We start from the raw sequence: 72,089 nt of genomic DNA, 5'->3' as shown, positions 1-72,089 counted from the left end.
AAAGTTGTGTGTTTGTGTGGAGTTTTGCCCTGGAATTGTGTTTAAATAGTCTGTTGTTTGCAGTATAGTTTGTGTGTCTGTGTGTGTGTGTGTGTGTGTGTGTGTGTGTGTGTGTGTGTGTGTTTTGGGGCCACTTTGAATAAAAATTTTTGGAAGGTGACCATCAACGGCCGTTGTATAAAATGTTTGACCATCAGCTGCTTTTATTTTAAACCCATATATCTCGACTGGTTTCAGTCATCGACCATATTCATGTATAAGAGTTAAAATGGTTTAAGCCACAACCTACATTTGTCACTGCTTAAATAATGCTTAGAACGCGTCAGAAATACCAAAATACGACACGGGGCTTTCAGGAACATACATACTAATACCAAGTGAATACAGAGCAGTACTGTACTATGATTGGTAAGAAAGTTTTTATAATTTTTTCGTTTAGTGTGAGATCGTAGGTTGTTTATGGAAGGGATATTACTTTGAATTGAGGTTCTTAGACTTGTGTTTGGTTAGTTTTATTAGAGGGGAGTGGGGTGGGGGTGGGGAGGGGAGTTATGGAACCGATGTCTTCTTCATTGGCGTTGAATAGATATGGTGAATTTGGTGGGGGATTGTCTACATCACTGTCTTCATTTCAGTTCTGTACGTCAGGTGAAATTTCCAATACTGATCATAAAGGATTTCCTTCTTTGGCGTGGGGCGGGGAAGGGGAGTAGGATGGTATCATTCTCTTAGTTTGAGCTACATAGGTCTAGAAATACATTCCATTCCAGTTGTGTGTTTCTGATACTTTTTGGTTGGGATTATTCTGGAGGAATTGGTGAGAGTTATTTTTCGATTGTGTGACTCTCTTGGAGTGATGTTAGTCTTATTGTAGCATTTTTAGTCTGCCCCGCCCAGAACTCCCAAATTCCCATGGTTTTCCCATTACATTCATTTCATTAAGTGACTAAAATATCTCGCATCTTATGTTCGTTTCCGACCATAATGGTCTATCTTGTGGTAGTAATCTTGAAGTATGCCAGAGGCCTACTATTAAATCTGTGTTTGTCATAGTAAATAGAGTACGCTTTATATCCCCGATGTAACGTCATAGGTCAAAGTAGACGAGTGGAATACCAAATGTTGTTCTCGTTACCGAGTTCCGTCAATTTCAGCGACTTTTGGCCGTTTGTATTGGCATACATTTTTGGCTTTCTGTATTGGTATCACTTTCTGCTCTTTGTACTGGTGACTCGTTTTTCAGATGAGTTATATACGTTGACTGATGTTTCAGGAAAAATGTAGAATAGGGCCAGTGCCGTACTTACGTGTTTCATGGAGGTATGTTGCCAGTGCTTGACTTGATGTACTGTGGGAGCAAAAGACGGCGTGTCAGCTGTTCATGTTACACAGCCAATGGGAGACCAGTAGGCAGACAACGTGTTTCGAAGTAATACTTTGGAAGAAAGCGTGAAACATTGCCGTAAAAGTGGATTACAGATTTATTTGCTCCTTGTTTGAGTCATAGCTATTTAAACTGTGTTAGTATATCCAAACCAAGGACACCGTCACAACTCGTGATATACAAGAAAATGTAGTGAAAGATTTCTGCGCTTCCTATTTCTACACAACCGATCTGTATGACCACACTCAGTAAGTGGATCAGTGTTTTTTTAATTAAGTCATGTGGATCAATGTTTTTGTTTTTCTTTTGGATCATGGAATGAAGTATTTTGATCAATGTTTTTAATTAGAATATGGGAAAAGGTACGTGCGTCAATCTTAATATATCGAACGTGCAGGTCCCTTGTGATTAACATTGATCCAATTATTCACTGAGCTTGCGCAGATCGATTGCATATTCATTTCCCCACCTCATTTGATATTGTCAATTTTCCGTGAGACGTGCACCAACTCATTACTTTCGGGGAAATGGAAAGGAAAAATTAAAATGAGTCTCCTGCTACAGACGTTTCTTCTCTGACACTACTACAGTGCTCAAACTGAAAGGTAAGGTATTAGAAATCAAAGGGGAAAGGGAACGTAATAAGAAGAGACGTCCGCTCTGTAAGCGGTAATCGTCACCCGTTCTCTGTGAACTGTGTATAGGTCTTACGGCTGAGCCATGCGTTCGTAGCACAAATGCTTCTTTTACTTGTTTGTAGTTGCATCACTACGCTAACCAATTATTGTTCACACAATGGAGTACAATGAAATGTAGCATCAGTTAGTTTATACTAAGAGTACTTTAACTTTGTTTCCTAGTTGTAAATTGTTGTGTACATAGTTCCGCGTAGTCAGCGCGTACACAACTTTCCCACTAGAGCGCGGCCCGCTAAGCACAACAGCACAGGCGCAGCGCTCGTCCGGCTCCGCACTATGAGATGCCTTAGAGACGAACCAAATTCTGCTTCCGCCGATCCGCGGATTAATATGTAACGCAGCCAATGAGATTGCTGCGAACGTAGAACCTTTTCTCCTCGCGGATCACACTCGCGCAGTGATACCTGAATGCGCGAGGTATTATAACGAGTGTACAGACCTCCGATTTGTCAGTCTGCATTAGTCTGTACCAGTCTGCATTTGTCTGTACCAGTCTATAGTCAAGTTTCAGTCTGCGCCTAATAAGATTACCATATTCCTGTACATAGCCATGAAGATAAACGAATAGACACTTTGTCCAGTATCAGAGATATGTGAGAATAAGATTAACGTACCAAGACCAAAGGAACTTCAGATTGTCAATTGTAAACAACATCCAGAATCAAGTTACGTAATGTCTATGCTTTCTATTATTTTAATAAATGTGTGTGAAAATTAATCAAGTTCTGCTTATACAATCGCACCAAAAAGTATTGGCACAGTTACATTTTAGTGGTTGTAGGTTAAACGAAACATATATTTCAGAACAGAACCCATACATGTGACACCTTACATTACATAGTTTACAAATATGTCAAAATCACCTGTCCTTAAAGTAACATACAGTGTCATGAAAAAAAACATCGCTCTTCTGCACCCAAAAAAGTATTGGCACACGCATATGAATCGGACAGTGTGTTCGTTTTCTTCATTGATGTTCACCATCTAATAGCTAGTGTGCATCCCTTTAGCATCTATAACAGCACGTAAACGCCTAGGAATGCTTTGTATTAAATTCCGGGTGATATCAGGGGTAATTTTCGACCATTCCTCCAGGAGCACTTTCTCCAAGTCGTTTTTACCGGACGGACGCCTTTTTCTGACTTGTGTGTCAAGATGAGCCCACAGGTTCTCAATGGGGTTCAAATCAGGGCTCTGAGGTGGTGTTAGAACCCTTCTGGGGGCATTGTACAGTAACCACTCCCGGGTTTTCATGGCGGTATGTTTTGGGTCGTTGTCTTGCTGGAACTGAAACACCCCAGTAAGGCCCAATTTCTGTGCACTAGCGTGTAAATTACCTCGCAACACGTCAATGTATCTCATATGATCCATTGTGCCGTGAATTACAGCTAGATTTCCAACGCCGGAAGCCGCCATACAGCCCCAGACCATGATACCGCCCCCACCGTGTTTGACTGTGGGATGCATGTGTTTGATGTCGAGGTGCGTATTCGGCTTGCGCCAAATTTTCTTTCTTGCATCAAATCCGAACACATTGAACTTCGATTCGTCGCTAAATATCACAGTGTTCCAAAACTCCATCGGCTTGCTGATGTAGTCCTTGGCAAACTGCAGGCGTTTCTGCCGGTTAATTTCCGAAATGTATGGCTTCTTCCTGGGAGAACGTCCATGCATGTCAGCCTCATTCAACACATTTCGTATAGTCTGAACACTAACCGTCTTGTCGGACGTTGTCTGAACAATCTCAGCAATAGTTGCTGCACTTGTAGCAGGTTCCTTCCGAGCAAGTGCGATGATATGGCGACGCTCTCGGGTTGTAAGCACTTTTGGACGTCCAGGACGACACTTATTCACTGTTGTTCCAGTCTCTTTATATTTCTGAATGATGGCTCTTACCGTGGTGTAGCTCACAGACACCTCTGCTCCGATTTGTCGATAGCTTCTCCCTTGTGAATGGAGCAATACCACTCTCTCACGCAACGCCACTGAATGTTCCTTCTTCTTCGGCCCCATGCTGACCACTATCGCGCACTACAGCAACATACTGGCGACCGGGCCGTCAACAACACGCAGTGTCTAATGTGTCAGCAGATGGCGTTCCGGTACCTGAAAACCCAGCAATATACCGAGATGCCATGCTCTGTGCCAATACTTTTTGTGTGCAGAGGAGATACGTGTTTGCCCATAACACTGCATTTCTTTGTTAATGGTAGGCACTATGGGCAGAATTGTAATGTCTGGTATGTGAGGTAGCACGTACATGTACTGTGTACCGGAAAGTGCGGCGTTTGTAACCAGCAACGATAAATACGCACGTGTGCCAATACTTTTTGGTGCGATTGTAGTTGGTCACTGTAAATCTGCTACTCTAAGCGTGCAAGTGGCATTTCTATCGTCTGACCTAACGGCAGAAGATAAACACACCACGATAAGACCACGAGAAATATTGCTGACACTCGCCTACTTCGTTAGAGCGACAAGTCAAATAACCTGATGGTGTGTATACCGAAGGTCTTACAGTACGCACACCATACAAATACTACTTTTATGACAAGTTGCTTTATGTGTCAACGTACCTTCTATTTCGCACCCATCTAGTTTTTCAGGAACCAGTATGGGGTCATTAATGAAAACAAACTAACCGAGAGCCGATAACAATGTATACTGACGATGTCAAATGTTGATTATGGTGTAGTTTCTGCATAGTTCAGGGTTATATTACATCTGGTGCACTGAGTTAATAAGTAACCGTCGGGATAACAGGCACTAACTTGTTATCCTTAGATGCAGAGATATTTTAGTTCTATTACTCTTTTAAGTGATTAGTTTGAATGAATTTGCTGATAAAGTTACTTAGCAAATTTTGAAAGGCAAGTTCTGTGGTGTCTAAATGCTTGTATTGGTGCACCATTAATACAATAGTTTTTTAAAAAATTATTGCTTAAATGAATAAATAATGAAAAGATGTAGGAATTATTCTGACCTAACGTCCATCAAAGAAGAGAAAACAACAAACGGAGCTCGTATTGTGGAGAAAATCATACGAGCCGATTTACGAGGGAGTCATCCTTGCGGCTTCCTTAATCTACCATTGAAACTATAGATGTTGATGGACGAATTATTGACTTGTACCACTGTCAGTCCAAATGCGAAGCCCATGTGTTACCGTAATGTAACGTCTCTAGAACTAAAATAACGAGACTATATTAACCCATTAAGACGAAGTTTTATTGAATCGGCAACTTTGGTTTCAGGTGGTATTGGCCACGGTATCGTGGTTGAATAATTTAGCAGCCAGACGTCCTTCCCCACGCGCCGAGTTGACGACGGTGCCCCCAGCAGGCAGCATAGGATTTGGTGGCTATGAAGAGCGGCATGGTGTGGAGTGTTGAGCCTGCTTGGGTTGGCGGGGAGTCCTCTGGAGTGACTCTTCTCCAGGCGCCGAGTTGACGGCGGTGCCCCCAACAGGCAGCATAAGTTTTGGTGACTATGAAGAGCTGCGTGGTGTGAAGTGTTCAGCCTCCGTGGTTGGTGGAAAGGCCACTGGAGTGACCTGCAGACAAATTTAAATTTCAGAATTAAAAACGTGATCACATTATGGTGGGTTGATTCCTCTGAAGAAAACTGCAAAGTTATTGTAGGACCTGTGGCTAATATAGGGCCGATTTCTGTATCGATGTTATTAAGAGTGCACAGTAGACACAAAATGGAGTTACTAGTTTACAACTATTGGCACAAGTATAGTAAAAGAGTGCAATGACAATATATTTTATAAATTGTTTTCCGTCGCCTATACGGGTATAGTGAAGGGCTGTCTCTGTCTCCCCTACTCATCAACTCAAGTTTGCTAAGTATTATAAATAAGAACTTAAATGTGAGAACTACCAGCAATGACTGTTTGCCTCTATCCTGTTCCCTGAGTACAGTTCCCTCTGATCTTTGTATGATGATGGCGGGTGGCTATCACAAGTATGAGAATGTTTGTACCTTTATACTGACCATTAGACTGAACTACGTTCTGCGCATAAAGCAACCAAGGCAACTGAGACTGTTGTTATATGCACTTATGCCAGAAACGTAGAGTTTCTTAAAACTAATTCCCGAAATGTTGAATTGCAATTCCGAGGGTGTCATGGATAACTATATGACAGAAAAGTAAACCTTGATGCAGTATAATAGAACAGAACCAAAAGACGATGATCAACGTGAAACTATACTGAGCACTTGATAACTCATTCAAGGATGGGAGTAGATGAGAATGCTTTCTGAGACTCCCTCCAAACTGTGAAAGGGTAGGCAAGCATATTGTACCGTTCATTCTTAAGATTACGTAGAACCTATCAATAGTAGGGCAAAATAATACACTGTCGAAAAAGACTGCGTATCCGCTCACAACTCAAAACTGTTATAGAAGAACAGTATTGCAAGCATCGTGATAACCACCCACAGCTCAGCACAACAGAATTTACGGTTCGACCATAGAATTTTTAGGGCGGTCTCTGTACCTAAGCTGACAGCATTTCAGTGATATTAAAAACGTACAATTGTAGAGTCGGAAAAATAACGCAAACGAAGGTATCCGTTCTGAAGGGAGTTACGATGTGGCCATGAAACCAGAAATACACTTAGAATCTAAAATCTGCAGATCCAAGTTTCACTCACCGTAGCAGTGTGGCTTTCGTCTTCTCACTGCAGACGTCTCTGCAGTAGCTCCTCAAAAAACGCGTCAAACCTAAACTGACGCTCCTGTTGGTAAAGAACACATTAGTTTTATCATAAAGAACACTTTTATAATTCAGATATTGCGATACTTCTTAATACGTACAGGTGTTACCAAGTGTAACACTTATTAAGAATGTATGGGCGTTTAGATAGCGATAGTGAGTATACATTGTTTGGCTGTGTTAGCTACCATTATGCGATGGGCGAACTGTTAAACTGTAGAGCTACAGAAGAATTATTAGAATTATTCGAGGTACAGTGTAGCTATGACGTTTTTCTTCCTTGCTCTGGTGTGCTCTTTCTCTGGAAAGGAATGTAGGTGGGCCTGTGACAATTTTTACTGACAGTTCCAGTTTGTCTATTCTCGGACTCCTCTCAACACAACATCAGGCTTCGAAGTCTGAAATTCAGAAATACATATCCTCTGGTCATCAGGTGTCAATCACAGTTTGCAGGTAACTCGTAGAGCAACCAGATGGTTTGCAAATGTTGTTTTCAGCCAGTCACTTTTCTTTTACGCATATTATGTTAAGCTCTGTTCTTACAAGACATTTCAGCATATTTCTCTACAGTTTATTAGGGTCTTTTTCCATTCTCAAGCACCTCCGTATCAGCATCATAGTCCATGCATTCTTATCTTGTGCCAGACACAATTTCCCGGTTGATCAGTGTTAATTTTAATGGCCATCAGTAGAGTTGTTGCAACCATTTGATCGGCTTTCGCCTAGACTATCAACTTCGTCTTATGTACTGCCAGAATATAATATACTAGTAACATGTAGGAGACAAGCAGGAGCCTGTGGGCTGTGGGGAAAAGAGCAAACGTATCATGCAGCCAAGGAGGCCTGTGAGCAACCAATTCATCGAGACAACGTGCCATTATCCTGCAGGTGAGAAAGACATAAGACTGTTGGAACAGGTGTGACTGGCCAATCATCAGACCACGTACGACCTTATGTATATCACTTTCACACACTGAAATTACCCTGAATCCTATCCGAATAGGCTACATTTCTAAGTAATATCTTTATAGTCTGGTGAGAAGACCGTTAAATCTGTAATGGCTGTGGAGTAAATGTTCTTATACACCATATTTTCTGTGCACGTTATCTTTTGATCAGAAGGCAGAAGTGAATTTAAGAGGAGACCAGCCATTTATTTTACTTGAAGTCGAGATATGGTAAATTTTAAAAATTTTATGTATCTCTGGAGAAGACGTTGAAGGCTTTGGTGTGTTGCTGAGTGACCAGCAAAATCCATTTCCCTCCAGTGATGAAGAAATCCATCCATTCGCCAGTGACGTTCATCTGTGGCTGTATTTTAGATACGGTCACGAAAACTGACAATGATCCCTCCATATCTGCAGCAAGTGAAGCCTGTCTGTTGAGTGTGACGTGGCGGTCGGTCAGTACCGTTGGGCCTTCAGAGGCCCGTTCTGACGTAATAAATTTCTTAGTTGCTACTTTAGATCATTTTACTAAACTAATAAAACGCAATCACTTTTATTACTAGGTATCGAAATGGTGTTATATATAATTTTTAATTATGTGTGTGTGTGTGTCTGTGTAGTCGCGCGTGCTATCGTGTGTAAGTAAGGTTTTTAGGCATTTTTTACATTTTAATTTTTTGTTGAATTTTTACTGTTTTAGCACATTGAACTTCACTCTTCCCATACATGTTCTGCTTCCTTGTGTAACGTCTATTAGCAAAAGACATATTATGTAGTAAAGAGAAAACATTGTGTATTATGTTTTGTTATTGTACGGAATTATATACTTTTTTATTATTTATTTTAGATAATATCTGTGTCGGCGAGTACTGAAACCGCCACAGACGATAAATATCAAACAAAGATGAGAAAGTGTGACTAGTATAAATAATACAGCACGAAGATTAATTTCTCTGTCTTCTTCTTGGAGTTACGACAGTAGGATAGCCTGTGACGTTGTATTGTACGCTAGCGTAGCATTCTTTTGTCGAGACTGAGAGATGTACGCCATTACGTACTCATTTTAAAGGTGTGTAATAATTAACATATTTAAATGTCTTGAATAGAGTTATTTAATGAAACCTTGCATTATTATTTGTAATAGCTTGCTAGGCATATTATCCCATTCCTTTAAGACATTTTCAGTTCTTTAAATATTATCCGTGGCGCAGAGCTGCGTTACGAACGAACGAGCCGCTGCCGCGGCGCATTCAAACTGCATTAAGCGAAATATATCATACCGCAAGGAAGCGGGAAGGTAATAGTGAAATAAAATTATTTCGTTCAGCTTCCGGACTTGCAGAGCAGAGCAGCAGATTTTATGATGTGTTTTGCAGGTTGATGCGGGCTGCTGAGGATATATTACTAACAGTACAAAAAAGATAATTTACCTACGTAACATAATAGGAATCTTGCTGTGCTTAGTTCTGGTCTGGCAAACCTTATAGTAAAAACGTAATTTTTCTCCGATAATAGTCTCATGTTCTTGTGCTAGTCGTGGTAATTATTGATGTTTTACTCTTAACAAAAATCCACTGCAAAATTATGACGTTTAACAATCATTGCGAATTGTAAGATCAGTATTCATAACAAAGTAATTTTCATTTTCTATGACTATAAGTAGGGAAGATATATTGGATTTTCTCGTGAGTTACAGTAAACGAAAAATGTTCCTTTAATAGAAAGCCTGATACAGAACAATAACAATACGATACATTCTGTTTTGTTGAAAATTAATGATTATAAAGTAATTCACGGCACAGCATTAATAAAAGGTATTTCGCGGCTCTTTTCGTATATGCGTTGTTACGCGAGTAATAATAATAATAATAACAAAACAAAATAATAGAAAAGGGAGACAAGAAGTGAAACTGTCGCCCAAAAACGCGGGGCCCGAATTTGCAGTGGCCACGAAAATAATTGTTTTATGTATTTTCTTTCAGTGTCTATTGTTATATATATGTATGTATTTAGTGATAAATGTATGTATGTGTATAATGATTTATGCCATGTATTAATGAATGTACAAACATTCTTTCATGAAAAAACGCACTACTGCAAGCGAGTCAGAGGAAACGATCCTGATAGTACTGAGAAACTGTAACGACTACATAATCCGGGGGCAGCCGAACCCCGAAATCAGATAAATTAAAGGTAAGACTACAGTGTAGTTGTCCTGTTTGTAGAGGCTTAACTCCAGTGAAGTGATCTTATATCGCTAGTGGTGTGCGTAGGTTGATGTTAGTATTTATGACAGGGCAAAGTTGATTGTAGATAGTAATTTTTAGTGTGCAGTGTATTGTAGATAAATTAACATATTTTGTGTGCAAGTGAAAAAACTGTCAGATCTTGTGTTCGAGTAGGTAATTTATGAATATGGTTAAATTGCGTAGTCAATGCCCGAGCAATATGGATACTGAGGAACAGCCATTAGTTAGTGCAGGAAATGTAGAAACGGGTGCATTAAGCAGTACAAGTACTCTCTTTGAGGATATACCATGCGAAAATGTGGGGGCAGGGGCACAGGAAGTGATGCCACCGCCCACCAGTGCACAAGGAGAGGTAGATAAAGAAATTGCACCACCTCCAGAAAAGCAGGAACCAGAGAGTGGTAATCTGCCTGGTGGGTATTCACTTCTGGCGATATTAGAGCGCGTGTTGGATTACCAGGCAAAATTTGCGCAACAACAAGCTGAAAAGGACGAAAAAACTGAGATCTTTCTCGCACAGCAAGCTGAGCGAGATCGTCAGCAAGCTGAGCGAGATCGCCAGCAAGCTCAGCGAGATCGCCAGTTAGCAGAAAATTTCCTTGCCCAGCAAGCTGAGCGGGATCGCCAGCAAGCTGAGCGGGATCGCCAGCAAACTGAGCGGGACCAGCAACTTGTGCAATCGTTAGAAAATATGAAAAAAGAGATTGCCTGTATGAAACAGAATTATGAGTCGATACCTAAGGCCGTGCAGGAGTTGACGGTACAGGTCAACAACCTGCAAGTAGCAAACACTAACAGGGTAGACGAGATAGGTGTCTTAGCCAACCGATTAGAAAAGCTAGAAATAGATTCCACACAGCTTGTAGAGCAGAAGTGGAACGAACAAGCGACTAAAATTGATACCGAATTCAACTCATGGCTAGAAGTGAAGGAGAGTGAGATCGACAAATATATTAATTCTAAGGTACAAGCAGCCATGGCAGATAGAGATCCCGAATCGTTCCGTACCGCAGTAAATAGTCAGGTACAGAACGACGTGCAAACCATCAAACAAATACTCAGTGAGGATATTCCGCAGTGGCAAGTGAATATTAACAAACGGATATCCGACTTGGAAAAGGGTTTAGCACAGAGTAACAAACATCTTGAACATGAAACTATGTCGCCAACAGCCAATGTTTTTGGCAACGCACAAACTTATACGCGACGCAACAATGGTGAATCTTTAGGCGATAATGCGAAGAGCTGTAGCTTCGGTTCGGAGCACACAGCCTATGTCCCAGGAGCAAACCAGTATAGTCCAAAAATATTAGTTGAAGAAAGTTTGATAAAAAATAGGCAGTTTCAAACGTTTACTACTGAACGGAAGTCAGTACACCCAGTAGTATTCATAAAAAGCTTTAAAAATATCTTGCCTAGTGTGTGGAACGAAGCACAGAAAATTCAATACGTAATGTCATACATTCAGGGTGATGCAGAGTTGTGGGCTACGGAAGTAGCAGACAGCTGCATGACGTATGAACAGTTTGAAAGAGTGTTTTTGCCGAAATACTGGTTGCCTTGTATACAAGAGCGGCTAAGAAAAGAAGTATACAATCCCGAACCGTACTCACCCCGTCTTGGGAATCTGAGACGGTATTTCGAGAAATATATAAACAAAACGCGCTACTGGAACGAGCCTATCTCACAAAGAGACATAATAAGACTCCTAAAATCGCATTTACCCATTCATATCAAAGAAAAATTAATACACGTACCAGAGAGCGACATGGAACATTTCCTGTCTGTTCTAGATTCAATAGACTTAATCCAGGAAGATGCAAAGGCAGCGTGTGATCACTCGCGGAATAATGGATCAGGGTGTAAACATGATAGAAATAATAGTGCACAAAACCACAATCATGGAAATGGTGGGGGTGGTAACAAGAGGCAAGAGCATTCGCAATATGGTAATAATGGGAGAAGTCAGAACGGGTATAGTCAACCGTCCCATAATAAAAAGCGTCGATTTGACGACCGGTACGATTCCGGACTGCCAGGAACCAACCGCTGGAAAAATGCGCGAGGTCAGTGGCATAGCAATTACAGCGACAGTATTCGCAATTGGAATCAGAATCAGCGACCAAGCCCAGAGCGGCAGGGTAATGACCGGTACGATAACAACAGACCACCACTGCAAAACGCGCCTATTGCGCAGTCGTGGCGGCCTACAAATCAAAACGTACACATAGTAGAGGTCGCGGACAATAGCCGTCCAAGTACCTCGCAAGCAAGCCATCCAACAAACTAGAATCGGCCTCGATATGCTCTCCATCGCTGGCCGAGGGGTGGAGTGAGAGCAACACGAATGACAATAATATGCCTGGAATCCATATGCTGCGATACAACGACGGTATCAGTATGGATAAAGATCTACTGACTGAACCGCATGAATGTAAGAAAGATAGCAAGGAAAATGTGCAAGCCATAATAGAAGCGAAAATCAATGATGTTGCAGTGAATATAATTATCGACACAGGTGCCTCAGTGAGTGTAATGAGTACAGAGTTGTTTAAAGCGCTGGGGAAGGGACGTAGCATGCATACTTTCCCAGTTAATAATTGCAAGGTGTCTGGAGCTATAAGTGCACAGAGCCAATTAGTTAAGTACCAGGTGCAGGTGGAGATTTATAAGGAGGGCGAAGCCATAGTGAGCTCGTTCCTCATTGTTAAAGGGTTAAACGTGGCCTGCATTCTGGGAGTCGATTTTCTCCGTGAGAGGGACGCAGTGATCGACCTCTCCTCGGGAAAACTAAGCATAGTTAATAAAGGTAGGAGGATTGAGTTGTCTATGATGAAATCGAAGGAGGTGCTTGTGCCATGTTGCAATCGAATTAACATCAAATGTAGGAACCCCTGGGTACTACACCTTAATGATTATTCACCTGTGACGGATCTCTATTATCCGAGTACAGAAGATCGAAATTTAGAAACAAATGTTGATGAATTTCAAACCAAAGTACAGGAATCTGAAGGTTTAAGCAACATACAAAAGCAACAGTTGACGCAGCTGCTATCGGAATATATCATGGTATTTACCGACTGACCAGGAATAGTCAAGGGGTATCACTATCACATAGAGGTGATGCCCCACAAAACATACTGTCGCGCATCTTACTCCATCCCTTAGTCGAGGAGGGAAGTAGTGGCTAAAGAGATTCGGAAGATGTTAGAGTGGGATATCATTGAGCCCTCTCTCTCCCCTTACAGTAGTCCTCTTGTAGCAGTGGCGAAAGCCAACGGAAAAATCCGGCTAGTGTTAGATGCACGGGACATTAACAAAATTATTATACCTGTCAGAACTCGTCCAGAAAATTTAGATGAGCAGATACAAAAATTCCACGGAGTGCAGTACTTGACCTCGGTCGATCTTAAAAGTTCGTACTGGCAAATCCCACTTACACCAGAATCAAGGAAGTACGCAGCCTCCATATTCGGAGGGCGAAGTTACCAATTCAAGGTACTTCCCTTCGGATTGAATGTAAGTGCTGGAGTATTTATTACTGCTCTAGACACGGTACTGGGTCCAGACTTGTTAGAAAAAATCACAGTATATGTTGATGACCTTGTAATCGCTACTGCTACTTGGGACGAACATATGGCATTGCTGCATAGAGTATTAGAGAAATTTAAGCAAGCAGGTGTGACAGCAAATTTAGAAAAGTCAAAATTCGGACGCAATAAAATTAAATTTCTAGGCCACCTTATCACGCCGCTTGGTATCAGCCCAGATAACAAAAAACTAGAGGCGATCCGAGAATTTCCGAGCCCCCGAACTAAGAGAGAATTGAAAGCGTTCATTGGACTTACGTCTTTTTTCAGAAGGTTCGTACCTAATCAGTTGTTAAATGACGCGTCATTGTTAAATCTACTGCGAAAAAATGTGCAGTGGGTTTGGACTGACAAATGTCAGCAAACTTTCGAAGCAATTAAAACCGCCCTGCTGAATGCAAATATTTTGCAGCACCCGGACCTATCAAAAAATTTTGGTCTTGCGACGGACTCGTGTTCCTATGGCTTGGGAGCGTGCCTGTTCCAGTGGGAGGAAGGCAACGACCCGGCAACAATAAAGATTATCGGCTTTGCCAGTAGGACTCTAACTAGCTGCGAGAGAGCCCACTCGGCAACCGAACTGGAAGCGCTCGCCGTAGTCTGGGCTGTAAAAAAGTTTAATTACTATCTATATGGGAAGGAGATTAAAGTGTATAGTGACCACCAGGCGTTAAGTTATTTGATCTCATGCAAGCTATTCCATACCCGACTAAGGAGGTGGATGCTTACCTTACAAGAATACCGAATAAAGATTATGTACATAAAAGGCCAAGATAACATAGTAGCGGATGCTTTGTCGCGACTGCCGGTAGGATTACCGGAGTTAGCAGAAATGCTAGAACAATCCGCCGAGTATAAAGTGCTTTTAGTACGAGACAATGCTTACAAGAAGGATTTTCTATATATATGTAAAAATATGTCTGAACTACAGAGATCAGATCCGATGTGGGCAAAAATCATTAGCAATATTGAAAATGACGCCAACAATAGAGATGAGCAAGGTTTTAAAATTGTGGACAATATTTTCTATCATAAACTTAGCACGAAAGAAGACTGCTGGGCAGTATGCATACCTAACCAGTCCGTCAGAATCATAATATGGCACACGCACTTGGCATGGGGCCATGCAGGGATCGGGAAGTGCGCAGAAATCATGGCGAGATACTGCTACTTTCCCCGCATGAAACACCAAATTCAGGTAACAGTTAGGACTTGCGCTATATGCCAGAAAGCAAAACACTATAATAGGTCCACAAAATCTGAACTTCATCCCGTAGTTCCACTCCGGCCGCTTCAATTAGTATCTGTGGATGTAACAGGTCCCTATCCCATGGCCAGAGGAGGTATGAAATATATACTGGCCATGTACGATATTTTTTCCAAATACTTGGCAATTTATTGCATAAAATCAGCTACTGTCAAAACCATAGTCAGACGGATCAATCAAGAATACTTGCCTCAAGTGGGGCAACCTGAAGCCATAACGACTGACAATGCCACTTATTTCACGGGTCGCACTTGGAAAAATTACCTACTGGAACACGGTATACAGCATATTCTGGTATCCCGGTTCCATCCAGAAGCAAGTTTAGTCGAAAGAACATTCAGAGAATTAAATAAGTTCCTTAGAATTTACATAGGGAACCGACACACAAAATGGCCTGAGTTGGTACCTAAATTTGAAGAAATACACAATTTAACACCCCACTCAAATACAGGATACCCACCGGTAGAGATATTGAAAGGGGTTAATGAGACACAGAATGAATGGCTCACGCCTTTACCGAGACCACCAGCCAGGACAGAAACAAGAGAGGAAAAGATAAAAAAGATATGGGACAACCTAACCAACTGTGCCGCAAAGAGAAAAAAGAAGTACGACCGAGGTGTAACTAACAAACAGATATACAATGTAGGGGACATGGTGCTTATTCGTAACCACCCCAAATCCTCAGCCACCCTAAAGCAAAATAGTAAGTGGCAATTGGTATATTCAGGGCCATTTGATGTAATAAAAGTGCCGCACGAATGCAGCTATTTGTTAGCACATCCCCAGACGGGGAAAATAAAAGGACTGTATCCACGTAAAGATGTAAAATTATTTATTCAGTGACGTGTCACATGTAAATAGTAGTAGTTATGAAAAGATTTCAACTGTGTTTTAGAGTATAAGTATGTTAGTTTTAAGAAAGAATTTGTGTATAATTAAAATTTTGAAGAAGTAAAACATAAATAAGTAAGCATAGCATGTAAATAGAATCAGTAAACTGAGCAATAACAGGCAAATGGAAGACTTTGTTTACAGACAATTAGTGTCATTAAAATACTATATGCTCATCAAGCAAGGAATAATCTTTTTGTTGATAAAATGATGATTAATTTCTTGAATCATTTTTCATTTGTAGTAAGTAAGTACAATTAATGATGAAATCTCATATAGTAATGTAACAGATGTAATTGCGTTAGAATTAAGGAACCCTGAGAGAGAGTCTCTACTAGCCAAAAATTGACTTTGTAGTACGAAATAATTATGTGATGTAACGTTTACTGCCAGTAGTGATCTGAGAACAACGCTGGAGCAGAATGTAATCAAAAACAAACCCGTTCCGTGTAACCTACGCTTTGTATGTATCGATGCTTCAATTGAAGCCGGTGTACTTGGTACACGCCCTTGAATATTAATTACGCGGTACGCGAATCAAGTCACGCGGAAACTACACTGTAGTCCTGTAGGACAGATTATTAAAAATAATACTAGTACTAAATGAAGTATTTATTGAGCAATATGCCCAAGTCAAGCTGTCACGCACATGGTAAAATCTGTTTGCTAGATGGGTGATAACCTGGCAAGCTACACTGAAAAAGGAAAAGAAAGCTATGTACCAAAAATCACACACCTTCAAATAATTACAAAAAAGCCATATATGCCTAGTAATAGTATTAAAAGTGTGTAATGACAAGGTAAAAACAATGGACTCAATGTAGATGAGAGTGATTATGCTAAGAACAGTTGATATGCATTAAAAATAAACTGTGTGCATAAACAATCTAGAAAAGGGCGGAATATTGTGTGTAGTAGGGACAGAAAATGACTGTTGTATCTGCACCAATATATACGTCGGTATAAGTTAAGTGTTGAGTGACTAACTGTCATAGTGCAGTGCTCAACGAACAATATACTGTGTGGAAAAACGGTAGTTGGTGATCCGTTCTGAGTTGATTCAAACAAACATCGCTCGACGGAACCATTTAGTGTGTGTGAACCGAAACATTTTCGCGTGTTGAGAGACGCTCTGGCAGCGTATCGACCGTGAGAATAAGTGAAAGTGTGTAGTACAACGTGTGTGTGACGAACCCTGAATACTAGTGTCACAAGAAACCTGTTATCACGCCAAAACATCCTGTGCATACCAGCGAAGCGACGGCTTACTGAACAATAAACGCTTTTAACCAAGTTGCATTTTCTCCCACAGCTAATAATCTGTATCCTTAAAGACAGTACACCGTTGTGGAATATTTGTTTCATGCGTTACGACGGGGAGCCATGCGGAGAAGCAGAGACGGGTGCCGTGCCGCCAGCCAGCCGGTCGCGGGAAACCACTGCCACACGCCGACATTGGTGAATGGTTTGGCGCGGTTTGCGACTGCTCGGGCGGCACCTCAGCACGCCATTGCTGTTACTGCGAGCAGGTCGTCGACCCCAGCGGTCGTTGGCACGCCGCGTTCCAGACGACGCTACGCAACAATTGCTTCGCGCCGCCCGCTTCGTACATTGTTGACATTCAACCGAACATTACCAACTACGTTGTTAATGTACTAACATGAAAATGATTTATTGGGCACGAAATTACGTGACAAACATTTTTTTTCCTTTAGTTACTGTGTATAGACTCAAAATATTCATTGGTTCAGTGATATATGTTATATGTTTTCGTCACATTAGTGAAGCAAACTGACACGAATGCCATACCATGGTAGAACATTTGTCGTTAGTAAGTGTAGAGACAATGCATTACACTACTGTGAAACTGTTTAATGATTGACTTTTAGTGTGACACAGAACACAAATGTGAAAGAGTGTAGAAGGTTCATTTTTAACAAGGAGACTACAAGTTTAACATTTTGTCATAAATAACCTTTGTTATCTGTGAACATTGGATAAAGTCCAACCTTTTTCGATGAACAACCAAACTGTGTTTTAAGACAAACCAGGCGAGATGACCATGGCTCCGGCGCAGTTTTTCCGGGTTTTCTGACCGCACGTAGCCCGAATGGGGGAGCCAGGAAACTTTAATGACCCTGGGACTAGGTTTACGGTCACCTCGCAAAGTGTGAGAAAACCATAAAGAGTGCAATTAAAACTATAGTGCAAAAGAGCAAGGAAGTGAACAGTGAATATTCCAAATAAGGTGATAGACAATGACGAAACGGACGTTAGTGACAGCATATTGCCGAACATTCTTAACGTTAGTCAATTGCTGCCAGGGAGCATTGTAACGTTTATTAGCAAAAGACATGTTATGTAGTAAAGAGAAAACATTGTGTATCATGTTTTGTTATTGAATGGAATTATGTACTTTTTTTATTATTTATTTTAGATAATATCTGTGTCGGCGAGTACTGAAACCGCCACAGACGATAAATATCAAACAAAGATGAGAATGTGTGACTAGTATAAATAATACAGCACGAACATTAATTTCTCTGTCTTCTTCTTGGAGTTACGAGAGTAGGATAGCCTGTGACGTTGTATTGTACGCTAGCGTAGCATTCTTTTGTCGAGACTGAGAGATGTACGCCATTACGTACTCATTTTAAAGGTGTGTAATAATTAACATATTTAAATGTTTTGAATAGAGTTATTTAATGAAACCTTGCATTATTATTTGTAATAGCTTGCTAGGCATATTATCCCATCCCTTTAAGACATTTTCAGTTCTTTAAATATTATCCGTGGTGCAGAGCTGCGCTACGAACGAACGAGCCGCTGCCGCGGCGCATTCAAACTGCATTATGTGAAATATATCATACCGCAAGGAAGCGGGAAGGTAATAGTGAAATAAAATTATTTCTTTCAGCTTCCGGACTTGCAGAGCAGAGCAGCAGATTTTATGATGCGTTTTGCAGGTTGACGCGGGCTACTGAGGATATATTACTAACAGTACAAAAAAGATAATTTACCTACGTAACATAATAGGAATCTTGCTGTGCTTAGTTCTGGTCTGGCAAACCTTATAGTAAAAACGTAATTTTTCTCCGATAATAGTCTCATGTTCTTGTGCTAGGCGTGGTAATTATTGGTGTTTTACTCTTAACAAAAATCCACTGCAAAATTATGATGTTGAACAATCATTGCGAACTGTAACATCTGTGTTCGTACCAAAGTAATTTTCATTTTCAATAACTATAAGTAGGGAAGATATGTTGAATTTTATCGTGAGTTACAGTAAACGATAAATGTTCCTTTAATAGAAAGCCAGATACAGAACAATAACAATACGATACATTCTGTTTTGTTGATAATTAATGATTATAAAGAAATTTACGGCATAGCATTAATAAAAGGTATTCCGCGGCTCTTTTCGTATATGCATTGTTACGCAAATAATAATAATAATAATAAAACAAAGCAAATTACTAGGTATCGAAATGGTGTTATATATAATTTTTTAATTATGTGTGTGTGTGTGTGTGTGTGTGTGTGTCTGTGTAGTCGCGCGTGCTTGCGTGTGTAAGTAAGGTTTTTAGACATTTTTTACATTTTTATTTTTTGTTGAATTTTTACTGTTTGAGCACATTGAATCTCACTCTTCCCATACATGTTCTGCTTCCTTGCACGGAAACCAACACACAATCGTCATAGTCAATAGTCTAATAGAGGTTCCTGTCTCAGATGAATTATAAATATGAATTGTCACATGGGATGTTTATAGCGAACCGCAGATTCATTTACAGTAAATAGTGACAGTCTGTAATACCTGTTGACCACCCTATCGACAATGAAGTTGCTCTAAAATTCTAGTGCTTTGCTTATAATGATATCAGTTCAAATGGTTCAAATGGCTCTGAGCATTATGGGACTTAACATCTAAGGTCATCAGTCCCCTAGAACTTAGTATTACTTAAAACTAACCAACCTAAGGATATCACACACATCCATGCCCGAAGCAGGATTCGAACCTGCGACCGTAGCAGTCACGCGGTTCCGGACTGAAGCGCCTAGAACCGCACGGCCACCGCGGACGGCCCATGATATCAGTAATGCATCGTGACGTGGCTCACCTCAAAGCTACCTCGAGCAGCGACCAAGATCTTGTCCAGTCGCAGTTCTTCGTCTTTCTCCCCTCCCACACACCGGGGGAAAAACGCCTTGATGCTTCGGAACATTGCTGCAATGAGAACGGGCAGCGCGTTAGATACGACCATACCATGTCCACGGGAAAATCTTATTGTGATGTCTCACAAGTGTATCGCAAGGAAAAACTAGAAACGTGATGTCATGTCTTTAAATTTAACTTCTGTAAAAATAAGAGCTGCCAGTGTTACAAAAGATCTACAACATCCAGATCGATTAAATATCGTTGATTTCAAAAAATGTTCTAATGTGTGTGAAATCTTATGACACTTAACTCCTAAGGTCATCAGTCCCTAAGCTTCGCACTACTTGTTGTTGTTGTGCTCTTCAGTCCTGAGACTGGTTTGATGCAGCTCTCCATGCTAATCTATCCTGTGCAAGCTCCTTCATCTCTCAGTACCTACTGCAACCTACATCCTTCTGAATCTGCTTAGTGTATTCATCTCTTGGTCTCGCTCTACGATTTTTAACCTCCACGCTGCCCTCCAATGCTAAATTTGTGATCCCTTGATGCCTCAGGACATGTCCTACCAACCGATCCCTTCTTCTAGTCAAGTTGTGCCACAAACTTCTCTTTTCCCCAATTCTGTTCAATACGTCCTCATACGTTACGTGATCTACCCATCTAATCTTCAGCATTCTTCTGTAGCACCACATTTCGAAAGCTTCTATTCTCTTCTTGTCCAAACTAGTTATCGTCCATCACTTCCATACATGGCTACGCTCCATACAAATACTTTCAGAAACGACTTCCTGACACTTAAATCTATACTCGATGTTAACAAATTTCTCTTCTTCAGAAACGCTTTCCTTGCCATTACCAGTCTACATTTTATAGCCTCTCTACTTCGACCATCATCAGTTACTTTTCTCCCCTAATAACAAAACTCCTTTACTGCTTTAAGTGTCTCATATCCTAATCTAATTCCCTCAGAATCACCCGACTTAATTTGACTACATTCCATTATCCATGTTTTGCTTTTGTTGATGTTCATCTTATATCCTGCTTTCAAGACACTGTCCATTCCGTTCAACTGCTCTTCCAAGTTCTCTGCTGTGTCTGACAGAATTACAATGTCATCGGCGAACCTCAAAGTTTTTATTTCTTCTCCCTGGATTTTAATACCTACTCCAAATTTTTCTTTTGATTCCTTTACTGCTTGCTCAATATACAGATTGAATAACATCGGGGAGAGGCTACAACCCTGTCTCACTCCCTTCCCAACCACTGCTTCCCTTTCATGCCCGTCGACTCTTATAACTGCCATCTGGTTTCTGTACAAATTGTAAATAGCCTTTCGCTCCCTGTATTTTACCCCTGCCACCTTTAGAATTTGAAAGAGAGTATTCCAGTCAACATTGTCAAAAGCTTTCTCTAAGTCTACAAATGCTAGAAATCTTTCTTCTAACATACGTCGTAATGTCAGTATTGCCTCACGTGTTCCAACATTTCTACGGAATCCAAACTGACCTTCCACGAGGTCGGCTTGTACCTGTTTTTCCATTCGTCTGTAAATAATTCGCGTTAGTATTTTGCAGCTGTGACTTATTAAACTGATAGTTCGGTAATTTTCACATGTCAACACCTGCTTTCTTTGGGACTGGAATTATTATATCCTTCTTGAAGTCTGAGGGTATTTCGCCTGTCTCGTACATCTCGCTCACCAGATGGTAGAGTTTTGTCAGGACTGGCTCTCCCAAGGCCGTCAGCAGTTCTAATGGAATGTTGACTACTCCCGGGGCCTTGTTTCGACTCATATCTTTCAGTGCTCTGTCAAACTCTTCACGCAGTATCGTATCTCCCATTTCATCATCTACATCCTCTTCCATTTCCATAATATTGTCCTCAAGTACATCGCCATTCTATAGACCCTCTATATACTCCTTCCACCTTTATGCTTTCGCCTCTTTGCTTAGAACTGGGTTTCCATCAGAGCTCTTTATATTCATACAAGTGGCTCTCTTTTCTCCAGAGGTCTCTTTAATTTTCCTGTTGGCTGTATCTATCTTACCCCTAGTGAGATAAGCCTCTACATCCTTACATTTGTCCTCTAGCCATGCCTGCTTAGCCATTTTGCACTTCCTGTCGATCTCATTTTTGAGACGTTTGTATTCCTTTTTACCTGCTTCATTTACTGCGTTTTTGTATTTTCTCCTTTCGTCAATTAAATTCAATATTTCTTCTGTTTCCCAGTGATTTCTACTAGCCCTCGTGTTTTTACCTACTTGATCCTCTGCTGCCTTCACTACTTCATCCCTCAGAGCTACCCTTTCTTCTTCTACTGTATTTCTTTCCCCCATTCCTGTCAATTGTTCCCTTATGCTCTCCCTGAAACTCTGTACAACCTCTGGTTTAGTCAGTTTATCCAGGTCCCATCTCCTTAAAATTCCCACCTTTTTGCAATTTCTTCAGTTTTAATGTACAGTTCATAACCAATAGTTTGTGGTCAGAGTACACATCTGCCCCTGGAAATATCCTACAATTTAAAACCTGGTTCCTAAATCTCTGTCTTACCATTATATAATCTATCTGATACCTTTTAGTATCTCCAGGATTCTTCCATGTATACAACCTTTTTTATGATTCTTGAACCAAGTGTTAGCTATGATTAAGTTATGCTCTGTGCAAAATTCTGCCAGTCGGCTTCCTCTTTCATTTCTTAGCTCCAATCCATATTCACCTACTATGTTTCCTTCTCTCCCTTTTCCTACTGTCGAATTCCAGTCACCAATGACTATTAAATTTTCGTCTCTCTTCACTACCTGAATAATTTCTTTTATCTCATCATACATTTCTTCAATTTCTTCGTCATCAGCAGAGCTAGTTGGCATATAAACTTGTACTACTGTAGTAGACATGGGCTTCGTGTCTATCTTGGCCACTATAATACGTTCACTATGCTGTTTGTAGTAGCTTACCCGCACTCCAATTTTTTTATTTATTATCAAACCTAGTCCTGCATTACCCCTATTTGATTCTGTATTTATAACCCTGCAATCACCTGACCAAAAGGCTTGTTCCTCCTGCCACCGAACTTCACTAACTCCCACTATATCTAACTTCAACCTATCCATTTCCCTTTTTAAATTTTCTAACCTATCTGCCCGATTAAGGGGTCTGACATTCCACGCTCCGATCCATAGAACGCCAGTTTTCTTTCTCCTGATAACGACATCCTCTTGAGTAGTCCCCGCCCGGAGATCCGAATGGGGGACTGTTTTACCTCCGGAATATTTTACCCAAGAGGACGCCATCATCATTTAACCATACAGTTAAGCTGCATACGGCCGTTCGCAGTACCACAACAGCAAGGCCGTTTGGGTTAGTGTTACAAGGCCAGATCAGTCAATCATCCAGACTGTTGCCGCTGCAACTACTGAAAAGGCTGCTGCCCCTCTTCAGGAACCACACGTTTGTCTGGCCTCTCAACAGATACCCCTCCGTTGTGGTTGCACCTACGGTACGGCTATCTGTATCGTGGAGGCACGCAAGCCTCCCCACCAACGGCAAGGTCCATGGTTCATGGGGGGAGGGTCACACTACTTAACCTTAATTATCCTAAGGACAAACACACACACCCATGCCCGAGGGAAGACTCGAATCTCTACCGGGACCAGCCGCACATTCCGTGTCCGCGGCGCCACAGACCGCTCGGCTAATCCCGCGCGGCTATCATTGATTTACTTGAAAAATATTACTCAGTTATGACTGGTGAGGAATTCATTATTTAAATTCCCTTTTACTAATTCCTAATAGATGAATTAAAATAACACTAGATCTTCGATGACAGCCAAAGGTGTGTTCATTACGAGGTACATTTATTCTGCAATGAATAATTTTGTTTCGATAGCAGTTATTTAAAGCTATCACTATTAGACCGACAGACAGTACTATTAGCAAGACTGTGCATCGCTACACTAGTTTCAGGTATACACCAAGTATAGTTACTTAAACATCGCATTTGGTCAGACATTACGCTGCGATTTGTTTACTACCATCCGTTCGTTCAATATGGCACCGTGAGGTAGGGTCGGTAATTTAATTAGTGTGTACTTAGGAGAAAATCTTGTTGGTGATATGAAGTTACTGGTAAATAATCTGTGCAACAGTGTGCTGGTTTAAATCCCAAATCTCTCCGCAGTGGCTGAGGAGATTACGATTTTTACAAATACCCGTTGTCTGAGTCAGTGTTTTCTCACCGGGCTGCGCCTTTCTTTCTTTTTGGCAGAGCCATCAACAACCTAAGTTCAACACTAAACCTAGAATCACTCCTCAGCACCATGTGCACTATTCAAAAGCATGTACGACGTAACAACCATATTTACGATGGAAATTTAGCCAGCGACATTCGAATGAAGGATACGCTAGCACAGCTTATAAACTCCCAACGGAATTAACATTTAACAACGCCTAAAGGTATTAATTTAATTTTTTTGAGTAACAGAAAGAGAGAATACTTTTGATATGGCGCGATGTCAGCTCATTAAGGACCTTGTTTACCTGTTGCCTTCTTCTTCACAGGAGGTGGAATATAACAGATTTGGTGACAGAGATAGGTGACGTCACTCTCGTTGTGAAACTAAATAGTAATTAAAGAATAGACGATTCCAGCAACTAAATTTGTGAAAACCTCAGTAAAGAGATCTGTCCCTATAAGTCACGCTCTCTCGTAACCTTTGTAGCTGCATGACGTATTGAAACAATGTACTTGAATGTGAATGGAACTGTTTTTTTTTCCATTTTACATACTGCGAAATCACATCACACAACGTCGTAACGTTTCAGTGTTTCAGTACTTCGCCGCTACACATCCAGTCATTTATAAGCTTATACGATATTGAAACTGCATCTTATTCTATATGGTACGTAAACAGAAGACACTTAAGTCAGTACTTCATACCTCTCCCGGATACATTGCACCTCGCTTCTGAAGCTGGGCGTTCACTTCGTTCAAAGCTTCTAGAAGTCATCAAGAACTTTAAAATGTTTCGTTATTTGAACTCGAAACACAAAGTGTAACAGTACAATATATGAATCAAAACTGGAGCCTCTTTAATTCAATAACTCACACGACGGATTCGTATCGTTATTTCAAGTGCTCGTGTGAATACGGAAGTAATTGCTAGGCAACGGTCCTCGACGGTATAGGTGACATAGCATTGTTGTTAGCATACCATGTGATCAACATTAAATAGCAATCCCAGCAAATACAGAGCACATTATTTTAGAGGAACGTTGATATCAATAGGTAAACAAGCACTGCAGCAAAGTTTTTAGTAATTTAAATATATCTCAGACAAAATAATCATGCCTTGCTATTAAAGACTTACAGCAGAGTCTAAAGGATGAAAACGCCAGAATAACTAATAAATTCACAAAGAATTTAACAATTAAAAATACTCCGAGCTCTTAATTCAATTTCTTTAACCAATAACAGAGTTATACTCAATTGTTACGGTGGAAGGTCAACTCATTATCACACAAAACAGTTGGCATTAGTTTCCAAAATGTGTTCGTTTTCACAGACGGAAGAAAAATCCAGTATCATGACCCTGTTATGACTAAAGACACTATGTATGTGTAATCAAGAAGCGAGAAAGATCGCTAACATCGTTGTCGTTTTGTCGTTGTGAATTTCAGCAACTAAAACGAATAGAGCATGCTACAATTCTATCCGTCTGCTGGGACCCACGGCGTCATATCTGGAGTAAAGCGGATCGTTTACACGAGATACTACGGCAACCACAGATAACATTTAATATGAGCCCCATGACATTCTTCAAAATGGCAACAGCAATATAGACCATTACAATCAAAAACAAACACAAGAACTGCTATATGCAGCACACAGCTGTAACGACACATTTCATTACAGACAATCGATTTCGGTCTAGAAACAGAAAACCATCGGGTCCAGAAACCATCTCTCCTATGTGTTTGCTTAATTGGAACAGCAAATAGCAGGTGTACAAAGCTCCATCATTGATATTATATATATATATATATATATATATATATATATATATATATATATATATGTCGAATATTGGGAAAAAACGTTGTCGAGGTTAAATGGGCGTAATGTTGTGAATGTACAGCTAGTATCAATGATGGATCAATGTACATCTGATAACTGAGATTACAATTACACAGACGGATAGCTGAGACGGTTTTTGGACACGATGATGGTCTAGTCCTAGACCGAAATCGATCGTTTCTGTTAAAATACACCGTTGTGTATTGTATAACGCACTTCTTAACCAACATAAAACCATGGGACCTATTTGAATCACCATATTAAATGAAATTATCGGGACAGTTGCAGGAATGGGAGAGTTGTGGCTGGGGACATACTGAAAAGTTTACTAAACCTAAGAACATTTAAGAACTTCTCTAGAATAAACTGGACGAAAATACATATCAGAAACAAAATTTGATTCGAATAATTGGCTTCACCAATATAGATGAAATGAAGACAGTGGTACTAGACACCTCCACAAAAGAACATAACTGGAAAATAGCACATACACACATTCTTTTGAAGTGATTCAAACGAAAACATAAAAAAAGAAACAAGCCTAATCGCAGCGTACGCTGTACCTATATAGCTTTAACAGACAGAGATAACAGATCCCCTACAAATGTTTCTAACATAAACAGAAAAAACTGCAAAAATGTCAGAACTGGAATCGAATTCTTCGCTTGACCTGTAGCTCAAAGGAAGACAGCGATATCACACACAGCTCCACAAAACGACATAATCGGAAAATATCACATAGGAACTTTTCTGTGATAAACCTAAAAGTATAAAAAAATAACACACAAATGGTATCACAGTATATATAAGACCACCCCCCCCCCCAAAAAAAAGAAAAACAAGAAACACTCACACATTTACGAATCTCATTATGCAAGGATGACGCACATGAATTTCTCCAGAATAAAGCGAACAAAAAGACATACACATGGACAGTTGGTATCATATTTCGTGTGAACTCTATTCCTAAACCGAGGACAGAGATACAAAGCAACACACACAGAACATCAACTTAATCAAAAAATTATATAAACAAATTCCTCTAGAATAAACCGAAAGAAAAGAAGTACAAAAAACTGGAATCATACCACATAGCTCAAAAACAGAAAAAAAATTATTCACCAATAAATATAAAACCTCGATAAAATTCAGATAAACAAATACTACGAACCACAAAAGTAAAAAAGAAAAAAAAACACTTATGCAACGCGAGAGTCAGCGACCGGTAAAAAGAAATAGAGCCTCTTAGGAATAGTGGATTTCATTAGCGCAGCGTCTCAGGGGAGCAGATTCGAAAAACGGCCAAATAGTAGTAAATTAAAAACCTATGAATAACATTACCACCAGCAATGCAATTTCGTTAGGGCTGACCTCACTCTCGACGAACTTCCCACATTAAAAAGACAGCTACATAAGTTTAAGAATCAAATGATAATCATAATCACTAATCGTTTCACTCACAAAACTTTATCTTATGCAATGAAGGTCCTGCCTATCCTTACCCTGGGAAATCGCGCGATATGCAGAAAGAAACAGACAAATATTTATCAGAAAAGAGAACAATAATATAATCGTTACTGGTTTCTCCACGGCAGTTTAATCTGTGGTCTCAAGTTCCACCCAGACCAAACCCTCGTATGTCACGACGTATTTGGAATAACAGCATAGTTTACAGACATCACAGATTACACTGGTAAGTAACACATCCACAGGCTAACTTTTAATAACAGTCCGCTAACATCCAATTCAATATGCAGTCATGACGTCACGTAGGATGTCATGAGTCAAAGCAAACGGGTCGAAAAAGACAATACGCTTGACACGTTTTCCATTGAGGAACTAAGAAATTAGTTTGAGAATACAAAATGAAAGTTTATGAACTACGCCAAATAGAAAGTATAGAAATCGGTCTGAAAAAGCAAGCACTTAATATTTGTATCTCCATGGAAAATTGAAACAAAATGGTGTTTCATGTTGTTTACTGTTAATAACATCGGGTTTTGTAATCACATCATACTCTACCACATGCTTCAACCTGCTAGTATTTCTCCGCTACTTACACAGACAATTAAAAGCTTCTTCGATGTTCTAACTACAGATAATTCAGAAAGGTGGATAAATAAGTGACACATTCGGGAATAGCTCAGGGTCTAGTTTAGCAGCGGATACAACCCGTCGGCTTTGACCAATGACGTCAGAATTCGCCAAACAGCATGTATTACAAAGATGAAAGAGATGAGAAGAATGTTCAGAAACAAAGGAATGCAAGAGAGAAAAACTGTACTTCACGTATATAAGGGCCAGTAGTATTTTCACGTTAACTATATTGCGTGTTTGTATCTTAGTATATCTCCGCAAAATACAATGGAAAGCAATGAATGAAATATATTACTAGCAAAGAATACATCACGTTACATGCATGTCAGTTGCATCTCGAAACTCTTTCGAACTGTATCGCTCAAGTGCAGTACGGGATACAAGTTCAGCGTACGTCGATTTCTCAGTTTCAACTAGCATTGCTGTCCTGTTGTTCACTTGAACTATGTACCCCCTGCTTCACTAAGCCATAAATGAAACAACCTGATATAAATACAAAGCTCATTCGAAGTGTGTTGCTTAAGTACAGTACGGAATACGAGTTTGTCGTAAGTCGATTTCTTCGTTTTCACTAGCATTACTGTCCTGTTCTTCACTTGAACGATGTATCCTCCGCGTCAGTAAACCCTAAGTGGAACACGGGATACAAATTGTAGATGTGTTGTTTATTTCGTCTCCGCTATTAGTAACAGTCTTTTCTTACGTACATATCAGTACTACTGATGACAGAAGGACCTACGTATGTAATATATGTATACCAGACTTCCGTTGACCTCGATATATGTACGCTGGTAACGAAAAGGTGGAAATAGACGTACGTTACATTTGCAACCCGTACCTCAATTGAACTACACGGAGACAAGAAGACGACACATGTACAATTTGCATCCCGTACTTCACTATGGGGTACAGTTTTCTTGTTGTCTTGGACGCTAATAGTATCCCATTCTTTACCTGAGCTATATAGCTATACGCAACTTTTGTATCTTGCTCGCCAATTGACATACATAATGTCAGTGTAAAGGCGAAGTGAAGGACGGGATACAAATTTTAGTTGTACCGTCAGTGTAAAGGCGAAGTGAAGGACGGGATAGAAATTTTAGTTGTGTCGGGGGTTTCGCCTGTAATATAGCAAGTACACATTCGAAAATGTTGTGCTGATACTAGTGCTGGGAAACGAAAAAAGATCGGCAGCTGAGAAATTTCTACTATGCTCTTCACAACACGAAAATACACATATTGGTGGAATAAAACAGTGAAATATGTCAAAATTGTGAAATACTGTGCAAGAAGCAAATGGAAAAGTGAGCTTACCACACGGAAATATCGAGGAATAACCGAAGCTCGCCTAGACAGACAGTAAGGAAAATTACGTATCCACAAACAGACAAATACATTTCTATAAACGAAAATAAGACACTAAAAATTTTTGTACAACAACAAACTAATACTCCAAATTACCTCGATATAATTACGAATAATTATTTTAATGTACAATGATAGCGCTTATCCGGAACAGACACTACTATCTATGACTAATGTATGATGTCATTGATCAAAGCCGACGGGTTGTATCCCCTGCTTCACTAGACCCTAGCTCATACCTCTTGCAGGTATAATGCTCCTCGGTTCTGAAGCTGGGTGTTCCCTTCGTTCAAAGCTTCTAAAGCTCTCCAAGAACTTTAAAATGTTTCGATAGTTGTTCTCGAAACACAAAATTCACTCTACAACCCTAGAATCAAAGCTGAAGCTTATTTCACTCAATAACTCACACAGCGAATTCGGATAGGCACTTCTAGTACTCGAGAGAATGCGGAAGTAATTGCGAGGCAACGGTCCTCAACGGTTTAGGTGACATAGCATTGTTGGATTGGATTGGATTGGATTGGATTGTTTGGGGGAGGAGACCAGACAGCGAGGTCATCGGTCTCATCGGATTAGGGAAGGACGGGGAAGGAAGCCAGCCGTGCTCTTTCAAAGGAACCATCCCGGCATTTGCCTTGGCGATTTAGGGAAATCACGTAGCATTGTTGTTAGCTTACCCTATGACCAACATAGAGACAACAGAGCACCAAATTGTATAGGGGCGACGACAGAAAAGGTTAAAAGATCACTGAAATAAAATATTTAATAAGTTAAATATATGTTGCATCTTTTCAGATTATAGCATCGCTTCGAAGCGACGTCGCACGCTCCTGTCATCGAGTCGCTTTCAAGTCCTATGTTTAGATGTTTTCTCAAGCTCAAAACTTAATTCTCTAAGCGCAGCAAACATTCACCATCTTTCTATGTCCGTTTGTGTAATACCACAAACACAGTTTCTGGTATATTAACTTCCTATACCTATCGCTGAATCTCTCCGTCATGAAAATGGAGGATTTGTCACTTAGACGGATCACATGAGCGATAGGTACTTTTATTCCACATACACTGACGGAAAAAGGCTGAAACAACTCAGCAGCTCGACTATGAGAATGCAAATCATGTTTGTTTTAAATACACACTGAAAATTTCGTGAGCGGTAGTTATCTTTGAGACTGAACGAAGTGAGTTGATGTTAGTGAAGAGAGAGTATCAGCTCCACAACCAGTAGGATTGAGACATTGTAGTAGGGGTACGAAAAGCTGGATGTTCCTTCTGCGATATTGCGGTCTGGGGTGCGATTTCGTATGACAGCACGAACACTCTTGTAGTCATCCCACGAATCTTGAGTGCAACACTGTACGCCAGTCATGAACAGCATTCCGCCCTGTGTTATCCAACACTATAACGCTCTGCCACACACCGCTGCTGTAGCCCAAAGTGCTCTACAAAATGTCGGCATGTTGCTTTAGCCTGCTGGATCACCATATCTATCTCCAGTCGGGCAACATGGGACATCATCGAGCGACAATTCCAGTCTCATTCCAGAACCAGGATTAACCGTCTGTGTATTGGTCGACCAATAGCAACGAATACCAATAGCAATAGCAACCGCCAGGAACTGAGAGATGTAACAAATATACACTCCTGGAAATGGAAAAAAGAACACATTGACACCGGTGTGTCAGACCCACCATACTTGCTCCGGACACTGCGAGAGGGCTGTACAAGCAATGATCACACGCACGGCACAGCGGACACACCAGGAACCGCGGTGTTGGCCGTGCCACCCAACGTGCTCTAGAAGGTGTAAGTCAACTACCCTGGCCAGCAAGATCTCCGGATCTGTCCCCCATTGAGCATGTTTGGGACTGGATGAAGCGTCGTCCCACGCGGTCTGCGCGTCCAGCACGAACGCTGGTCCAACTGTGGCGCCAGGTGGAAATGGCATGGCAAGCCGTTCCACAGGACTACATCCAGCATCTCTACGATCGTCTCCATGGGAGAATAGCAGCCTGCATTGCTGCGAAAGGTGGATATACACTGTACTAGTGCCGACATTGTGCATGCTCTGTTGCCTGTGTCTATGTGCCTGTGGTTCTGTCAGTGTGATCATGTGATGTATCTGACCCCAGGAATGTGTCAATAAAGTTTCCCCTTCCTGGGACAATGAATTCACGGTGTTCTTATTTCAATTTCCAGGAGTGTACTTTTAGGAAAGATTAGTCACTTTAAATGATGGGTCGTGTTGTGACAGTTTTCCGCCCTTTGTAGTAACTCATTTGGCCAACTACTACGAGCAAGGGGAACCAACTGCCAGTACGACCTTCTGTCGGCTCCTGGCAAGGGGAGAAGAATAACTTGAGAGAGGTGTCGACACTCAGTTAAGATAATTTTGCCATCTCTTCCAGCTTATGTAACGCAGCACCACCGCCGCAGCAGTCCTAAACGCTTAACAGGGATATGTGAAATAGTGAGGGCATCACGCAAATATCTACGTCGACTGCGGCAGCAAATGCTATGCAACTGCTAAATGTAGTCAATACGTACATAGATGTGTTGAGCTTTCCAACTGCAATGAGACGCCAGGCAAATACAACGAAGTAATCCTGAAATTCCAACGAAATAAAAAAGGAATGTGTTTTCATCTGAAACACTCTGTGCAGAGATATAAGAACAGAAAAGCCTACGTGTCTACCACAGTGGTATATAGCAAAATGTTACGGCTTGTCAAGCCCAAATTCTCCTGCTCCCTCACCATGGCGACCCTAAGCTTATCGTCCTATCTCCAGCTTATCCTTTCAAAGCAGACGTTTTACTATCAATTGCCTGCAGTTAACTGCTTCAGTCTCATCATAAAATACCTTCACTATTTCATTTTGAAAAATTCACAAGAGTTTTTAACTTTATTAATGTGCGACGGTCTGTTTCAATAACTAATAAACGTTCAAATATAATGATTTGCCATTTGCTTGGCTGTACAGTGGGTAAGTGGTAGATTACAAATCACGACGATCCAAGTACCAATCCGGGATCGGTCCAAAGACTTCTTTTAGACGTAACTGTTCTTTCCCGTTCGACAATGATTTGTTAGTGTTAGTAATGCGAGGTCGAATTATGACTCGTATTCCCTGTTAAACTGCAGGGCCGCTTACAACAGACTGGGTAAATGAGTTGAGAAGTCGCCGAAAGCAACGGGACCATGGCTGGAAAATTACTGTTGAGCTCGAAACACTTTTCAGGTTGATGACAGCTTTATCGTTGTATGTGTACATGACATAGATTTCCTTTGTAGCCTTGGGTAACATTATTAAATACTTTGAGTGATAAACGAAATACATACTCCCACCAACCAAGCAAATGAATAAAATTACACTAAATAAATATCCTTATTTTCTGAAAATACGGATAAAATAATATAACTGGGTGGTGCATTATATAATACCCTTGACATATATGAGAACTTAACTGCGTGTCCTGAGGTTTATACAACATTCACCCACATTTCCACTTGCTAAATTGTTAATAATATAATAGTTAACAAATAATAAAAGTAAACTCATTACTGGTGAAAAATGGACAACTATCTGCACCAATACATTTACAATGAGGAGGAAGGATGAAGAGGAAAGTGACAAGTGAAGGATCTCAGTAAAACCACGAATATTAATTTGACGAGGATGGTCGTTCTTCACTCTGTTCCGCTACGTTTTAACTGATATCATTTTTATGCTTTTACATTTTAAGGCCAGATATATTCCATATCATATCTTTTCCAAATAGAAATAAATTTCATTTAATCAAGAAAGTAAATAAAGAATACTGCTGTGCTTCTATAGGTACCACACTACACATGCATATATTACTGGGGGGGGGGGGGGGGGGGTGTTTATCAGTAAAGGACAAAGCAATCACTGTAAGACTCAAAGTTTATTATCATGACGAATCAACACATATGTTTCACTGAGTTAAGCAAGTGCACATTTAATGAAAGAACGCAGGATTGTATTCATGAAATCTAACTTTGTGTCAGTTGAGTGAGCACAGTAAATGTATAATCACGAGAATAAGCAGTGGATAGTGCAAGAATTGGATGTGGTTAAAAGCAAGAAACCGTAAAAATAAGAACGAACACCAGCAGAATCATTAAAGTGCGTGACACAAGCAACTGTATGGCTGAAAATGTTAAAATTGTGGAGTTAGGCCCTCATGGAAGTTAGCTGCAATCGACTTGGTGATTTTATTGACAGCTCATTCTTTTTTTTTTTTTTTTTGGTCATCAGTCTACTGACTGGTTTGATGCGGCCCGCCACGAATTCCTTTCCTGTGCTAACTTCTTCATCTCAGAGTAGCACTTGCAACCTACGTCCTCAATTATTTGCTTCACGTATTCCAATCTCTGTCTTCCTCTACAGTTTTTGCCCTCTACAGCTCCCTCTAGTACAATGGAAGTCATTCCCTCATGTCTTAGCAGATGTCCTATCATCCTGTCCCTTCTCCTTATCAGTGTTTTCCACATATTCATTTCCTCTCCGATTCTGCGTAGAACCTCCTCATTCCTTACCTTACCAGTCCACCTAATTTTCAACATTCGTCTATAGCACCACATCTCAAATGCTTCGATTCTCTTCTGTTCCGGTTTTCCTACAGTCCATTTTTCACTACCATACAATGATGTGCTCCAGACGTACATCCTCAGAAATTTCTTCCTCAAATTAAGGCCGGTATTTGATATTAGTAGACTTCTCTTGGCCAGAAATTGCCTTTTTTGCCATAGCGAGTCTGCTTGTGATGTCCTCCTTGCTCCGTCCGTCATTGGTTATTTTACTGCCTAGGTAGCAGAATTCCTTAACTTCATTGTCTTCGTGTCCATCAATCCTGATGTTAAGTCTCTCGCTGTTCTCATTGCTACTACTTCTCATTACCTTCGTCTTATTCCAATTTACTCTCAAACCATACTGTGTACTCATTAGACTGTTCATTCCGTCCAGCAAATCGTTTAATTCTTCTTCACTTTCACTCAGGATAGCAATGTCATCAGCGAATCGTATCATTGATATCCTTTCACCTTGTATTTTAATTCCACTTCTGAACCTTTCTTTTATTTCCATCATTGCTTCCTCGATGTACAGATTGAAGAGTAAGGGCGAAGGGCTACAGCCTTGTCTTACACCCTTCTTAATAAGAGCACTTCGTTCTTGATCGTCCACTCTTATTATTCCCTCTTGGCTGTTGTACATATTGTATATGACCCGTCTCTCCCTATAGCTTACCCCTATTTTTTCAGAATCTCGAACAGCTTGCACCATTTTATGTTGTCGAACGCTTTTTCCAGGTCGACAAGTCCTATGAAAGTGTCCTGATTTTTCTTTAGCCTTGCTTCCATTGTTAGCCGTAACGTCAGAATTGCCTCTCTCGTCCCTAACTTTTCCTAAAGCCAAACTGATCGTCACCTAGCGCATTCTCAGTTTTCTTTTCCATTCTTCTGTATATTATTCTTGTAAGCAGCTTCGATGCATGAGCTGTTAAGCTGATTGTGCGATAATTCTCGCACTTGTCAGCTCTTGCCGTTTTCGGAATTGTGTGGATAATGCTTTTCCGAAAGTCAGATGGTATGTCGCCAGACTCATATATTCTACACACCAACGTGAATAGTCGTTTTGTTGCCACTTCCCCCAATGATTTTAGAAATTCTGAGGAAATGTTATCTATCCCTTCCGACTTATTTGACCGTACGTCCTCCAAAGCTCTTTTAAATTCCGATTCTAATACTGGATCCCCTATCTCTTCTAAATCGACTCCTGTTTCTTCTTCTATCACATCAGACAAATCTTCAACCTCATAGAGGCTTTCAATGTATTCTTTCCACCTATCTGCTCACTCCTCTGCATTTAACAGTGGGATTCCCGTTGCACTCTTAATGTTACCACCGTTGCTTTTAATGTCACCAAAGGTTGTTTTGACTTTCCTGTGTGCTGAGTCTGTCCTTCCGACAATCATATCTTTTTCGATGTCTTCACATTTTTCCTGCAGCCATTTCGTCTTAGCTTCCCTGCACTTGCTATTTATTTCATTCCTCAGCGACTTGTATTTCTGTATTCCTGATTTTCCCGGAACATGTTTGTACTTCCTCCTTTCATCAATCAAGTGAAGTATTTCTTCTGTTACCCATGGTTTCTTCGCAACTACCTTCTTTGTACCTATGTTTTCCTTCCCAACTTCTGTGATGGCCCTTTTTAGAGATGTCCATTCCTCTTCAACTGTACTGCCTACTGCGCTATTCCTTATTGCTGTATCTACAGCGTTGGAGAACTTCAGACGTATCTCGTCATTCCTTAGTACTTCCGTATCCCACTTCTTTGCGTATTGATTCTTCCTAACTAATGTCCCTGTTTTTTTTCGCGGGCAAGTGCTCTACCAACTTTTTTTATTTTTTTTATTTTCTCTTGTTTTTTTTTATTTTATTTTATTTTATTTATTTATTTTTTTTTTTGTGGCGACGCTGTGGGCTCGGGGGGCAAAGTGGGCAGGGGTCGAAACCCGCGGCCTGGCCACAGTGTCCCCCTCACCACCACCGAGCCTGTGGTGCTTAGGGAAATAGGTGACACAGGAATCAACAGTAGTGTAAGGCGTTGTCATTTATTTATTTGCATGTGTTTTTGTAAGATTCACTAATATGAAATTATGGGAACACATCGGCGAAAAAGAAAGATATATAAATTCTGGTTAAAGAAAAAGAAAGGAAAAAGGAAAAGCAAAATGAAATAAAATCTGCGCAATCTGCGACGCACTCTCCCATCCGCGGAGGTCAGAAGTAGAATAGATCGTAGGCGGTTGAAACTCAGACACCGCCGAGGGAGGAGGGGTGGGTGCCCTCTGAGCCAGGCACCCCCCAACTCAGTGGAGGTCTAACAAAGACCGCTCGAAGATAGTTAGCAAATAATGTTCGGTAACGTGGCGTGTTTTCGAGAGCTGCACGGGCTGTTCCTAAATAGGTCCAAAAGTCGAGGCGGGATTTAGGTTCCTCATGAAAGAGATAAGCGACCGCCCATCCTTTGACCCACGTAACAGCATGACATTTGGCGGCGGGAAAATGTCGGTGCTCCGGGTATAGAAACATTCGAGGTTCGATTGTGTCTGGTGGCACCCGGAGATAGCAGGCAATGATTTGCTGCACGAAGTGCTATACATCTTGCGATGAGGCACATGTCAGACGGTGTTCATCAGTGTCCAGTTGCTGGCAAAGGAGACAAAGAGGGGATTCTGACAAGCCAATGTTGTGCAGGCGCTGCTTCGTGGCAAATTTCCTGTTGACTATGTGACACCACAGTGCCCGGACGTTCGTAGGGAGGAAGGGCTGGTGGACGGTAGTCCACACTATGAGCCACTGGATGGAGGGATGTTTGGTCTCCATCACATTCCGGGGAACACAGCGCAGCAACAGGCTGTAAAAATCCTTAGTCCTAGGTGGGCGTGTATCTGGGAGACTGGTATGTATGTAACTGTAATCGACGAAAAAGGTCGAAATATGGGACAAATAAGGCACGATATGGCCGACAGACACCGGTGGTGAGGTGGAAGCAGGTAGGAGGACTTCAAGCAAGCTGCGTGTTAGAGATGTACCTTGGCCCAGCCACTGTTTTCTCATGGTACTCATGTACAAGGCTGCAGCTCGCATACGGACATCGACGAGCCCGACGCCACCATACCGTGAGGGCAGGGTAAGTGTCTCATAACGGACTTTAAACATTGAACCAGCCGTGAGATAATAGCCAAAAGCCGCCTGAAGGTTGCGCCCAATTGCAGTTGGCAGAGGGAGATCTTGCGCGATGTGAACCAATTTTGATGCCACAGAAAGATTAATAAACTCAACCCGTTGAAGTGTGTCCTGGGAGCGCAAGAGGTTCTGGCGGACGTCGTTGCGGATGACGTGTAACAGGCGACAGAAATTCGTTGCCGCTGTGCGTGTGACCGTGGGGGTAAAGGTAATGCCCAGGTACCGGAAAGTCCGCACAAGCGGCAGGGATGCCACTCCACCCTCCTGGAGGCCTCGTCCAATATGCATTGCAGAAGATTTGGCGACATTCATGGCACTGCCAGCGACAGCCCCATAACGGGTAATCAATTCGAGGACCTCCCGAATCTCAGAGCCGGAGCGAATGAGATATGCCCGACAGCGAAAAGTGTGTTGGCGTAGGGTGAGGCCAGAGAGCTTGGTCGTCAAGCCACCAATAAGGGGCTCAAGGGCAATGGCATACAGGAGGGTAGAGAGGGGGCACTCCTGCCGTATCGAACGGCATATAGGTACCGGCCCTGCTAAACGTCCATTGACTTGGACACGTGAACTGGCACTGTCGTAAAGACGCCGGATGACGTCGAGAAACGGAGGGGGGATGCCCATTCGGGCTGCCACCGAAAACAGGAAACGATGACGCACTTTATCGAAGGCGCTGTCGAAGTCTATAGCGACGACAGCTGCCCGGAGTCTGCAGGCCGCCGCTATCGCAAGTCGCGGCATTCCCCTGTGGCAGTCTGTATGTTAACCTGTCCGCCAGGCGTCGTTTGCTCTGGCGAGAGGACATGAGGGAGTGCAGTTCGGAGCCGCATTGCCAGTAAGCGCGCGAAAATCTTGTAATCGGCATTGAGTAGGCTGAGCGGTCTGTAACTCGTGACCATCGAACCTCGGGCTGGTTTGTGGACAGGTATAATGATGCCCTCAGCAAAGGTGGGTGGGATTGCTTGGTCAGATGTCATCAGTTCTTGATACATAGTCGTCCACCGTGGTGCCATGAGGTCCCGAAAGGTACGGTAAAACTCAATCGGTAAGCCGTCAAAGCCGGGCGATCTGTTGACTGCACCCTTGGCGATGGCGTGGTTGACTTCGTCTAGCGTGACCTGCACTGTCAAAGCATCAGCCTCCGTGTGGGGGAGGGTGCGCGTGACGTAATTCAAAATGGAGTCGTCTGCTGCAGTTTCAGCGTCTTCAGCACTATAAGTACGACGGTAGTGTTCGACGAATGCGTGGACGATGTCATTCTGAGTGGTCACTTGCGTTCGATGAGGCGTGGTCAGAGTGCTGATGATCTGCCGACAACGCCGTCGTTTGTCGGACACTATATCATGCATGGATGGAATTTCTAAATCCGCGTGATAGTGGCGCCGCTTCCGTATCTCGACCCCTTGCAGTTTCCGGCGTGCCAGCGCAATTATCTTCGCCTTAGTTCTTTGCCGTTGCAACTGGTTGTCCGGGGTTGGCGGTTGAGCATCCAGATCTCGGAGAATCGTGTAATAGAAGTCAACAGTGGTGCGATGCCAGTCGGCCATGTCCTTTCCGTATCTCATCAGTATCCTCCGGATCGCCGGCTTGGTAGCGGGGAAGACGTCGTTCGCAGGCTGTCCACGTTTTAGTGACTTGTTGGCGACACGCCAGGTCATGCAAGTGTGAGGTATTGAGTTTCCATGGCGCATGGCTGCGCCATACTGATTGCGGCGGAAGGAGGACCGTACAGATGTAAGCGCAATGGTCGGAAAAGGCCAGCGGCCATCGTTCGGCGCCCCGTATCGCAGATCTAAGAGTTTGTGAGACATATATCCTGTCTAGCCGGCTTGCAGAATGACTTGTAAGAAAGGTATGGCCAGAAAGGTCGCCGTGTTGAGCTTCCCAGGTATCGTGAAGCAGGAGGTCTCGCACCACTATACATAGCTCCTGGCATGTAGTATAGTGGGGAATCTGATCTTTAGGATGCAGAACGCAGTTAAAATCACCTCCTAGTAAGCAATGGTCATAACGCCCTAAAAACAGGGGAGCGAATTCCTCGGAATAAAACGGGGCTCTTTCATGCCGTCGGCCGGTGCCTGAGGGAGCGTAGACATTAATGATCCGTGTCCCCATGGCAGCGAGTGCCATGCCCCGAGCTGATGGAAGGAAGGCGACATCAGTCACAGAAATCCCGTGGCGGACGTAGATGGCCACCCCGCGGCCCATAGGATCACTCGCGGAGGCGTGGGCGGTATAGCCATTGATATCCGGGAGACTAGCCAAGTGAACTTCCTGCAGAAGGGCGAAATAAATATCCAAAGCCCAGAACATCTCCTGCATAAGGCGGATATTCACCCTGGAACGGATGTTGTTGGTGTTGATGGTAGCTATCCGGTAGGCCTGGTGTCGGATTGCTGGAGGCTGGTCCACTCCGCCGTCCGCGCAAGGGTGTGGGCGTCACAGCGGAACGTTATCCCGCTGGCCCGCAGGGGAGTCTGGAGAGAGTATGCTTAGTGGTGCGGCCGTGACGGCGCAGGGTCCCGTATCGGGTCCTGCTCCTTGACCTCCTCCTCGTGCTACGCCGTTGACGCGGAAACTGGTGTATCGTCCTTTTTGTCTGCAGAAGATGTTGTAATTGTGCGTGGTGTAGTGTCGCCTGTGTTACGTTCATGATTTAGTTCAGCGTCAGCACGGGGCGCAGGCACACCGATAGATGTCTCCGCGTTCATTACGTCTTCGTCAGCAGTAACGGGTTCGGAGGCCTCGTGCTGGCTGACGGTTACGTCCTCCTCGACTTGTAACGTCTCCTCTTGGCCGGAAACGGTGCGACGTCTTCGCTTGCGACGTTTCGGGGAACGTTGTTTCCTTGTGCGACCCTCCGTGTCCGACGACGCAAGGGAGTCGCGTAGTTCTGGCAGAAAGGCCGCTGTAGGAACGATGAGCGAGTCAATCTCCATCGTGTTTCCGAGGCCAGGCTCAGCGTCGGGTAGCGCCGGCATCTTCGGAGCGGCGTCGATGGCCGGCTGAGGCGGCGGGCCGTCCGAGGCGCTCTCCGTCGGTGTCTGGTCGGGCTCGTTGGTGGCGTCGTGTGTGGTGACCGGGCGACGTTGCAAAGCGGTAGGAGAAGCTAGAGCAGCGGCATAGGTCACCGGTAGCACCGTAGGTTGCGACGTGGGTGGTTCTTCGGCAGCTGGAAGTTGCGTAATACGCCGTTGTAGGCAATCGGATCTAAGGTGGCCTTCTTTGCCGCACCCGGAACAGGTCCGAGGCTGGCCGTCGTATATAATTATTGCACGGCATCCGCCGATCTGTAAGTAGGACGGGACGATGCTTCGGAGATCTATAGTGACCTGTCGGACCCCGTTTAGGACAGGATACGTCCGAAACTGTGTCCACTTCTCCGCAGTGTGGCCGTGGACTGTGCCGTGTGGGCGTAGTGCCGCGACGACTTCCTCGGCAGGAAGTTCGAATGGCAATTCGAAAATGCGTATCGTTCGCATACCTAAGCCTGCGTGGTCGACGGTTACCTCCCCCACGTTGCCATCAGCGTGACAGAAGCGGAGCCCCTGTTTGGTCTCACGTAGTATGCGTTCGCACGCCGCGTCGTTAATGATTTTCACATAGACCGTGCTGCTCACGATGGACAAATGTATGCCGATAATATCGGTCGCCGGGATCTTCACTTCCTCTCGCAGAAAACGCTTCACCTCGAGTGCTTTGGGTCGGGCATAATCGTTGCAGAAAGTAAATCGGAGTGTTGATTTACGATAACGGTTCGCCATGGATCGTACAAGGTAAGCCGGCACTTAAGCAACGGCCGTCAGAAAGTAAACAAGGCGAGCTCGCGCGCCGCACGAAGTCAACACGTACGCGTCCGCTCTGTTGCCCTGCCGAAGGCAAACTGATGTCTTGAACTTCAGCTTACTCTTCATCACTACTATATTGTGATTATATCTGCTCCCGGTTACGCCTTACAATCCAGTATCTGATTTCGGAATCTCTGTCTCACCATGATGTAATCTAATTGAAATCTTCCCGTATCTCCCGGCCTTTCCCAAGTGTGATTCTTGAACAGGGTATTCGCTATTACTAGCTGAAACTTGTTACAGAACTCAATTAGTCTTTCTCCTCTTATATTCCTTGTCCCAAGCCCATATTCTCCTGTAACCTTTTCTTCTACTCCTTCCCCTACAACTGCATTCCAGTCGCCCATGACTATTAGATTTACGTCCCCCTTTACATATTGCATTACTCTTTCAATATCCTCATACACTTTCTCTATCTGTTCATGTTCAGCTTGCAACGTCGGCATGTATACCTGAACTATCGTTGTCAGTGTTGGTCTGCTGTCGATTCTGATTAGAACAACCCAGTCACTGAACTGTTCACAGTAACACACCCTCTGCCTTACCTTCCTATTATAACGAATCCTACACCTGTTATACCATTTTCTGCTGCTGTTGATATTACCCGATACTCATCTGACCAGAAATCCTTGTCTTCCTTCAACTTCACTTCACAGACCCCTACTATATCTAGATTGAGCCTTTGCATTTCCCTTTTCAGATTTTCTAGTTTCCTTACCACATTCAAGCTTCTGACATTCCATGCCCCGACTCGTAGAGCGTTATCCTTTCGTTGATTATTCAATCTTTTTCTCATGGTAACCTCCCCCTTGGCAGTTCCCTCCCGGAGATCCGAATGGGGGACTATTCCGGAATCTTTTGCCAATGGATAGATCATCATGACACTCCAATTACAGGCCACATGTCCTGTGGATACACGTTACGTGCCTTTAATGCAGTGGTTTCCATTGCCTTCTGCATCCTCATGTCGTTGATAATTGCTGATTCTTCCGCCTTTAGGGGCAATTTCCCACCCCTAGGACAAGAGAGTGCCCTGAACCTCTATCCGCTCCTCCGCCCTCTTTGACAAGGCCGTTGGCAGAATGAGGGTGACTTCTTATGCCGGAAGTCTTCGGCCGCCAATGCTGATTATTCATCAAAATTTAGGCAGTGGCGGGGATCGAACCTGGGTACGTACCCTTGTATGTTTCAGAAAATTGGTACGAGATGCGGATTAAAGAGAATACTGTTACTCAAAGACAATAAACAAAAGAAAGCATCAGAAGGGAGAGAGAGAGAGAGACAGAAAGCGGAAGGCTCATCATTATAAACAGGTAGTATGCAAATGCAAAGTACTACCTCAGTGTTTAGCTGTATGGCGCGCCGGTAATTTATATATCGTGAATGCACAAAATACGTGCACGGAATTCCGTGTAGCATCTGTGGGTACCTCAGAAGTCTCCCCTAATTTGTCATCTTTCTTCTAGTGAACCTCATCGGTAAGAGTTATAATAGTTTAATTAATATAGAGTCAGTATAATATTTTGCTCGTTAAAGCTCCTCTTTCATTTTTTAAGAGGTCCAGAAGGCTAAGGCTTGATGTACCAATTTAAAAGGCCCTGTATTCCAGCCACATTTGTAAAGTAATGGACACTTCATTTATATTATTTTTGAATATGAGGCCAAAGGGCCGTCTTTGGTAGTCGCATTAAACAAGATAATTGTATGTAATTGTTTTACGTAAATTTTATTTGTCAAATGTCGTCAAGTACTGCTGCTTCAGGGTTTTACTAGTAATGTGAGGCACACGACCGGCATGCAAATATGAGGCAGATGTTCTGAACAGAAAAATATGTGTGTGTGTGTGTGCTTGTGTGTGTGTGTGTGTGTGTGTGTGTGTGTGTGTGTGTGTGTGTGCACACATCCATGCCCGAGGCAGAATTCGAACCTGCGACCGTAGCGGTCGCTCGGCTCCAGACTGTAGCGCCTAGAACCGACTGCAAAATGTTTCCTTATTGTAGTTACCGTACCTGTATTTCTGAACTCAAGTTACCCCCATTTTTCACATTATAGTGTTCCTCTAAAAACCATTGCATCCAAGGGTGGTACTTGTATTGCTGTAAAACTCTTTTAACATCACAATGACGGGCTTCCACCGGATAACAGTTGCATCCCCTGTGAACAGTAGATACGAAATAGTTCTGCGACTCCCGTTTATTAATCTCACGTACCTTTACCTGACGTGGCAAGTTATTACACAGCAGCTTGGTGTCTCATACTACCGGTGTACTTTTCACTAACAATCCACATTGGACCGAGCGAGGTGGTGCAGTGGTTAGACACTGGACTCGCATTCGGGAGGACGACGGTTCAATCCCGCGTCCGGCCATCCTGATTTAGGTTTTCCGTGATTTCCCTAAATCGCTCCAGGCAAATGCCGGGATGATTCCTTTCAAAGGGCACGGCCGACTTCCTTCCCCGTCCTTCCCTAATCCGATGAGACCGATGACCTCGCTGTCTGGTCTCCTTCCCCAAACCAACCAACCAACCAATCCACATTGGCTCACCGCTTAGTGCGTCTCACTACTGGCATCAAATATTAACTACAACACGCAAATCGTCCTTGCCAGGCAAACTCATCCTACGTCTCAATCAATACACTCATTGTCTTTCAATACTGCCTCAACTGTTGAAAATCGCTCACACGTACTCCAAATATATTCGTCTCCTTCTTCTTCCTTCTGTACCAGCCCAAAGTTATGAAAGTGGTTAACATACATTAAACCAACCTCTTGAGATGTTAGATGTGTAGACGACCTTCCGATTTGCGACTCCTGAGGGTCACCCTATCGTAAAGTTACTATGAAAAATTTTCCTCACTCTGGATGCACTACAGTGTACGAAAGAATTTTTATCGTACAAATCAGCATCACGTGCGTCATTTTAATTTATTATGTCTTTAGTATCACCTATTTGCAACACATTTATCAGAGAGTATCCATATATACCACAGAGTGTAAAGTCTTCCTCAAAAGTATCAGAATAACCTGAATTGCATTTTTCCTGATTCGCATGCAACCCGCATAACGCAGTTTTCTAGCAGGTCCTCTAATCGCTCCTCAAATGGTTCAAATGGCTCTGAGCACTATGGGACTCAACTGTTGAGGTCATTAGTCCCCTAGAACTGAGAACTAGTTAAACCTAACTAATCTAAGGACATCACAAACATCCATGCCCGAGGCAGGATTCGGGCCTGCAACCGTAGCGGTCTTGCAGTTCCAGACTGCAGCGCCTTTAACCGCACGGCCACTTCGGCCGGCTAATCGCTCCTCGGTACACGGTACAGTCGTTTGACTATTGAAAATGGTTCCAACAAGCCACCACTGTGAAACACTGCTCTGTGTCGCAAAAACTCAAGATAACTACAAATATCATGGAACATCTTATCACAGATAAGACTGTCCTTAAGGATTGTAAGCTTACATTTTTTACAGTAAATGAAATACCTGAAATATTGCCACTCTCATTATTACAACAGGTATGCAATGCACATTAAAACTTTAAGTTATTCACGAGCAGCTAGTTGAGAATGTGTATGAACTTCAAATGACACGACGAACCGTCTCGTTCTGAATATGGATTCAAACCCAGGTCATGCAGACTAAAAACAATTTCGTGACTGATGGAAACTAGCAGTCATTACTGTCATTTTGCGTTAAATAATAAGTACTATATGTTACTTTGAAAACGAAATCACGAATACGACGAACTTACTACGTGCATTGCGTACTTGTTGTAATAATGAGAGTGGTAATATTTCAGGTATTTCAGTTATTGTAAAAAATGTAAGCTTACAAGTCTTAAGGACAGTCTTATCTATGATAAGGCGTTCCATGATATTTGGAGTTATCTTGAGTTTTTGCGATACATAGCAGTGTTTGCTAGTGGTGACTTGTTGGAACCATTTTCAATAGTGAAGCTACTGTACCGAGGAGCGATTAGAGGACCTGCTAGAAATCTGCGTTCTACGGGGTTGAATGGGAATCAGGCGAAATGCAATCCAGGTCGTTCGGACACTTTTGAGCATGGCTGTACATCCCAAAGCCACAAAAAACTATTATAATGTTGTTTTCCCACTATACTGTATGCAGGCACTGTGTATAATTTTTCATACCCTCTGTGGTGCTGTAGTTGTCATGTCTATTAGCGTGATTGCTGTCCACCGTAAGTTACAATTGACCTCATATTGTAAGTGCGTGTTTAGAGCCGACAATCACTTTCCCTGACTTTAGAAACCGTTTCAGTAGAATATTGTCATCCAACAAACTCGTTGCAAACGACGTTGTGCTACATGGTCAGCTAGCAATAGGAACTGATAGGAATAGGGATAAGAAGACGTTATATAGATAAAGAAGACATTATATAGATAAAAACACCAAAGAGGAAATAGCAGTTTGTTTTCTTAGTACTCTGCAATAAAAATGAAAGTGAATGATGACACAACATTAATGAAATTATAATATTTTTCCCTTTTCCAAATACCAACCATCGAAAAAATCCTTGTATTATATTCCTGGTTGCAGTGACTAACAGCTCACGGTTCCCTAATAGTGTAATATTTTATTTCTCGTAATTAATACAGTATGTAACAGGTGTAGTTGCAGATATTTCTAATGGTGACTGAGGGCAGTATATTGAAGAACATTACAACAGCATTTACGTCGTTTGCAGACTAATAAATATACCTAATACAAATAGTATGTTTTTTGGTTGGGTAGTAACTCCAAGTACAAGTGGCAAAAGCAAGCCAATAGGACGTATTCTCCCTTGAGCAACAAGTCAGTTGTCAATGTGTGGAAGCAAAATGGGCAGGCCATACTGACAGGCGTAGTCCGCTTAGTGGTGCTGTTACGATCGTGCAGAATAGATGAGGTCGAAAAATTTGTGATGTGTCTGTGGCAAGACCGTTTGGCACAGATAAAAAGACAATCAACATACTGATATGTGTATATATTAACGTTCCACATATAACGATATCTGCACTTACACCTATTACACATTGGAACTTCCAGCAAATGTGACACTGTACGTTACGCAATCGCACTATCTCCATTCCTCTTTCCTCTCTCTCATATCAGAAACCGTGTATTTACATTCATCGTCAGAAATAAGACCAGTAAATTCATGAGCCGATGGATGTCCATCTATTGTCGATATAAGAAGTACGTTTCAACGTGATAGTGAAAGTTACATCTTAATTTTTAGTGTAATTATAGTTACCAAGATTGAAAAATATAGATTCATAAAATGAGTGACTTGATTGTTTCTCATACAGCATCCCTTCAGAGATTTTCAGTGAGCTGCAATGCAAGCCAACAGTTTCGTTCAACAAGTTTTCACACGCCATAGAAAGTTAAGAGACAATCACCTAATGTTATCTCTATAGACATGTAATAGCAGACCAATACATGATGAATTTATTGGCGTATAACTGTGACAGCTGTTTCATGACAGAGTTCTGAGCTTATAATGTCCGAGACCCCGAGTTACGGCAAAATGTGTTAAGAATGCTGCATCTCCCTGATTACACCAGCAGGAATTATTAGCGACGAGAGATTTTCAAATAACTGCGGTAAGTTACGAACACGTATTACTACTCGCTCTGTGCTCTGTCTTTCCTGTGATCCACTAACACCTCTGCAGTACAGATCAGGCTGTACGTAACTGCTGATAAATGAGCAACTGGCTGGATAACGAGCACCTGAGAGTGAACATACAGTATAAAAACACATTTCATAAGAACTAAATCCACTTCTTAATAAAGTAGCTTGAAGTCGTATCTCATATGCATTTAATCTAATTGATAGTCCTGAAACACTTTTGAACGCCAAGATAGCTGAAGGAACATAAAAATTAAATGTGAGTAAACTGAATCTATATGATATGTGAAACTGTATACAATAGGGAGAAAGTGTATGGCTCGAAGTACTATAGATATATCAAATATGAGAGAACATGTCAAAATGGTATATATACAACACATAATGGGCCATTAGAAGAGAATGTGTCGTAAGTAGACGAAACCCAAGCTTTCGAGTGGCCATGTTCGTGTCATTTTCATACGAATGACCATGTTAGAAGTGACTAAAATAAAATGCATGTTATAAAGAAAAATTATATATTTGTCATGACTCAGACGGAAGAAGTTTTAATAAACTTCTGTTGGAGCTTAGAAATAACGATTTATATGAGTCATGTTAATCGGTGATCGACAGTATCATAGGGGTTTACGGTGTCTTTACTTTGGCAAAACTGATTCCATGGCTGAATAAAGCAGCCACCTTACGTATCCAGCGGAGTCATCTTTACACGTGCACATCGTGTAGGTACCTACCAGCTCTAATACAAGACACACATAGCAACTGCACAGTTATCAAGTGACGTTACTCGCTTTCCAGACGACTACACTTTACCCAAAACCGTTGTAAGCCGAAGTGTGTCCAGTTACTTCCTCGGAACACAACAGCGAAAAGTTACGTATACCTTTTCACACTTGAGAGGTATTGCAGTAATACGACGTCGCTGTTCATGTCGAATCACATTTTACCACTGTAATTTACCTGCCACCTACTCCCAGAAAGCATTGAGAAAAGTTTATGTATTTTCCAAGTTAAAGATAATATCCTTTATTTGATGCTAGTGATGCTTGATGTACACCGTTAGACATATTTGATACAAGACTATAATTTGAGAACCTCCGAGTGTATATGACAACCGATTATTTTGCAACCTGTTCATTAATTTGTATAGAATGAGAGAACTTGATCAGACGCCAGCGGCAGCCGTGATCCAGGACCGGAGGTTGCCGACGTTAGCGTAGACGCCTCCATCGGACTCGCACTGTTGCCTTCCCCACGAGACGATGCCGACCTGAGTGCTGCCACTAACGAGCGGACCGCCGGAGTCGCCATAGCAGGTGCTCTTGCCGGCCTCGCCGGCGCAGATCATGCGGTCGGTGACGCCAAACCTGGCCACGCAGCTGGCGCGGTCGATGACGGTGATGTCCACCTTCATCATCGTGGGCGGCGCCGGCGGCCCCGTGGAGGCTGTGCCTCCCCAGCCAGTGATGGTGACTGCGAGCCCGCCTGGTGGGTCGTAGCCTTGGGCAGGGAGACCCACGATCTGTATGTTGCCACCGATGGGCAGAGGAGTGGCTGCCTGCACCGTACCAAAGAGTTCGTTAATTTCAGAATATGTGCGTAGAGGACATCGGGTAACACAATGAGCCAGTTAGCAAATCAATACGGACGTACAAACAACTGTTAATGAAACTTTGAAGACACATTAGATTCTAATATGACTGATTAAAGATTAAACACACTGCAAATAGTCATGATTAAAGATTAAACAAACTGGAAATAGTCACACTTTTCGATCGATGATTTATTTCGTGGTAACTAGTGCAGTGTTGCGTCTAATGTCAAATGGGAGTGATGATTTCTTTTACAAAATTCAAAATTTTAGAGTTCCGTGCCTCAATAGGTAAAAACAGAGCCTCTACAGGATCACTTTTTTGTATTTCTCTCTGTCCGACTTAAAAACTCTTTTTCTCACGAGCGCGTAAACTTGTAAAGTTTTAATTTGTGTTGGACACTATGTCTGTGGCCCATTGGCGTTGTAAAAAATGAATTTTCAAATCAATGCAAACAAAAAATACGCCAATTACAGCACATATTTTAACACTCGCAAAATCATTAGAGTTCTACCCGTTGGCCTACAATCATGAAATTTGGCAAAAAAGGAGAATTCACAGTACAAACGAAGAAAAATATGCGAAAACTGTAAATATACCGATCGGAAAAAAATTTCCGCTGAATTCTAGTCTGATTGTCTGTTAGTCCATCCATTACGTCCCCTTTCTCTTACGAATGGGAGGGTGTATCTAGTTGAATTTTATGTCATGTCTTAGGCCTACAGTCTCTTGCCACCGCAACTAAGGGCTGCTTTTAAGTCATTGTAGTCATAAGCTAAGGCCGTCTATGTTACACTGTTTGATTCACTTATCAAAACCTACAGGTAAATTCTGATGCCAAATCATGATATTTGGCAAGAAACAAGGTTTCACAGTACAACTAAAGGAGACATCCTGAAACTGTAAATTTGTCGCTATTGTACGAGACAAAAAAGTGTTTGTCTTTTCTTATCTGTCTCCGTCTGTTCCACATTCTGTTAACGCCTCTTTTCAGCACGAAACGGCAGACGGACCAAGTTGTAATTTATGCCAGATACTGAGGTCTACGTACTCTTGGCGAGATAATAGAATTAAGATAATAGAATTAAGCTTAAGTGAGGACAGTCAAAAGCTGGTGCTATTTAGGTCACATATTGTGATACTCGCTAAATCTCTCATCCAAACCTATAGCGTACTTACCGTTGGCATAGAATCATAAAATTTGGCGAGAAGCAAGGTTTCAAACTACAAGTAAAGGAAACAATCCGAGAACTGTTAAATTTTTAATAATAGCACACGAAAAATTTACTTTTGTCATTTGTAATTCAACGTCAGATTTGAAATTAAAGAATGCATTATTTCCGCACTCCTTGCATGATGTTTGACTTTTACCATGGCGATCAATTAGCCTGAATGCAGAGGCACCGCCCAGTGTAATAGTGGTCGCCTGCTTCCTGCTTGATTGTACAACACATATTACTGAAGATAAAACATTATCAAAAATCTTCGAATCTCTGGGACTGAGACGTTTTAAATATCAATGTCGACAAAAGGCAAAAATGGTCGACACTCTCGATTCTCAGAATGGATGAACTATCTACATACATAATAAAAGCGCTATCATAATACCCAACCGTCACTCTGAAATATAATCTGTACGGCACATTAGCTTCATAAACACTGCATTCTCAAAGACAATGATGGCGAAGGTTCCAAACAGATCTCTGAATGTGAACTAAAATATAACCTTTGGGGGAAAAATGACATATATTATTTATCAAAGTACGTGAAGAATTTTTTCTATAACAGTAAAAAACAAACATGGCACTACTGTTATAGCTTAGTTGTTGCTTAACAGTAAGAAATACATTTGGAATGCAAATTGGCACTACTGATCTAACTACATGTTAAAGCGGCACTTTGCTATGAGAATTGTTAGACCAAACGAATTAGCGCAGTTTTCACCACATTGGACTCCCATTCCGGAGGACGACGTTTCTAACCCGCTTCCGCCATCTTGAGTTACGGTTTCCGTGATTTACCTAAATCGCTTCAGACAAATGCCGGCATAGTTCCTTCGAAAGGGCACGGCCGACTTCCTTCCTCATCCTTTCCCGATGATCTCGCTGTTTGGTCCCCTCCCTCGAATCAACCAACCAACTAAAAATCGATATTAGCACTACTGTTAAAGTTACAAGTAACACAAGTAAAATTGTAACAGTTTATTTCAAATTTCGCCAGTTACAGGTAATCATCCAACGAAACTAGCAAAAGTTACCCTCCGCGCCACCAGTTAAGGGCAAGCATGAAACGAAATCGCAACAAATTACATCATGCGTCACTGATTACAGATAAATGTTAAATAAATTGTAACGAATAGTTCTCCCATACGTTTCCATGCAGGTGCCGTGGAGCAGGTTGTTACAACATAACAAATAATGTCAGACTTCTCAATAAATGTCACACTGTAGAGAATTGTAACAAGTTGCCCCACACACTGCCATGCTTAGCACACGAGGCAAATTACTATACCATAGCCAACTGTAACAAACTGCTTCCCATCTGTCGCCGGGAAGCGGACTTAGGGCATATTGTTGCTCTGTAACATTTTCACCGTCCCTAATGCAATCACTGATAGCAAATATTTTATTTCTAATGACTGAGTTAGGGCTTCTAGACATAGGAAGACCGAAAAATCTCGTAAATGAAAAGGCATGAGCATAGATTTATTGTAGATCCTTCGAAAAGTTACTCATTCAGCGTCGAATCGGAATACAACATAGCTCTCACATATTGTTACATACGGATACCAATATCGTTGTGTTAAAATTAACGTAGAGGAGAAATATCGTCGAAAACCACATTTTCCCCCGCAACATATTCCTTAAGAGCAGCAGCAGTGAAATCGACCACATATGTGGTGGCGCACCTCTGTTCACGTGTGTTAGTTACAGAATAAAATGCAAGTCACATCAACAGCTGGTCAGACTTGGTATAGTCCACCAATCACTGGACAACTTTAATAGCAACTACGCCCGAGTTCAGTTCGTTTGCATAACATATATTCCTGTCTCTGCTCAGTTTGCTTTGTTTATTTTAAGTAGTAAGTGTACAACCTTTCCACGTACTGCAGACAGTTTCGCACCAAGTAACACACAAAAACATCATTTCTTGTGGGCACAAGATGTATATTTCTTGTTTTACAACAGCAACTAGCATTTTTTTCCTAAGGAATGATGGGAGCGCGCATGGGCGTCTACAGAAATGTAGCTAGAGTGGGCAAGGATCTACAACTGCCGCTTTTATGTCCTACAGTCTCAGAAATTATTATTGATTATTCACAAAAAAGCAGCAAAAATTGAACTAATTAATACTTCTCAAACTGAAGGAAAAGGAAGAAACTTTAAAAATGCTTATTAAAGTTATGGCGCCAATAAAACTGCTTATAAAACTGCATACCTCATCATGTTAATCAGTTTATGCCATTATTTGCATACCTACCATTTTTTAAAGTTGACAGGGGTTACTACGCATATGACAAACGTATTTTCAGAGTCATATTGTTTGTTGTTAATAGGTTAAAGTGCAGCCTGGGTCAGCATTGAACGAGATTAATGTAGGGGAACCTCACAAAGCAATCGTGAATCACCCAGTGCACTTGAATCTTGATAGTCTGGGATTAAAACAAGGGGAGCCATGCCCCCCTACCTATCCCCTCCCCACAGTATTACATGTGATCGCAAAGCCATGATAATTTGACAGCAATTCTAAGGCAGCATTTCGAGCCCAGTTGCTCCCAATTCAGTGTGAAGTATCATTTCTTCATTTACTGAAGTGGAGATCTTTTCAACATAGATTTTTTCACTTTGTTCCTCCCACTAGTCCCAAAAACTGGTATTTTCTCACTAGGGCTCATAGATGAAGTGTAGTACGATCGCATTCCTTAGACCTTGCAATACTCGTTGTGCAGTTATAAAACGGAATGTGCTATCAGAAAGCCGTGTCACTTCTGTTTCGACCCCCTAAAAATTCAGACTACTGTTTAGACTGAGCTGTGATGCAGGAGGGCAGAGTATCCTTGTGGATAATGTGGATGGAAGTTGGGTACATATAATTGGCCCAGTTTATTTTAGGCTGGAAACAGGTGGAGGAAATGGTGCAGCGCTATGTTAGAATGGTTCCTTCGTAGAGTTCGATCGTGGCTTCATGAGGGAGAGACAGAGGATAAACATGGGTCTATATTTTCGCAATATTTTATAGATCTCCCCATCTCTCTTGAATATACCTCCTAGTATTGTGTTGGATATTCTTTTACCCTGCATAGTGCTACAGCCCGATGTGGCATGGACTCAGCATATCGCTGGAAGTTCCGTGCAGAGATATGGATCCATGCTGCCTCTATAACCGTCCATAACTGTGGAAGTATTGGCGATGCAACATGTTGTTCATGAACTGACATCTCGATTATGTCCCATAAATGCTCTATGGCATTCATGTCGGGTGATCTGGGTGGCCAAATCATTCGTTCGAATCTTACAGAATCTTCTTCAAACTAATCGAGGAAAACTATGGCCTGGTGATGTGTGATTCATCGTTATCCATGAAAAATCCATCGTTGAATGGCTGAAAAAGTTCTCAAAGTGGTCGAACATAGCCATTTACATAGGTCCAGTGGGACATGAATACCCAATCCATATACTACCATATAGCCCATACTATTATAGACGCACCACTAACTTGTACGGTGCCTTTAGACAGCTTGGCTCCATGGCTATGAGGGGTCTGCGTCACACTCGAACCATACCAGATCTTACCAACTCACATCGGAACTCTTCTGACCAAGCCACGGTTCTCCAGTCGTCTAGCGTCCATCCGATGTAGTCAAGAGTGCAGGAGAGGCACTGCAGGTGATGTCATGCTTTTAGCAAAGGCACTTGTTTCAGTCGTCTGCTGCCATACCCCATTAACACCTAATTTCGCACTGTGCCTAACGGATACGTTCGCGGTATGTGCCACATAAATTTCCGTCGTTAGTCCACACAGTACTGCTTGTTGTCTGTTAGCGCTCATAACTGTAAGCAAACGACGCTGCTCTGCACTCGGTCGTTAAGTAAAGGCCGTCGGCTACAACGTTATCCTTGGTGAGTGATACTGTCTGAAATGCGGTATTCTCGACCTACTCTTGACACTGTGGATTTCAGAATATTTAATTCCATAATGATTTCCGAAGTGGAATGTCCCACGCGTCTAGCTCCAACTACCATTCCGCGTTCAAGGTTGGTTAATTGCCGTCGTCCGGCCATAATACCGTCCGAAACCTTTTCATATGCATCACCTGGTTACATATGACAGCTGTGCCAATGCACTGCCTTTTTTTCCTTTGTGTACGTGATACTACCGCCGTCTGCATAAGTGCATTACATTATCCGATTGCTTATGTTACCTCAGAGTATATTACCGTTTGATAAAACCTGACACAAACGCAATGAAAGGTTTCCAGCATGCCAAAAATCATATACTATATACTCCATTGTGGAAGGAATAAGTACTTTACCCGCCAGGATACCCGAGAGCGCTAACGCGCTGCTTCCTGGATTCGGGTAGGTGCGCCGGCCCAGGATCGAATCCGCCCGCCGGATTAACGACGACGGCCGGTGTGCCGGCCAGACTGGATGTGGCTTTTAGGCGGTTTTCCACATCCTCCCAGGTGAATACCGATGCTGGTCCCCACGTCCCGCCTCAGTTACACGACTCGCAGACATTTAAACCACATTCACACACACTAGACGCAGACAGCTGGGGTACACTAATTCCATCCTGGGGGGTATGGGGTGGCGGCAGGAAGGGCATCCGGTAACCCCATAAAATTAACTATGCAAAATCCATAATTAACCCTGCCGACCCTGCGCAATGCGGGATAAAGGAAGTAGTAAAAGAAAGAAATGGAAAGAATAAGAACTTTATTTAAAATTTACATTTAATCCGATAATCAAGAACTAAAGAGTATGAGATCAATATTTCTCAGTTAATTATGTAAGTGAGTGACAATACCTGATTAAATTACTGATAACCTTGGTGTAGTGCCACTTTGGGACCCTCTCTAGCTGTTAGTAGGATCTTTCGCACCATGCAGTGATGCCACCTATAATCGATTGCTATAGAGAGTGCCTGGAACGTCCTGCATGGGCAACCTGTTGTGAACCCACGAACTTGAGGATAGGGAAAGTGCTTCGAAACTGCCGGAGGCGGTTAAACTGCGGAGGTAGGGGAAGTGTGTCGTGCTATTAGTGATCTGAGTCTTGGCCCCGTTGTCTGTAGCACTTTGTTGGGTTGCATTTGCACCGGAATCAGGATTAGCTCCCAGAACTTTATGAATCGTAGTTATCTCTGATACCTTCGAGTATTATATGAGCGCAGTGGAACTCCCAGTAAGTGAAAATCTATTATGAAGTGATGATACACGAAATTGAAAGGAATATGAAATACAAACGGGATGCTTCTTCCATTAGGTTACGTAGCTTGTTCGATCTAGGCTGTAATCGAGAGCGCGCCCACTCCGAGACTGGGCGCACATGATGACTGCAGAACTTACAGGTGGCTCGTCTGGTTTGGTAGGAGCTATTACTAACATAATTAGCTTGACTCTGGGGCTTGAGTTCGTGAACTTGCTACTACCGTGCATATTGGGCGTTAATGTTGTATGGCCCAAATATACGAGGTAGTATCCTGACATATGTTTTACTCTGGTGCTTGCTGTATTAAACTGATTCAGTAGCCTCTAAAACTGTGGTAACCAGACTGTGTGATGAAAAAATATTAAGTGTTGTATTTTAAGAAATTTCTTATAGCGGTTAGTACTTCGCCCTAGTAAGTTATTCATACGAGAATTCCTTTAGGATTTTAGAAGGTGATGGTAATCGGACGCTATACACGTTGATGTATAGAATGCATGAGTCTCGGGACGTACCATCTGAATTTCGGAATAGTTTCATCCACACAATTCCGTAGGCTGCAAAAACTGACAAGTGCGAGAGGTATTGCACAATCAGTGTAATAGCTCATGTATCCAAGTTGCTGACAAGAACAAAACACAGAATAAAGGAAAAGAAAACTGACGATATACCAGGTGACGATTAGTTTAGATTTAGAAAATATAAAGGCACGGGAGGCAATTCTGACGTTAATAATGCAAGCAAGACGAAAGAGAAATCAAGACGCATTCATAGGATTTGTCGACCTAGAGAAAGCGTTCGACAATCTGAAATGGTGCAAGATATTCGAAATTCTGAGAAAAATAAGGGTAAGCAATAGGGAGAGAGGGGTGATATACAATATGTACAAGAGCCAAGAGGGAATAGTAAGAGGACGACCAAGAACGAAGTGCTCGGATAAAAGAGAGTGTATGAGGTGGAAGTAGTCCTTCGCCTTTTGTCTTCAACATGTACATCGAAAAAGCAATGATGGAAATAAAAGACAGGTTGAGTAGTGGAATTAAAATTCAAGGTGAATGGATCTCAGTCATTCGATTCGCTGATGACATTGCTATCCCGAGTGAAAGTGAAGAAGAATTACTTGATATGCTGAATGGAATGGACAGTTTAACGAGTACAGAATATTGCATGAGAGTAAATCGATGAAAAACGAAAGTAATGAGAAGTAGCAGAAGTGAGAAGAGCAGGAAACTTGAAATCGAGATTGATGGTCACGAAGTAGATCAATTTAAGAAATTTTGCTACTTAGCCAGTAAAATAGCCAATGATAAACGGAGCAAAGAGGACATCAAAAGCAGACTAGCAAATGCCAAAAATGTCATTCCTGGCCACGAGAACCCTACTAGTATGAAACATAGGCCTTAATTTAAGGAAGGAATTCCTGGGAATGTTCATCCGGTGTACAGCATTGTATGGTAGTAAACATGGACAGTGAGAAAACCGGAAAAGGATCGAATCATTTAAGATGTGGTGCTACAGACCAATGCTGAAAACTAGATCGACTGATAAGGTAAGGAATGAGAGGTTCTTCGCAGAATCGGAGAGAAAAGGAAATGTGGAAAAAACTGATAAGGAAAGGATTATAGGACATCTGTTAAGACAAGGGAGAATGACTTCCATGATACTAAAGAGAGCTGTAGAGGGTAAAAACTGCAGAGGGAGACAGAGATTTGAATGCATCCAGCCAATAAGTGAGGACGTAGGTTGTAAGTGCTACTCTGCGATGAAAAAGTTGGCACAGGAGAGGAATTCGTGGCGGGCCGCATAAAACCAGTCGGAAGACTAATGACCCAAAAAAAGTAATCGGACAGAGTGCAACTTTAAGTCATTTTATTGGTGAGTTATTTTATTGGTAAGCTTGTTAAATGTTGACCCTTTATCCGAGAGATTATGCTTTTGGGCTTTGTTAATGTATTCTGAAGAGTTAACTTAGGGTTGCGGCTGGATAATTATACCCGTGTCTGGGGCAGGACTGGGAGGAAATTAACATCTACATATAGAAGTTAGTTGGATAAGAAGTATAGCCTTCTGTCTTGGCGAATGCTAATAGCGTTTGTTTTTCAGATAACGAGAGTCGTTTTCTGATGTTAAACAGAGTGGCCGGTATAGATTGTAAGTATTCAAACATTGTATCCTAAGGATGCACCCTACGACCGCCCCTCCCGTCAAAGCATAAGTCACAGCCAAATAAAATCATAACGGTAACGACAATGCGGACCACGTATCAGTACCATTCAAAAGAAATCAGCATACGCATTAAGACTTATATCACACTAGGAGACGGGACCGTCAGGTCCAGTTCCGTAGAAAGCAGTTGCCCGCTGACAGACCAAGACCCACGTTTGCCCTTTCTCGTCTGTCTGAAATTGAGGTCCGCCCCTGACTTTCTTCAGGTCGCCAAATATGTTCAAATCACGTGATGAAAGATCCGAGCTGTAGGGAGGAAGTTGCAGCGTTTCCTAACTGAATGGCTGAAGCGAAAATGATGTTTGTTGGGCCCCCAATTGTGTGGTCATCAGCACCGGTAGAAAGTCCCATGTGTTACACTATCCAATTTTTACACAGTCCAGTCTAGCGACTGTCACGATTGATGGTGATGAGGACAACACAAACACCCAGTCCCCCGGGAGAAAAAAATTCAAGCCCGGCCGATAATCGAACCCGGGGCCACGGAACCCAGAGGCAGCAACGTTAGCCACTACATCACGAGATGCGGACATAGCTGAAGCGAAGCCTTGCAGTGTGGAGGTAGGCATTATGGTGCAACAGGATGATTACATCTGAAGACTTCAACCGATTGACAGTGTGGGGGCACGCGTTGTCAAGAAACAGGATAACTGCGTCCGACAGTAACACTGGTAGTTGTGACCTTATGGTTCACAGCAGCTTCTGCAAAGTGTCTTCGTTGTGGTGTGCATTAACTGGGGTCCCACGTTCGAGGGAGTTGACGAGCAGAGCCACTGCAGTCATAGAAGAAGGTCGTCATTATCTTACCGGAACCTGTGTCAAATGTTTTAGATTTCCGTGGCGTGGGAATGTGGAATGTTGTGATTTTTGGCTTTGCCGTCTGCCCTCTGGCTGTAGAAATGCTGTCATAATGTTTGCACAATAACACCAGCTCCCACACTGCTAATCTCATACAACGAAGGCTACACTTCACCTATTTCGTTGAGAAACGTTACTACATCCTCCGTACAGTCAGTATCGCTTTCAGTAGGACGAGGGAGTGAAACAGTGTTGCTGTGAATCCGTCTGCAGATGACCAGATTCTAGGAGATAGGAATTGATCATCTCTCGTCTCCCAGTGAAATAAGTGTGTGCTGATTATTTCTGAACGGAACCATTACATGGTCCTGATGTGTCAGGTGTTCGGTTTTCGTTTGACTGCCCCTCATAGCAAACAGTATTAGTCGTTGTGCCATGTACTTATACAAATTGCCTTACTCTATTACAAGGCATAAAAACTTCGTTCCTTAACATTTTTCACTAACTAACAGTATGGGTTCACTTGGCAAATGTTACCATGCTGCACTGTAATAACCAGTACCTCTCCCCACTACATTCTGTGGAACAGAGCCGGTACAGTAACCGAATCGGGCAGTGCTAGGAAGTAGATCGCCCTCACCTGCAGCACCGAGATGTCGTAGTCAATCGTGTTGGGGTCGTAGTAGCCGTGCAGAACACCGTACGCCACGGCGGACACGACGCCGCCGCTCTCGCGTGTCGTGGTGCCGGCCCTCACACTGTAGGTGGCGATGTTGGCACCATAGAGGCAGTGGCCGGCGGTCAGCACCCAGTTGCTGCTGATGACGGACGCCCCGCAATAATGGAGGCCGTTGATCTGCATGGAGACCATCCACGGGTAGCTGGCGATGTCGGTGAAGGTGCCGCCGATTATCCGGCCGTCCCCTCTGGCCCTGACCCTGACCGGCCGGGGGGCGGCCAGGCCACAAGACACCAGACACAGGACAGCGAGGAGGAGGCGCAACATCATCGCAGCTACTGTTGTCGAGCTTTGCAACACCTTTATATTAGCAGGTGCACTCGATTCGTTATCTCACTTCGTAAACACTAGATAAACTAGTGATATTTTCCACTTGCTTATGTCTGTGAACAACCACTTCTGATTACAGACCTGTCTGAAGATGTAAAGGATAACAGAATAATCAGGTGTCAGGGTTCAAATTAGTCAATATGTGACTAGTCGATGCCCACTGCACTTCACGAATCATAACTCCACAAATCTATGTCTTCATTCCGTATCAGTGAATGTTTTTGACATGACATCAAGGACAGGAAGGAACGTTTCTGTTTAAAATTTCGTGTACATTTATGAAACAAGGGAAAGAGGGCTAAGTCATCTAGAATCGACTGAGGGATAGATTAATACAGTAAGTGGAAAGCTTTCACTGTCGTTTACTTTCAGTAGTTAGGGAAATTAGGAAAATACAAATTACGGTTGAAACGTCCCCTTAGAAAATTATAAATGACTGCTTAATCTGACACACAATATTTTTATCGCAACGCAGTCTGCCTTTCAATAATCCTTACAAAAAAATGGCCCAGACAAAAATTAACCTATACCTTTCACAAATCACTTACCTCACAAAAATCTTCGTTACTCGAACTACAGCAATACAGCGAGCGCCCATACTGCCAGCTAAATAAAAGATTCTAACTACTGAAAGCACTAACTACTGATAGGCATAGTTAGCAAATGAAAGATTTTTATAGAGAACAAACAATGTATTTACCTTCATAGTGTTCAAAAGTCATAATATGTATATAGCAGTTCATGACATCCATTCTTACAAATGTACTGTTTCTGATGGACACACGTCCAGATCATCCTCTCTCAAACATCCGGCATCTCACTTCCCCACATCCACCACTGCTGGCGGCTCACCTCCAACTGCGCGCGCGCACACACACTTCAAGGAGGAAGATGTCCTCGTCTGGGAACGAAGTACTAGCGCGCGAGGCGCTTCTCCTTCTAACATGGTGGTTTGGGGAGAAAAAATTCTTGGCTTTATCGTATTTGCTTGACTTTGTGCTTTTTTTTTAATTAAATAATGGAAAGATGAAAGAGTAGTAAGAGGGATAGTGAGAAAAGTAGAAAGCGAACGGCCTAAATGGCTGGCCGGTGGCTTCAGCAAGTCTCCGCTACGTCTGGTGTGGCCTCGCATGGCGTTCATTACTGAACTTGCCGCTGTAATTTCCCGAGTTTTTGTCTGATTTCTTCCCTGGCAAACATATCGTCGGGAATCTTCTTTCTCCTACCAGACCGGACCTCTTCCCACACCAACATTTCTATGACATCAACCAGTTCGTCCCATTGGGAGGTCGTGAAAATAGGGTACGAGTTCATCGTGGCTAACTCTTTCGTCGTGACTGCTTCCAACTGTATGGTACGCCATCTGTATGTGCTTAGTTGGAGCGGTTGATGGGGGAGGGGAGGCTTACGCAGGCCAGGTGGGGTGAAGGGGTACGGGAGGTCTGGGTAGGGGTATGACCCGTTTTGCAGTGACGTGGCAATGCTCTTGAGGACGGTCTGCACGTTGTCCACTCCAGGGAATGGTAGCCACAGCTTCCTCTTCTTCTTTGGTTGCTCAACTTGCGAGCAGTCAGAAGGCGCGGCAGCACCATTGCTTGCAGCTTCCTCCTTGGGGGGGGGGGGGGGGGGGGGCTGACGTCACGTCGTCGGTATCCATTGGCGCCGCCTCCCGCGTTGCTGCGGGGGACTTGGCGTCGGTTGCCTGCGTGGCCGCGTCGACCCCCACCGGTCGACTCACAGGAGGGGCGGCGGCGGGAACCGGTGGCTGTTTCTTGATAGCTCGCAGCTCTTCGCGCAGCTGCTGGAGCTGGCGATGCACAGTTGCGAGCTCCTCCTTTAGTGCGGCCCTCTCGGCCGCAAAGGTGGCTTGAAAACCGGCCATAGCTTGGTCGGTGGCGGCTTCTAGGCGGCGCGGTTTGCATCCCTCGCCGGAGCGTGGGGCGGCGGGGGGGGGGGGGGGGGCGGAGCGGCCGTCGTGGCCCTTGACGCCGCCGCAGGGCTTGGTGCGGCGGGTTGGCGGCGTGAGTCCCTGAGGTAGTCGCAGCTACGCGAGTTGGCGACCTGGGGCCCGCCGCAGTTCGCGCAGCTGCTAGCCATCCCACGAGGCTTCGTGCAACTGCGGGTGTCGTGTGCCGCCACGCACTTCAAGCACGCGGCGGCGTTGTTGCACTCGCGCGCAGTGTGCCCCAGCTGCTGGCAGTTGTGGCCCTGCAGGCACTTGCTGTTCTGCTGCGTGCGCTTGCGCTGCCGTTGGCGGCCGCCGTTGAACCCCATCGCATGGATGAGAGCTTCCAGTGCGGCAGCAATATGCTTCCCTTTCCGTTCAGCCATGCTTGGGCCAGTGGCGTTGGCGTGCGCGGTGACGGGGATGAAGTGTGCCGCAGCGAGTCGAGCAACGCGCTGTTAACAGCCAACTCCCCAACAGTACAATAGCGACTATTGCAACAACGCCGACCAGCCTCAGACTGCACACAGCACAGTCAGTGATTTTCATATAGAGCGCTACGTGGCGTTACCAATAAAAAAAAACTAAACAGCCTACTTACACGGTGATCTTACACTTATTAACACATACTCACGCTCTTGTCTGCGCAAGTACCGATTGTTTGCTTAACATGGAAGTAAAAAGAAACCGAAAAGAATTAATATAACCGCCCGCCAAGATTTGCAAACAGTTTTGAATGGCGTTATCTGAACAGAAAATTGCTGCTATCAAACAAATGATATGAAAAAAAGGCTTTTCAGTGAACTCATAATCTCTAAGCCTTACTTACAAGCTCGTTTTGAGGGTGGTACACAACCTGATCAAAGATGACAGACGCCTTGTGGGGCGGCGGGTGGAAAATTTAGTTATTATTGTTCCTATTATTTGTTGCCGTTCTCAACACAGGCTCTCTAACTACAATGTTGGCAACCAGAATGTGATTAGCAAAAACGTGATGCCTGTAATTAGAATTCACTGTGCCCACTCCGATAGAGAATAAAAGTTGTTGATTATTGAAGTTCATTACTTTGAGGAGTTTGATGATGTCTGGGATTCATAGAAAATGCAGTTTACTATAACAATTTTCACTATATCCTGAAAACGATAAAGCGTGAAATTCTAGACAAATGATTACACATATCAGCTATTGCACTATCAGAGCTGTTCAGAGTCCATTGCGCGGATCCTATTATCCCTAGATACCGAAACTTTTAAATAATCGTTATCGATGTTAATGTTCAAGCTGAATGCTCGCCAAAATTTGGTGTTAATACTCATCAAACGCCACGCTAGTAATAGTAGAAAATGTGTCCTGCAGCGACACGTAAAAATACGACACACGCAGACTGAGAATAAATCACTCGAGTCGTTCAGTAATTAACACTTTACCCCAAAGCGAACTCATTGTTACGTGCACACCGAGCTACATAATATGGCATCCAAGGCTGTTCCTGGCAACTGCATAAACGCGATGCAGCTTCCGACACGGAGTGCGCGCTGACATGAATCTAGAAGAGAACTTGGGCCTTTCTCTAGCTCGCACGCTCATATTTATATAGCCGCGGTGCGGACTGCTGAAGGAGCAGCCGACAACATTTGCCTGACTGACTAGCCACTGGGTTAGTAAGGTACCACTCTGTTACTATATAATTAATTGCTTCATTCCCTGATGGCCAATGAAGCTCTAGATTTTATTGTGCAATCAGCACACAGGTAAGTATGTATAATGAAATTCTAATGTGGCTAGGTTAAATACTTTTGGGGAGAGAATTATTTTAGATGTACTGCACACAATAGATGAGCTCTCAACTTGCCCTTTGGAGAGACGCTACAGCTATAATTTTATAGCTACCTTTTTGAAAACTGTTATTATAGCGTATCTCCATTCTACCTAAATCTAAACATCCTAGCTTTATCTAATCACTTACTTAATCTATCTTGCTTCCGATCTTTTAGGACACAAAAACACGAAGTAATGAATTTCAACCAAAATATTACTTTGTGAGATCCAGCATGCTGTTTCCATTAAATTACAATGAAAAAGGAATCGGAATATAAATCTTGAAGTTTCTAGCTCAATCCTGTGGCGCCGATGATTTTTATGTAAAACGTCCAAATTTCGGAAACTGTAAAAGTTACTAAACTGAAACTTAACACATTATTATTTTAGCATCACTCCTGATATGCCATTAACTTTTCAGATTATCTAGTTTATTTTTAAGGTATTGCGCAACATTCATGACGTCATAGATAGTTACAGCGGACTAGGCTGGCACACCTTGGAAAGCATATGAATTTTATATGGCGTGAGTAGGCTGCTTCCCTACAGCCTGTTAATGGACAGTAATATGGTGTGAGTCCACACTTCGCCTTCATGACACCGTACTGGAAACATTCCCAATGACTGAATGTCTGTTCAGGAATAGCCGCCCATTTTTCCTCAAGACCCGAACCTGGGATGTGCCTCGAATTAAACACTCTAACACACGTGGAAAGGAGGTACATGGCGTTCGGATCCTTACTCTGAGCAAACCAGTCTATTTGAATGATGTTGTTGTATACAAAACGTTGCCTCAAAGATGTGGCTTTATGACAGGGTACATTGTCACGCTAATACAATCATCGTCTCCAAACTGTTCCTCTACCGTCTGGAGCACACAATTGTTTCAAATGTGCTCATGTCCTTCCACATTCAGCGTTTCCTTCAGCGCAATAGCGGAACCATTCTCTAACCACAAGAATCACCCCCATAAAGTAACAAAACCATGTCCACTCTTGTTATTGGGACTACACACTACGGTAGGTAACGTTCTCCAAATATTCGACAAATCAAATCCCATTCAAACGGCCACAGGATGTACTGTACCTCATTACTCAAAAATAACTCGTTTCCAGTCCTTCACTGTGCAACAGCGTATCTCTTTAGACCACCCACACCAAATCAGCCGTCACTTAGCACTCACTACAGATACGTGACGCTAATGAGGGCTACCCGAACAGTGCACTCCATTACATTTATCTCCCTAACGTCATTCCGATGGCTGGACTGCTGGTACCTCTTTGGATCCCGCTAGAGATTACTTCACTAATTTCATTCGATTGTTTACAGTAATCCCCGGCAAAGCCCGACAGTCCCCATCCTTCCCAACAATCTGCATAGATTTTTATTCAACAAAGTTCTCAGAATAAACCCAAAGGTGCTAACGTAATTTCGTTTGTTTCTTTTTCTTGGCATCATTCTCGCAGAGACATTCTTTATTATATGACTGTCTCATTCGACCCAATGACCTACGTGGATGTAGGATCATCTTAGTTAAACAGCACGGAAAAAATTTCCACAGAATAAAAGCGTTTGTATGACCCCGATGAATGTATTGTGACTAGCGTTACTTTCCGTTGTTAATGGTCACTGTGTTCTACAAGATAGGCGTGTGATTGCAAATAGTTACTACCATACTGATGGCCGTAACGGGTTGCCGTTTCTTCAGCAGTGCCTTAGCAGGAACACGTGGGCAGATGTTTTTGTTAGAGATTAGGAGCTTCAATGTTAGGCACTTAGGGGAGCCCCTTAAGAAGACAGCGTTCAGGTCTGAAAAGGAGGATTACACGCACGAGGTATGTTTGGCGGAGGGCCTCACCCAAGGCGTGGAGGGGGCCTTGCCTGCGGCTGTCGAGCGTGGAGTGTACAGTCGTCTGTAATTTGTGACTCACGTCGGCAAAGTGACACCTGTCGCATGGCAGTTCATACAAGCGACTGGTGAAATAGTGAATACTGCTGGCCTCATATGTGGGGTGCAACTAGACCTTGCAATTTACACCATTGTTCGCAGGGATGATCAGGGTCCTTTGTTTTGAAGCCAAGTGGAGGGTCTCATCCAAAGGTTTCGTCGTCTTGCGACGGTCTTGGTCGCTGATTTCTGGACCAGCATTATCGGTTGGGGATTTGTAGGACTCCTCTTGATAGGTTAGGTTTGCCCTACACACAGGAAGTAGCTACTTGGGTAGCAGAGTACTTGTGAAGTGCACATGGGATTTCGTTTAGGCTTAGCTGTAATTTGAGGTACTCTTATGAACACTTGCCAGTCGATACGCATATAGGGACATCGGACCGCCTTCAGAGTAAAGACAGGTCGACTTTCATTAAATTATCGAAGCGTTCGAAACTGAGTTCCCGAATTTCTGCCCTCCTAGAAAGTTCCCAAGCTCAAATTACTCTTACGACTGAAAACTGGCAAAAACCCGAATTAAAAAGCTCTGACATATTTAGCGAGGCTTGGAATGTTAATCGGAAAGACAGATTGGACGCTGCAGGAGGGGCAGTTTTCATTGCAGTCGACAAAATCATTGTCTCTACTGAGTCTGAAACTGAGTCTAATAGTGAAGTTATCTGGTGCGAGTAACAGGAATAGATGAAATCAGGTTAATTGTTGGATGTTTTTACCAACCACACCAATCCGTTGTGACAGTTCTAGAGTCATTCAATGAAAATACGTGGTCAGCTGTGCAATATCAGCTGCTGGTGACTTCAGCCTCTGAGTATAGACTGAGACGTGAATGGATTCACTTCAGGGCTACAGACAGACAGTCTTATAAAGCACTTTGACCTTATCGAAAGCGTCACCATAGAGACAGGGATTAGCGACCATGATGTCATCATAGCGACTAGCTAGGGTTAGGAGCGTGTTTCTGCTAGAAAGAACAGATAATCATTTGTTAGCCTCTCACATGGACAATGAACTGCAATCATTTAGTTCCAGAATGATTTCCGTAGAGGAGTTATGGGCCAAGATTAAACAGACTGTAAATCCCGCTCTCGAGTGGTACGTATGTACCTATTAAGTGGATTAAGGACGGAAACGATTCACCGTGGTTTAATAACAAAATTAGGAAAATGCCGAGGAAGCAGAGGCTGTTGCGCTCTCGGTTCAAAAGGGGACGCGCAAATGACAGCAGGCAAAGATTAGTAGAAATTCGTGGGTCTGCGAAATGATGCACGAAGCCTACAAAAGCTACCATCGTCACACGTTGTCAAAAGGTCTGGTGAAACACCCGACAAAATTCTCGTCGTACGTAAAACCTCTAAGCAGGTCTAGGGGTTCCATCCAGTCACTCGTTGATGAGTCTGATTTCTCAGTACAAGACAGCAAAAGCAAGGCTAAGTTTTTAAATTCCATGTATAAGAAATCGTCCACGTAGGATCATCGTACAATTTTGCTGTTTTTGGACCGACCTATAGAGTCCCGTATTAATGATAAAGTGGTAAGCATACCTGGCGTCGAGAAACAACTGAAGGAGTTGGAAACAAGTAAGTCGCCAGGTAGAGAAGAAATTCTAGTTCGGTATTACAACGAGTACTCTAACTCATTGGCCCCTTACTTGGATTGCATTTATCGGGAATAACTCGACCAGTACCAAGTGCCAAACAATTGGAGAAGAGAGCAGGTGACGCCTGTATACAAGAAGGGTAAAAGAACGATCCTGCAAAATCACAGACCAATATCCTTAACGTCGATTTGCTGCAGAATTCTGGAGGATATTCTGAGTTCGAATATGATAAATTTCTTAGAGACTGAGGAGCTCAAGTCCATGAATCAGAACGACTTTAGAAAGCATCGCTTGACCGAAACCCAACTCGCTCTTTTCTCACATGATATGCTGCGAACTATGGATTAAGTGCAACAGGCAGATTCCTTACTTCTAGATTTCAGAAAACTATTAGACACGCTGCCCCACTGCACACTTTTAACGATGGTATGTGTATAAGGGGCCGGCTGGTGTGGCCGTGCGAATTTAGGCGCTTCAGTCTGGAACCGCGTGACCGCTACGGTCGCAGGGTCGAATCCTGCCTCGGGTATGGATGTGTGTGATGTTCTTAGGTTAGTTAGGTTTAAGTAGTTCTAAGTTCTAGGGGACTGATGACCACAGATGTTAAGTCCCATAGTGCTCAGAGCCAGTTGAACCATTTGTATATGGAATAGGTTGCCTGGTAAGAGACTGATTCGATGACTTCTTATGTAATAGACGGCGAGTGTTCATCGGAGACAGGGGTAACATCTGGAGTGCCCCTGGGAAGTGTCATAGGACAGTTGCTATTTTCTATCTACATAAATGATCTGGCAGGTTGGGTAGCAGTCTGATGTACAGGAAGATGTCGAAGATAAGTGAATGTAGGTTGATACGAGATGACCTAGAGAAAATTTCTAGTTGTTGTGATGAATGGCAGCTAACTCTGAATGTAGAGAAATGTAAGTTAATGCAGATGAGTAGGAAAAACGAACCCTTACTGTGAATCTTGCTTCAGACAATCATGTTATTTAAATGCTCGGGCGGAACGTTGCGATGCTATATGCGATGGAACGAGCATATGAGGATTGTTGCAGGAAAGGCGAGTGGTCGACTTCGGTTTATTGGGGGAATTTTATGAAAGTGTGGTTCATCTGTAAAGGAGACTGCACATACGAACAAGTGCGACCTATTGTTGAATGCTGCTAGACTGTTTGGGATCTGCACCCGGTCGGATTGAAAGAGGATATCGCAGCAATTCAGAGGCGAGCTGCTATATTTGTTACCGGTAGGTTCAGCCGGCATGTAAGTACTACAGATATGCTCTGAGAGCTGAAATGGGACTCCCTGGGGATAATAAGACATTCATTTCGAAGAACACAGCTGAAAAAGTGTAGAGAACTGGCATTAGAAGACGATTTGAGAACGATCATACTGCCCTCATCATACATTTCGCATAGGGACCGCGTAGATAAGACACGAGAAATTAGGACTCATACGGAGGCATTTAGGCAGTCGTTGTCCCTCGCTCTGTCTGAGAGTGGAACAGGGGAGGAAACGAGTTGTTGTGGTAAAGGGTAGTCACCGACACGAAACGTATGTTGGCTTGCGGTGAATGAATGTAGATGTAAATGTCCTTCACCCTCATGGATATATTGACCCACACTCCTTTTAAAAGTTACGATGCTGTAGATGAAGATATATATGCGCCGATCAAATGAAAACGTGACACATATAAGAAAAGGAACTAACCCTTTATTATTTAAAAAATGACTGTTAATGTATTGAAAACACTAATAGGGTCCACGCCCTCACGGGAAAAATGTAGGTCATTGCCTACGGAACCATAGTTGTTCCCAGGCGTACATCTCTTCGTCCGAACTTAATTGACGGCCACGAACGTCTTTCTTCAGAGTTCGAAAGGTATGGAAATGGCATGGGGACAAACTGGGACTACAGAAATGGTGTGTAAGAGCTTCCGAGCGGAACTTCTGCAGCGTAGTCAAATAGCCTAGCCAATAGGCAGCCATTTTACTGCAACGAATGATATCGCCTGTTAACTATGCTAGGTCTAGAATGAAATTTTCACTCTACAGCGGAGTGCGCGCTGATATGAAACTTCCTGGGAGATTAAAATTGTGTGCCGGGGTGAGACTCGAACTTGGGACTTGGTGGAGAGCTTAAGTTTGGCGAAGTATTCACCAATTGCAGTGCCTTAATTGTGGCACGGTGCTCCAGCACGCTTATGCAGTCCAGCCAAAGACTATAATTTCCCGACAGAACTTCCACATAGTCAAGATCTTTCTGCGCGCGATTTCCAAATTTCTGGAGTGCTGAAGAAAAAATTCGTGGACGCCGATTTCTTACGTACAAAGAGATACACGCCTGGGTAGAATCATGGTTCTGTAGACAAAGGCCTACATTTTTCCGTGAGGCAATGGACCCTCTTTTTGGGATAAATATATTAACCGATACGGCGATTACTTTTGAAATAGTGGAGGATTCAGTACCCTTTTTGGTGTTTCGCTTCCATTTGAGAGCCTCTTTCATTTTCTCTTCCATATTGGTTGCAGACTTACTCATTGTAGATCATATTTTGATTAATATATAAATTTGAGGGCAAAGTATCGTAATGCGTAGTGTTTATAGAATTATGGAGAATAGGATCCATGAAGTGGTGCCGTCTCGGTTAACTAAAGGGGTTCTGTCGACTAGGTTTGTACAGAAATTTTGTACAGAAATTCATTTTCTCTCACCAAGTACGTCAACAATACTCTTACAATATGCCAGACCCGTAACTTGCGGTCAATAACAGTACACCGTTATCTGAAGACGAAAGCCGCGCCTCTTTGTGATGGTTATCAGTTCTGTGCCGGATGCGATACAGCACCATCAGTTGGTGCTTCAAGTATCGCACGTTTGCTGATCACCCAAGTGATACGGGTGAATTGCCTTCTGCTGGTGACCATGTGAACTAATATATAAATATCACTACCAGAGACGCTATCCGTGTGACTTCTACGATACCCATTGCTCATTATTCTGTGCAGTGTTAGCTCTGGCATACTAGGTGATTTTGCTATATGAGGAAAAACCGCAGGAAATGAGACCTAAGACGGTGAGAAAAATGGTCGTAAGGACGTGTGGATGGAAATGGGTGCCCAGGTAGGTAGAACCTTTGAAGATGGATGTACCAGAACTGTCAAGAGTAACTTTCATCGATTAAAATCACACAAGAGAGCACTCCAGGCAAAGGGGTGTATTCTGTCTGTACCAGTGTTTCAGTGTCAGACTCAAGGCTGCACACAAAGGCACCGGACCTAGACTGATCCGCTTCACTGCTGCTGCCGACTTATTTTACTGTGGGAGTGAGTCAAGTAGTGTAGTGCTGTGAGACAATGGCTCGTGATGCCCACCACAAAAATACTATAGTTATCTTTACATGCGAGCAGGTAAATGGGAATGGCTGGATGGCAGGCACTGCTGTACTGAGGGACAGTATCTTCGCCGACAACAACCACACAATAAGCGGATGATAACAGCATTTGTTCGTTAGTGTGAAACAGACTGGTTTAAGAAAATGAGAAACCAAGAATGTCGGCCGCACTCAGTATGAACAATTGCCATGGAAAATACGACACCCCTATCAGCACCAATAAGGTGAGGCACCAGAAATGGACCAGCCTGAAGAACGTGTGGAAATCTCTCTCCAACAACAGCCACTATTAGTATGACAACATGCGCATGTGATTGAATCTTGTGCGGCTCGCGTTCATGCCGTTTGTTCATTGGCGTTTTGTCACATCGAGTGGTGTCTTGTATCTTCCTTACTGGCGTAACGAAGTTGCTGGCTTGTCTCCTTGGGTGGCCACAGCAACGCTTATCGATTCTGGTACTGACGTACTATCTTTGGTGTGACCACTAGTATTTCCGGGCGGTGGTGGTGTGTGGTAGTCAGTCAGTTGGGACGGAGCAGCGAGGATGTCTCCGTCACGTGGTGCACAGCCATGGCGGGACTGCAGGCAGCGTGCTTGCGCTGTCGGATCGTGACGCATTAGCTGCAAGAGCGATATAGTTCGTTGCCTGCCGAACCTGGACGCTGAAGTTCACTGATCAGTTAACCTGTTATGAAACTTCAATTATTGTGACATCTCTTCGTTCATTCGCAGGTTGTTGCTCCCTGGGCCGTTCGGGCTAGCAGGAATGTGTGATATGTTGGAGTTGGCGAAATCTTGCAGCCATCATGCTATATTGTGATTGTTTAATCGACTGTTACTTGAAAGTGAATTGCACCAACGCGGTATTTTCTGCCTTGTGGTCATTAACCCCCTAGTGACCTGCCCTGGTCGTTAGTGTAGTTTACGGGCAGTGTACCGTTCCTCGTCGCGTTCCTGCTGTCCGGCATGGCATGCAGTTCGACCACTTTTTAAGTATTTGGTTCATATTTTGCTTACAGTGGTTATTGTTCGCTTAGCTGTTTTTAGTCGCCAATTTCTGAAGACGTAGTGCTGTTCGTATCATCTTCCTCAGCCGATTTTTTCCATCGTTGTGCAGTTGGTCGGATGGAAGGGAATTGGTTAAATTGTTGATCAGTCCTTGGGCCGTGCCTAGTTTGGGTTGCCTTCCGATTATTTAACTTGAACTCTTGGCTGCTTGTCTCACCTCATCTTACGTTTGAGCTACCCTCTCAGGCTGATCCTAGGAACACTTCTGAGCACCACTTGTTCTGTTTATTTTAGATTGTTATTTTCATTTTATATTCAAGTATTGTGCGAGGCCTTTGGCCATGTGTTAATTCAGTTCTATTTAAGTTTTACGTAAAGGCCTTCAGCCGCATTAAAGTTTTGGAGATTGGTTTTATTTACAAAAATATTTTCCTTAAAATTTGTTCTATCGGAAATTGTTTGTAATCCAGGCTCAAAGCTGTTAGTTGTTGGATGTGTTATATGTGGCCTTCAGCCAATGATTTATGTGAACCCCTTTTAATAAGGCCTTCAGCTGTGTGTATTCTTTCAGGGAAATTTTGTTCATAAGAAGAAGGGGGTTTATTTTAAATTTTTTGTCTGACTTCGTTCAGGCCCTCAGCTGTTGTTCCACATTTGTTTGTGGACTTCAGCCATGCAATATGTTAATATTCATTTAATTAGTGTTTTGACCATTCTGTTGTAAGTTTAAAAAGAAAAATTTCATATTTAGAAATTTTTTTTATTAATGTGTTTTAATTATAGTTGTCTTTCATATGTGTAGTGTAGACCTTTAGCCGCTAATTGTTTTCAATTGCATGTTTTTTTAATTACTTTCTATTTTTAATTGCGTTTGATTTCTAAGCAAGGCCTTCAGCCATTCTTGTTTTTGGTGTGGTTTTGGGCCTTCAGCCCAGAAAGTATCTTAAGTTTTCTTTAACTAGGCCTTCAGCCGTATTATTTAATTGTGATCCTAAAAGCAATGTGTAAATAAGTGGTTCTTAGGAAAATAAAGTTGCGTGTTTGATTGTACAACTCACAGTAACTGTTTACGTCGCCATCCACAGTCGTAAACTTATCTTGTGCACACTCTGAATACCTACCAACCAGAGTTCAGTGTTATCACCATCGGACTTCCCTCCACACCGACAGATTTGTTGCTGGTTGTCTGTCATATGACCACAGCAGTGCTGGGATTTCTTTCATCCATCCATATGAGGCAAGCTGTACAAGGGAAGATACTGTCAGCCTTCAAAACACCAACCTTTCGTCTATGGCGAAGCCTCATGAAGGCATCGAACCATCATCACCGCTTGAACCTCCATGTCTGTGCAGCAATGATTGGTGACTGCCACGAGAATCCTTCCACGTTACAAATGCGAGGAATTTCTGCAATACACTTAGCCTCCCTTTCTCGTTTTGTGGTCACTATATGACTGAACCGTGCTGTGGCTTGCGTTGGTGCTGTTCGTAGGTTTTTACCCTTTTATGGAAGCCAGACTGTATCGTTTAGTTAGCATGGTTGTGGTTTTTTC

The 72,089-nt window shown here is 42.8% G+C and overlaps 1 protein-coding gene across 1 annotated transcript; it reads right to left on the bottom strand.

Moving 5' to 3' along the window:
- Window positions 1–47,707: 47,707 nt before the first annotated feature.
- On the bottom strand, window positions 47,708–60,706 carry LOC124616505 (trypsin alpha-like). The gene is made up of 3 exons (XM_047144817.1): window positions 60,462–60,706; window positions 58,396–58,783; window positions 47,708–48,266 (listed from the first exon to the last, which is right to left on the bottom strand). The coding sequence occupies exons 1-3, from the start codon at window positions 60,704–60,706 to the stop codon at window positions 47,874–47,876; spliced, it is 1,026 nt and encodes a 341-aa protein (XP_047000773.1). The 3' UTR covers window positions 47,708–47,873.
- Window positions 60,707–72,089: the final 11,383 nt, after the last annotated feature.

The sequence above is a fragment of the Schistocerca americana genome, chromosome 5, assembly GCF_021461395.2.
Source record: "Schistocerca americana isolate TAMUIC-IGC-003095 chromosome 5, iqSchAmer2.1, whole genome shotgun sequence".
In the NCBI taxonomy this organism is placed as follows: domain Eukaryota; kingdom Metazoa; phylum Arthropoda; class Insecta; order Orthoptera; family Acrididae; genus Schistocerca; species Schistocerca americana.
The sequence above is the reverse complement of the archived record's forward strand: the minus strand, read 5'-3'. Positions and strand labels throughout refer to the sequence as shown.

Coding starts and splice junctions, on each gene's coding strand:
- LOC124616505 (XM_047144817.1), bottom strand. CDS start 60,706: ATGGCCGGTTTTCAAGCCACCTTTGCGGCCGAGAGGGCCGCACTAAAG. Junction 58,784..60,461: donor ATGGATACCGACGACGTGAC/GTCAGCCCCCCC, acceptor GGTGTTGCAAAG/CTCGACAACAGTAGCTGCGA. Junction 48,267..58,395: donor ACGACATCTCGGTGCTGCAG/GTGAGGGCGATC, acceptor GGTACGGTGCAG/GCAGCCACTCCTCTGCCCAT.